Raw genomic sequence first — 72,089 nt, forward strand, 5'->3', positions numbered from 1 at the left:
GAAAACGTGTGAAGCAGTTTGAAATTCATTTCAGAAAAAAAAATCGCATGATGGTTCTCCTTTGGCCAGCGACCGTGTCTGTGGCAGCTGTCACCCGCGTGTGCTTGATTTTCCTACCTCTATGGATTTGCCTAAAGAGCAGCAGTAACAAATCTCATTTCTATCGGAATTGCATTGACATTCCTGCTCTAGAACAGCACTACAGGGGTGTGGGCTTTGTTTCTTTCTTTCTTTGTCTGTTTGTGTTTGGAAGATGCAAAAATTCTGAAGGAGCCATCAGACCTCTCTGACATCACATCTCCAATGGAGCATGACGCTAGGTTATATCGGTCCTTTTTCTATTCCTGAGATCAAAGGGAGTCTTAAGAGCGATTTTCTTTAAAGTATGTCCCATAGAGCCTCTACTTATAATTGGAACTGATAACATCCCAGTGAAATGACGAATTATCATCTTACACAAGGTATTAGCAAATTTGCATAGGAAGTTAAATTACCTATATTTACAGAACAGGAAGCTAGATTTTGCAGATTCCAGCTCTCCCAGGGTTTGAATCTTTAACATTGAGCCATTTTGAGTTTTTTATGTTATAGAGGATTAAATGGCTAGGAGAAGAAAAAGAAATGGAGCACATTTAACTCCTGGCCCCTGATTACTGGTTAAATTAGGAGACATGGATTGCAGCTTCTTGCCTGACCTACACTTTAGTTTAAGAAATGCTGTAGACTGGTTCCCTGTCACTAGCAATGTAAAATGGATTTTATGCTATTTTTCTCCTTTCTGATCTGAAAGTGTTCTTGACTGGCTAGCTTTCTCTTCTCAACACAATAAAATATGTTTATCTGAATTAGATCTAATATTAACTTTTATCATGGGTAATAAGCTTGATTTTTTTCAATAATATAATCTTTAGAAAAGACTATATGAGGTGATTTTTTTCCCTAGAAACTGTAAAATTGGTGTCAGGCACTAAATTAAGTGTTTATGATGCTCTAAGTCACTTTGCTATGGGAATTATATTTGCAATAGAGAACAGGTCTTCATTCCCGATGCTTCTGACACCGAATTTCTGATGATAACCTATATTAAAATTGACTAAAACCTTGTTCCATCTGTTGAAAGATATGTATAATTCATCTTTAATATAAGTCCATTTTTAAAAGAGTCTGAAATACTGTCATTTTAAAAATCACTGCCAACACTTCAGCCTTGCAGACAGGCAATCAGACAGGGATAATATATCTCATTCATTGTTTCTCAAAATCCAAAACAGAAGAGAAGCAAAAGCACTATTTTGTCTTTGGTTTTGTAGTTTTGAAATAAAAATGGAATACGTTGGTTCAGTACTTATTGAGCTACAAACCATCCTTAAATTGATTGCAAATCAATTATTATTATTAGAAATGCATAGGGGTGGACAGCAGAAATAAATTCCCAAATGATGCCTGGTCTGCAAATATTTATTCCTACCTGGTAACGCCCTGTGCAATATTTGGTATTACCTTTTGTGCATTTCTCAGGTCAAGGTAAGTATGTTCTCTCATTTCACAACCACTGATCAGAGACCAAGGGAGTCAGAATGTCATAGATCAGTGGTCGGCAAACTGCGGCTCGCGAGCCACATGCGGCTCTTTGGCCCTTTGAGTGTGGCTCTTCCACAAAATACCACGGCCTGGGCGAGTCTATTTTGAAAATGTGGCGTTAGAAGAAGTTTAAGTTTAAAAAAATTGGCTCTCAAAAGAAATTCCAATCGTTGTACTGTTGATATTTGGTTCTGTTGACTAATGAGTTTGCCGACCACTGTCATAGACAATCCATTGGTTGGTAATCAAATGTTGGCTGTGTCACATCAGCAGAAATCACCAGGTACACCAGGAATGAATGGATGCACTGCATGTGACCAATGCAATCTCCTTAACCCTTCGCACTCGCTTGCTTTTTTCTTGATTCCTTTATTCTAATGCTAACCGTGTCGAGTCACACTTGACATCCGACATCCGAGTGCAAAAGGTTAAAAAGAATAGCGAAGAGTCTGCAGGTGGTGTCACTTGAATACTCTACTTACAGAGGAATTTATTACTGGTGCCTTGAGATTTAAGCATGAGGGGAGAAAGACTGCTCTGAGGCAGACACAGTTCATTGTTACTGCTATGTAGCCAGATCCCTGTACTGAGACAGAAGTGCTGAATTCGGGTATAAGCAATGAAGATACTTCAAAAATGCATACAAAAGCAAAACAAAACAACCCCAAGGAGTATAACAGATGCACTGTGCTAGAGACTTGGTGGCCTTGGGGCAAAAGTGAGGAGGAAAATGGTTTGACAGTGTGGGAGAAATGCTGGTGATTAATTCTGAAAGCAAGGAAAATGTCCTAAAGGAGCATCGGGACATTGCAAACTCAAACACAATCAAGGTTGCACCTCAATGTGCATTAAAGAAGTGCTTACACAAAATGATTAGCAGAGGGCAGAGGATATCTGACATACTGTTAAAATAAAATGTCCTTTGATCATCAGTTACACCCAAGTATCTCCCGGGTAGCCCCTGGGGACAGGGAATTCCCCACCTGAGACTTAGCCCACGGCTTTGAAGGTGGCCTAACCCACTAACCACCAAAGATGCCAGGGGCAATAGGCTTTGCTTCCCAGCACTGTCACCATTTTGCAGGTAAACAAGGAAGTCAGGACACCCTCCCTGCACTCTGAGCAGTTGATCCTGGTCCAGACCCAGGTTCTACCCACACAGATCAGGGGTCCCCACTGGGACTCTCTATAACACTTGGCTTGAGGATGCCCGGGTCCCCATCTTTTTAGGTCACCTACTTCTCTGACGGTTTTCTACATTTGCTTCCTTTCTCTTGGGCATTACTCCAGGAGTCAGTAAGGCCAGACCCCTGGTTTACCTAGACCCGTGGTCGGCAAACTCATTAGTCAACAGAGCCAAATATCAACAGTACAACTATTGGAATTTCTTTTGAGAGCCAAATTTTTTAAACTTAAACTTCTTCTAACGCCACTTCTTCAAAATAGACTTGCCCAGGCCGTGGTATTTTGTGGAAGAGCCACACTCAAGGGGCCAAAGAGCTGCATGTGGCTCGCGAGCCGCAGTTTGCCGACCACAGCCCTAGACCATGTGAACTAACCCTTGCTAAGAACAAAGACTTCTCAAAGGCTGAGAAACCCCCATGCCCACTCACTGCTCATTCTTCTTCAGTTTCTTTAGACCCTCTGCCTGCCCCTCACACACACAAGGACTGTTCTTTATTTCCCCAGTATTAATGCCAATTCTAGTCGGAATCTACTTAAGTGGGCTCAGTGAACTATCCCTGAAGGAGAAGGGAGTCCAGGTGCCCCAAGTACGTTTCCAGAAGCTGTGGCACAGAAACAGCCTAAAGTAGATGGGCAAATGAGGAAGGAAAGGCCTGAGCCTGGTGGCTTCATGTGGCTGAGCCTGAGCCAGCGCCCCAGGCCTCCTCAGATTCACCAGGTCCATCGCATTGGGGGTGACAAAGCCCTCAGTGTCCTCAAAGCCACTCGCCTGCAGAGCTGTTTTGGGAAGGCCACCGGCTGTGCAGCCTGTGAGAATTGTGCTTTTCTCCTCAACAACACTGGGCGCCACTTCCAAAGAACGGATATGTGAGACCAAAGCCAGTTTCCTAATGAACACCAGCCAAACTTCAACCGTATCCAGAAATAACCCTAGAAATGAAACTGTGATTAATGTCGTTCGACATGAGGTTCCTATGGCAGGATTAGATTGCTTGGTGCAGTTCAAAAGTGTTAATTTCTAATTGTGCTTCTTGTACTAAAGGAAAAAAAAACCACACGGAATTTAAAAATCACACAAAAATGAAGAATGTGGCAAGTGTCCACAGCAGGTTTTAGCAGGAATCCCAGACGTCCCAGCCTGAGGAGGAGCTGCTGGGTGAAGGAGGTCCCACGAGTGGCAGGCGCCCCTGGGAAAGCCCACAGTGAGGGCTCCTGCCAAGAGGAGGGGTGTGGAGGTGCTGCATGGACACATGAGCAAGAGCTCAATAGTGACAGCAAAACAAAGTTACTCCACAGCTGGTTAAGTTAGTCTAAACCTATTGTCTCTGTTAAACAATGATTTAAAAAGATAACAGCACTGACATACCCATTAGGGTAACTAAACTCTTCGAACAGACAATGCCAATTACTAGCGAGAATGTGGAGCCACAGAAACTCTCATTCATGGCTGTGGGAATGACTTCACACAGGCACCTGGGAAGACAAGGGAATGGATTTTACAAAGCGACACATAGCTTTATCATAGTGTACAGCAATCATGCTTCTGAGTTTTTCTCAGCCGATTTTAAAATTTATCACCCACAAAAACTGGCACACAAATGTTTATAGCAGTTTTTTCCATAATCACTAAAAACTGGAGCGACCAAGATGGCCATCAGCAGGTGAAGGAGCCAACACACTATCAAGCCACACAGAGGTGTAGATGCGTCTTTAGTGCCAATCATATTAGATTGCTGATGACCTCCTTTACCCTGACAGCGTTGAGGACCAAGCACAGGAGGTATCCGTGACCAGGCAGCCCTCATGCTGGAATCACTTTTAGACGAGCCCCATTTTGATATTCTGGAAATGTGTTTGGAATGCTCTCAGGAACTCCACAGTGTATTTTAGGTAGAGGAATGTGGGCGCTCCATGGTCCTCCTCCTCACACTGTGGGAGCTTGGTTCTCAGGGACCATGAGAGGTGTACCGACTCACAATGATGCTTCACACACGCACACCCCACCCCCACTCTCTATCCGACTCCTGAGAGGGGCTGGTGGGTTCTGGATCCCGGTATCACCAGGGGACCAGGGGTAAAAGCAACGTGGTTGGAAGGAACTTCCATTACAAAGGGAAATGACATGGGTAGAGCGGGGAGGTCATAAGCAAGCTCCCTAAGGCATTATTATCTCCAGTTTATAGATGGGGAAATGGAGGCTCAGAGGGGGTGAGCAACTTTCCCAAGGTGGCACAGCTCAGTCGGGTACCAAGTTAGTCTCCCAGCCCTTCTTTCAGGGGACTAGAAGGAGACTGGCCATCCAGCCAGTCTGTTTAAAAAACTAGCGGTTTAACTTCCCACTAGAGAAGAAATACAAATTTCACCACCTCACACACACAAAAAAAACAAAAAACAAAAAACAAAAAACACAAAAAAACCACACAAAAACGTTCAAAAGAACCTTAAGTCTATTTGAAAAAGATCTGCAGGTGTATTTGAAAATAATGCAAATGTTGTCTCGGGGCGCCATCTAGTGGACAGGTCATGACGGGTTCCCATTTTCCTAAATATATCAGAATCTCTTAAAGTGACTCCCTGTTTTGTATAAAATCACATAACCAAAAAAACTTAACCCAATATTGTTAAAATGATTAAGGGTAAGACTTTCACTCTTAACGCCAAATAAACATAGTCAATAAGCTACAGAAACCGTCTTTCTGCGTCTCGTCAATAAGAACAAGGGCATTTACCTAGAACTTTATAATCTCAAAAACAGTATCATGCACCTTTTCTGTCTCTATAGAACATTTCCTGGTAGTTTTCCCCCTTCTGTCTATAATATCAGATCAAGCTTGCATGACCCACACACGAAGGAGCAGAGACATCATAGCGTGTATCGGAGGAGAGAATTTAAATCTGTAGAAGAGGACGAGGGCCTCAGAGGGATTTAAGGCCTTGCCCACCTGGTGCCACAGCCCACTTGGAACCAGCCCTGCATTTGGGGGGTTTATGTCCCATGATGTCCCTCCAAATAGAACCCTAAATGTGCGCATTCACAGTCTTTCCACAGTCATGCAACACCAGGGAGCCGAGACACACAACTGCCCCTGTGTCATTTCTGACAATATTTATCCCCATCCATTTCACAATGAATTACTCACACCGATTTGTAAGTGATCGCACCAAAAGGTCCCCGCCCCGATCTGTGTGTCCAGGTTCACCCTGCCCAGTCCAACCCCTTTTGCCCATTAAGAAGGCAAAGATGCAGGAGAGCGATAACCTGCTGCAATTGCAACTTGTTTTACTGTTGTTGCTATTAAACAGGGTGCACATGAGAACATAGCCTGTGTAGGTGGCCCTGGTCTTGTGATGGTAGCTGACTTATTTTACCGAGAAACTTCTTTCAAAGAAATTACACAACTGTCTCACTTCCCCTTGAAAATCCTGAAGGGAGAAAAAAATCAACCTACAGCTATGTTGTGAAATAAAGGCAGAATTTAGTGGCTCTTGTACACAATGAAGCCGTGCTCTTTTGTCCAAGTCATCCATCTGGAAAAATAGAAACATGATTTAGACCTTCTCCGAACCTCTCCCTCCACCTGTTAACCTCTAGAAGGTGAACTGAAGCTGGGAAAGGTGCTGCAGTAACGGCTATTGAATCAAGGGCCCTGGAGACAGATGCGTGTTCTGGAACTGCACTGGGGAAGGGGGGCTTGCCAGGGGAACGAGAAACATGGAAATGACCTTGCCACCGTCACAGGCGCCTCTGAGAGTCAGACAATGCCCACGCTCCCAATGGTGCCTCGGTAGGAACAACTGTGGACAGGACAGTACCAGTAGCGGCAGTGGTATTCGTAAGAAATACTAACACATTTTAGATGCTTATTTTGTATCAGGAATAGATCTAAGCACTTTACATGTGTTAACCCAGTGGTCTGCAAACTGCGGCTCGTGAGCCACATGCGGCTCTTTGGCCCCTTGAGTGTGGCTCTTCCACAAAATACCACGGCCTGGGCGAGTCTATTTTGAAGAAGTGGCGTTAGAAGAAGTTTAAGTTTAAAAAATTTGGCTCTCAAAAGAAATGTCCATCGCTGTACTGTTGATATTTGGCTCTGTTGACTAATGCGTTTGCCGACCACTGTTAACCCATCTAATGGACCATCACCAACATTCCTATGTGTTTAGGTGAAAACTCCTACCCGGTTTCTGATATTGATCAAGATGTAATAATTTCCCCCGATGGTAGACGACGTGATACAGGCATGCACAAAGTCTGCCTGTCTGAGTTCTTGTCAAGGGAAGGCAAACAGATGGAGAGGCATGTGTATCATGAAGCTTCATCCTTGCTGTTACTTAACTAGAGCTTCTAACTCAAAATGCTGTAGGAATGTTTTCAGGAAAAAAAAAAAGAATTAGAAGTGTCACTCTGTATACATCATTAACTTTATGATTAACCACTAAAGGAATGCTGTGCAATAGGCCTCCTCTTGCACTGTGGGAGTGGAGGAGTGTGTGTGGCCTTTTCAGAAAAGCCAGACCCAAGGGCGGTGGTGTGAACAGAATGGGAGGCCATCAAGACCCAGCAGGTCCCCACGCACTTTAAAGCCAGGCTCCTGGCACGCTGTGTGTGCTTGGTGGGGGCGGGCGGCGGGGAAGATAAATGATGAGTATTGCACTTGTCCTTGGCAATATTTCAACAAAGATCAGTTTGGGTTATATGGGTCTGAAAACTGAAATTTCAAAGGGTGAATGCTCGGAAATTAACATGTAAGCCATACACACAGAAGTACCGTTATGCATGTTCTCTTCAATTTAACGTGATCTGAAAGGTACTGGGCAGTCCGCTTTGCAGCAAACGGAGCGGTGATGATGCTGGCTGTATCTTCCAGTCCCCGAAAGGGGTCCCAGCTCACCCTGCCCACGGGAGACTCGGGAAGGCGCATGCGTGCCGTGAGCGATGATCTCCTTCTCCCTTGATTTCTCTGGGGGGTGGCTGGCTCCGCCAGGGATGCTGTGACCCACGTGGCCAAAATGTAAGTTTAGGGAAACAAAACCTTTCTGACCCAACTCCTCTCCATTAATGACTGACAGCAGACGGAAGGGGTCCCTTCAGCAGCCTCCTCTCACCCTCGGAGATGCTGAGGCGCTGTACCGAGCTAAACAATGACAAAAACAGTGAAAACGAAGGAACGGCAGTCATACGCTGGACACTCTGTGTTCCAGTTTCTGCATTTTAACATAGCGGAGAAGGTACAACATGTTAAGAAAAGGGTAAAATTTAAACATGTTTTTATTTTCCTTTCATTAAGTAGTAATTTTAAGCCTTGAATACAGTTTGAGTGATTATGGGGGTAAGTTAAATTATGTGGAAGAACTAAAAACATGCCAAAAGGAGCAGAAATGAAAAGATTGGGGGGGGGGGGGGAAGGGGGAGGAAAAAGAGACTATCTTTAATATATGTCCTTGCTCACATCTGTAAAATGAATGCAAATTTCCCTAAATTCTGGGATTGTGCTGTTAAAAAGTAACTGAGATAAATAAATCATATGTCAGAGTAGAATTTCAAAATAGATTTCACATTTCTAGGATCACAAAAAAAAAAAATTCCCTATAAGCATCACCTTAAAATATTTTTTATCAGAAATACAGTTTTGGTAATTAAACATTTGATAAAGTAATAGAAACATAATCAGATATGCTATACATGTGTAATTTTAGTATACATTCCTTATGGTACATTTCATATAAGAATGATAAATTATGTTTATATTATTTTTTAAAATGCCAACATGAGTTCACATTCAAGCTGCCCAAGGTAGTACAAAATATTTGTAGTCATTGTGCTATTTTTATTATTTTATTAAACTGCAATTTCTCAAAGACTTGAAATTTTATGAGTCCTTCATGGGGATTGTTTATATTTTTAAACTTTCTCATTATCTGATTTTTACAATCTCAAAAGCACATACGTTTACACAGCAATGGTATGCCTACTGCTCTGTGATACAGTGGAATTATGGGATACACACATCATCCATTCCACAGTTAGCTTGCTCAGTTTCATTTGTTAGAAAATTGTCCCAGTTGTCCATAATTAATTGATACATCAATAAAATATTTTTATCACTTCCCACATATGTACTGAGCATTGAAAATGAAAAGCACATGCAAGCATGCACACACACACACACACACACACACACACACACACACACAATCTTCCCTGCCTTCATAGAGCTTGCAGTCTAGAGGGACTTTTGAAGACTTTAAGTTGAATATAAAAATCCAAGTTCCTGTGGCATTTTAACTGCTTATCCCCTGCAGCAAACCGAACGTGTTACCTTCCACGTGAGAGCTCTTCCAAAATCTCAGGCTCCCCCGCACCTTCCTTCCAGTATTATGAGTGCATTCTCAGATCACGTTTTATTTTCTCCCAGACCCTCTTAAAGTGCAAACCACAGAACTGAACGCAGATACTGTCTACCGGAGACAGTGAAATGAGGTCTGGGAAAACAGACAGCATGTGATTGTAAAGCAAGGACACACGTCAACAGTCTGTCATCATTGTTCAGGCCAAGTGTCTGTGCTGAACTGCATTTTCCGTGATGCCCTTCTTGTCCGTTAGGGGGAGCACTTGCAACATTTGGAGAAGCATCAGCTTTGTCGCTCACTCACAGACCTTGTTTCTGATCTGCTGACTCACCTCCTGGAGGGACGGCCTGCCCTGCTCTGGCTTGCCCTGCAGCCAAGTTCAGCTTCCCTGGCCCTGGGTCAGGTGTGTGTGCCAGCTCTGTGACAAAGGACCCAGAAACTGCAGGGTATGCTTACCACCAACGTCCAAGGCAAAACTGACCTGGATTTCGGTCCATTCTCTGGGGATTCTAGCTCCTGCTTATGGGTCCTGACCTTCCCTTGGCCTCCCCACTGTATGCCCATCCTCCCTGTCTCCCTGCCTAGTGGACTCTATGCTCCAGCCTCAGAAGCAGAGGCAACAGCCTCGCGGAGACTGCTTCACCTTCTTCCACAATCGCCCAATTCCCTACAACAAATTAGGTATATTTACCCCCTAGTGGTTCTGCTTCTCTAGTTGAATGGCTACAAGGACTATTTAAATTTTTGTCATTTTTCAAATTTAATTTTGAAGTTATTTCCTTTCTGTATTAATTCGATTACAGGGTTATAAATTCAATAGTGTACATGAGACAAATGTTACAACAGGGGTTGCCTGCAAGAAAAAGTGAATTGTGGAGACTGGGTGGGGATAGGACGGGGGCGGGGGGGGGGGGGGGGAATCTCGCCAAAGGGACAGGAGATGACTCAAAATTAGAAGCCCATCTCCTTCAAGCTCATTTTCACATTGAGAGTCACCTGAAATGCTATTCCAAATTATTCCATAACAAAACATCGGAGATAGGAAAAACCTAAGAAAAACAACTACTACAGAATCTGAAGCCATAAAAATGTCAGTCAATGGTGACTTGTATACAATGTAGAATCATTAAAGAAAAACATTATATATTCAGAGTCCTGATTTTTAAACCAAATGAACTATAATTGACTGATGTTAAAACTGCCCTTGGCTGCAATGGTTCTATTTTGAGACACCTTTATTATTAGGGGTTTAACATTACTAAAACATTAGTAAAATATTTTAAAAATCAACTAGTATTGGTGTTTTAATTTTCAAACTAAAGTGCTTTTTTTTTGGATAGTTTGATTTGAGAAAGATAGAGTCTAAAATAAGCTCAGTTTTTATCATAGACCAGTGGTCGGCAAACCGCGGCTCGCGAGCCACATGCGGCTCTTTGGCACCTTGAGTGTGGCTCTTCCACAAAATACCACGTGCGGGCGCACACGAACAGTGCGATTGAAGGAGTACCCTAATTAAGTTAATAACAATGTACCTACCTATATAGTTTAAGTTTTAAAAATTTGGCTCTCAAAAGAAATTTCAATCGTTGTACTGTTGATATTTGGCTCTGTTGACTAATGAGTTTGCCAACCACTGTCATAGACTAAGAAAATTCAAGTTTAGATGAAACAGCCACTTCTATTTTGGCAGGACTGTGTTGCTCTTTTAGTACCACTGATCAGTTCACATTCAAAAAAGTTCTGACAATTTATCAGTTATATCTATAGATTCATATTATAAAGAGTAATACACATTGAATTTTGCTTTTTCATGAAGAATTTGGACTTTAGTAAAATATTTCTGACTTCTAATCACATTTTTGGAGATACAGGTTTATTAAACTGAAAATTTTGTCACATACATGTAATTGAACTAAGATATAACATCTATATAGAGAGATAGATGTATAGATGTGTGTGTGTGTGTGTGTGTGTGTGTGTGTGTGTTTTGAACAGAATCCATGCATTTTAAGGCCATTTCATGTGCTTCCACTCGGAGGCACTACTGGTTTGTTCTTGGAGAAAGTTTGTAAATATTCTTTTCTGCAGACAAAACAGAATAGAAGAAAATACTCTAGACAATAAATTGTTAAATTGTTTTATATGATTAATTATAATTCAGATCAAAGGGCATTAACTAGATAAGTAGAACTAATACTAAAAGCTGACATCCAATGGTGTGGAATTATTATAATATAGCATAATGTTGATGCAATTCACCATTAGATGGCAGTATAGAGAAAAATACCATTTTATAGTCCAAGTCCATTTATGTACAGAATATAGCAGTATAGCTATCTGATGAATATATGTAACATTGAAAGTTGAAATATCATAATTTTGATAAAATAATTTTGCATTTACTCTCCTTAAAATTGGTAACAGATATATAAGACACAGAGCCTACTTTATAGAGAGTAATCAGTAATTGCATATATTACACACATGTATACACATTGTCAGTAAATATATATGCATAAATTACACACATACCCCCTCCCCCGCCCCACAACACACACACACAACTACACATATTTAGGATCAGACTCTATTTGAAACTTTGGGAGATAAAAATTTTGGAGAAAAAAATGTGTCTATTTCTGTGAAATAAACAGCAACTCCACCTGCTAACCCAGTCCAGTTCTAACTCTAATGGAATGTAAAGTGAGTGGAACAGCTGAAATTGTGGGAGAAAGCAAATTCAAATGAGGAGCTTCTTTAGAGGGACAGATCAGCAAGCCTGTCTTCTCTCTGCCTTCCTCTTTCCTGTGTGGAGAAGGTGTATCCATCTTCCCCCCTCCAGACTTGAGGTGGGCGGAGAAGTGAAACTGGAAGACAAGTGTCTAGAATTTCAGCTCCTGGAGGAGAGACGACACCTGATCTCCAAGGACTCCACCGCTGAGGGCTGTGTTGAACAGGACATGGGTAGTGTAAGGCCACCAGTGGGCACATCAGTTATTTGAAAAAACTCCAGAAATTGCAAAATACTGTAGCTTTTAAAATGAGATCGAGGTCATTAAAAAGTAATCCTTGCTCTATACTTTAAAGAGCGATTTTGGATCAGATTTTAAAGTAAAAATGCCTACTTAACTTTAAAGCATTTTCTTTATAGTTTCTAAAGTTTGATTATACTATATAGTCTTTACTAAAAATAAAATATTCTGTAAAGATATGACACTGTTTTATAGATAGTACATATAATAATCGCCAACAGAAGATAAATTTTAGCCCTAACAATCTATGAGGAACTGAAATTAGTCTTTCACAATGCATTCCGTTGAAGTTTTGGAGAAAAGTGTGTGTGTGTGTGTGTGTGTGTGTGTGTGTGTGTGTTCACATGTGTGTCCAGCATATTTAACTCTATCCGTGAATAACTTATTATGTTTTTCTTTACAACTTTGTGACTCATATTTATTCAGTAAAAGAATTAGATATTGAAATACAATGTTAATTTATTGTAGGTACATTATAATCTTGTAAAGATTAATCTACCAAGTAACCTTCATTTATAAACCCTGGATGAAAAAAAAAAATGCACCACCTTCGAAATCAATGCAAACTGTGAATGGTCATGAGTCACTTACATGGAAAATGACAGAAGGAAAGGCAGGCCACCCTCCGTTCCTTCTCCTTTCAGTCCTTCCTCATCAGCTAGCTGAGGGCAGAGTGCTGGGAGAAGGTATGTGTGTCAAGAAGCGAAATATAAACAGTCGAGTTGCTTTTGTGCATCATTTCCGCTACTTTGTAAGAACAAAACACATATGCGTGTATAAGCTATGAACTAGAAATTGTGTAACTTTGGGGGTCATGCATATGAGTTAAATGTTCTTATGTTTGTTTGTCTTTTATCTGGTATTGCACATTGTAAAGATGAATGGTAAAATTCTAATTGTGAAAATGTTTTCTTTACTTAGAACAATATTAAATAGCAAATATGTGACTAGTCAAGAGAGGGCCCATGAAGACAGGTCAAACTTCCTGGCTCAGTCCTTGCGGTGGGATTTCTTCCTCCTCTTTGAACAAGGGGCCCACATTTGAATTCTGCACCAGGTCCTACACGCGTGGGAGCTCTCTCTCTCTGCCACATTTACTGAGGTTCCAGCGAGGACACTGGGATGGCAGACAGGCCAGCACAGTCTTTTCAGGCGCTGCAGCTCATTCTCTGACTACCCTTCCTGACCCCACCACGCTGGCAACCCTCTCCAGGGTCCCTGTGCCAGCTTGCTCGGGCCGACTCGCTCAGACTCATACCCCTGCCCTGGCTGCCCTGTGTACTTGCTTCTCCAACAAAGGGGCCAGCATTTCTAAAGTGTTTTTTCAAAGTATTGCCAAGAAAATAGAGCTCTTTTTTCTTAGCTGTGGAGCCAGGCCAGCCACAAAAATATTAAATATTTTCCTTGGGAGAAAGTAATTCATCCCCTCAAAGGTCTGGAAGATGCTGAGATCCTGCAGCGATGCTCCTCTGTGGACCCCATGATCTGAAAGGACTAGCTGGTTACTTCTCAGGCTGTCTCTGTGCCATCACTTTGCTGATGGTTCTATATGTCCTTTTTATTTCTGGTGCAAGTGGGAGCTTATTATAGAAGCCACAAGCTGAGACCGATGGTGCTTAGAGCTTAGCAAAGAAAACTGAGAAATGGCAATAGACTCCATTACCCGGATTTTTAAGACTAAGCCTAATCCATTTATATACGCTCCAAATGCATTTCATCCCACATTTTTTTCAAGTGGAGTCTTTATCTTTTATACTGATTTATTGGTGCTCTTTTATTTAAAAAAAATGTTTTTATTGACTTTAGAGAGATAGGAAGGGAGAGGAGGAGAGAGAAAAACATTGATCAGCTGCCTCCTGCATGCCTCCTACTGGGGATCAAGCCCACAACTTGGGCATGTGTCCTGACCAGGAATCAAACTGGTGAAGTCTTGATGTATGGGACGACGTTCAACCACTGAGCCACACCAGCCAGGGCTATTGGTGCTCTTTTAATATTAAAGTTACTAAACTTTTGTAAATGATACATATTTTTTTTAAATTGTATGTAGCTTTTGAACAATTTTATAGTTGTATCTTTAGAACTCTAATCAATTTGGAATTTATTGTTTAATATGTAGGGTGAGATAGGGATCTAACTGTATCTATAAAATGGATAACACATTGGCCTCTAACTTACTGGATTATCTTTCTCTCCTTCACTATTTTAAATATCATATTTACTGTAAACCCAATTCTCACGAATATGCGCATCTTCTTCTGTCTATCTTCTTCACTAGACCACTTGCTTTTCCTGTGCTAATATATCACATTGTAACTCTTTGGCCTGCATTTCCTTCCGTTTTAGTTAATGTTTGGATTATCTCATTGTTCATGTCCTCCTTCTGTTACCTCTGCTCCATCTTTCTGTTATTTGGATGTTGGGTCCCTGGACTAATCACTTAATGTTATCTTCTTTCTCTTCTCACAGCCATCTCTTTGTCCTCCTGCTCTCCTTTCTCTGAGATCTTTCTCGGCTTGATTTTCTGAAACTTCTTTCATGTCTTCTGTTATGGTTTAAAATCTGACTTCCTTTTTCTTTCCTAAGTGTTTCTTTTTATAATAGCTTGTCCTTTTTGCAATATCATCTCTTAATCTGAGGATTTTTCTGACACATTTCTATTGAAATTTCTTCTCTCTGTAAATTTTTCATTTACTTATAAATTATGTTTCTCTTGTTTTGGTTTCTCTTTCCATATTAAATCTTTTCCTTGGGAGTTTGGCCATCTTTACCTGTTTATTCTTGTTTAAAATTGTAGGGATTAAATGTTTATTTTAATCACTCTGAGCACATGTATGGAACTTTCTTGACTTTGGGCTGCACTTGAATATTATTTTAAATATGTTTCTAAGGACCCTTGGTCTGGTCAGATACACCTGAAAATGTTTTTCCAATCTCCCATCTGGAGAGTAAGGGTAGGGACCCATTAGTAAAGGTTCTCAGCATTTAGCATTCAGAATGGGTCTGACCTTCCTATTTTCAGTACAGTAGCCATGCTGCCGGCTCTCCGGGTCAGCACCACCCTGGAGAGTCACACTGAGCCCCGAGGAAGGCCCCACACATGGTTTAGTTCTCCCCTGCAGTCATCTTGAAATTAGTATTTTTTGAACAATAGGCATGCATTGTAATTTTAATTTTGCTCTGGGCCCCACAAATCACGTATTTAGTCCTGAGTGCCCACACCCTCATGTCTGCAGATCCAAGGCCAAGCAAGCCCCCCCCGCCCCGGTTTTGCCCCCTCCAGTTTTCTCTGAGTGGGAGAGGGTCATCTGTCACCAACATACAATTCAGATGGGGATCTCGGGATCTACCTGTTTCTAAACCAGACTTCGCAAAAGTCTCCACACCACCTTTCACTCTCCTAGCTCCCTCTTAAACTAGCTGTGCCTAAACCTCGCTTCCCATGGCTGCCATGGAAAACCTAGCTTTTCATACCTGCTAGCTGATTTTTCTATGCCACCCCTGCATGTGGCTGGCCACTCAAACCCAGACTTCCTGTTGATGAGCAATCTTTTACTTCTCCACCAAAGAGGTTGCTCTTCATCAACAATGTGGTAGGGCCCTCCCCCTGAATGTTAAACTACACTGTGCATTGTGCATTAGCACCCTTAAGGACCTCTTTAAAGATCCAATCAGTGGGGCACCCTGCCCCCCCCCCACCTCTATGTGTGATGTGGGGATGTATTGGGGGGCCCGTGTCTTTCTTTCTGGTGATCACACACATCCCTTACCAGTCTCACCAGTGAATTCTATCCCTTAACCCATCAGAGTGGCCGGTAGCATTCTTTCTGAGCTCAGTGTACAACAAGGCACAGCTCCAAAGGGAGGCATTTGGCACAAAACTGTCTAAAAAATATATTATTTTTGTGGAAATCAATAATAAAAATAAAAGTAATAGCAACAAAAATCACTACAACAAACACTCACATATTTTGTTTTAGAGTTTGCAATACTGCCAAAACTTCTATTTTTTTTTTCTTTACAATACTGGCAGATATGTATTACTTCCCTATTTTATAGGAAAGAAAATAGAAACTTGGAGTGATTATTTTCAAGTTCACAAAAAAGATTAAGTGGTAATGCTCAAAAACAGAAGCCATTTTTTTTTTTAAAGAATGTTTAACCTAACTACATAACAACTAATTTTCGGTGATAATGTCACAAGACAAAAGGTACCCTGGGATAAGTCATTTCCTAAAACTAAACAGACAGTCACAAATGACCAAAGCAGCTTTGATCCCCCGAGGCTGCTCTCCTTGGCCTGTGGGTGGCCGCCTCCTCTGTGTCCTCACGTGGCCTTGTCTCTGCGCTCCCATCCTCGGTGTCTCTATCTCTTCTTATAAGGACTCCATTTGGATGAGGTCCAATATTAGTCATATTAGATTCTGGGTCCACCCATATGGCCTCACTTAATTGTAATTGCCTCTTTAAAGATCCTACCTTCAAATACAGTCCCATTCTAAGGGGGTTAGAGCTTCCCAGCATATAAATTTTGGGGCCACACAATTCACTCCACAACACCTTTGATCTGGTGAAGGCATCCTTTTCCCTCCCTATCAACTCACCTCAGTGCCAAGTGACAACAGGGCATCCAGATTTGGTCTGTTACTCTTTGCCTTTATGTCAAGATGCCCAGGAGTGGACTCAATGGCAGTTCTGGGAACCCCACAGCACAAGGTCTGAATGCCTTTGAGCCATTTCTAAACTGCATGGCTAGCAACAATCTGTCTCTGTACTGAGGAGACTGGAGAACACAAGAGTATGTTGTAATACATTTCCACTGAGTGTATCCTTAACTTCCTCATAGTAGGATGCCCCAAATACTCACAGCACACCATCTGAAAGGGAAGCTGGTGGTCATATGTAGAAATTAGTGGTCATATTAAGTAGCTCCAGTTAAAATAGCATAGTTCAGCAATGTTTACAAAAAAAAACATTCCAAATATGAGCATATTACTAGCACCTGTCCCAGTGTCTAACAATGCATCTATTCAAATTAGGGACCCAACTTCCCCTTCTAATGAGACAGTCCTCTTTCTGGGGTTGGATGGGGTGTCTACATTCAAAATGAGTAGACGGTGTATTAAGTGTGTGTTTGTGGTGGGGGTAGGGGGGACACATCTGCTTATGTTTCAAAGGATGAGTATGAAGAAAGGTTGCCAGTCAATGATGGGGAGGACTGAAGTATATATGTTAACACAGTCAGACTTCTTATCATATTTTGAAAACCCTTCTATATTTGGGGAAAGTTCCACATTATGAATTCTCCTTAGCCCCTTAGGGTCGGAACTCAAATTCTCAGCCTCCTGTGCAGATGGCACTCAGGCAGGCATCCCAGCCTTAGACACAGCCGGTGAGGGAGTGATTCAGAGCTGAGTAGAACTGCGCTCCCTTTTGGCTGGTACTGGAGAAATAGTGATGCTGGAGAAATCTCCTGTAGGTAGACTACACCAAGCCTTAATTACTTTAAATTTTTTCACTTGTAATTCTGATGGCAAGACACAAATGGAATTACACTGGTGTCATAATAAGCCAAAAGAAAAAAAGGCTTGGTTAGATAAAAGAATCCCAAGTCTGGTTTATAGAAAGGTCCCAACCCTTTATTAACCTTTGGTTGAGAATATGCTTGTGTATTTCCAGAAAACTCCTCCAAGCCTGTGTGGATTCCTGCAAGGAACATCAAACTCCAACATGAATCCGTGGAAGGAACTGACTAAACTAATGAGGACCTTGCACCTGAAGCCTCATCCTGTACCTGTAGTGGCAGATAGATGACTACTCCGCCTCAAATAGCAGAAGCCCCAAGCAAACTTACAGACTAATTCCTTAAATGCCTGGCAGCAATTTAAAAAGAACATAAAATAACTCAATCTTTTTTATTGGATTTCCCTACCTTTGCCTCTTAGCATAACCACTATTGTCTGTCTCATTCTTGATCTTATATATTTATTTCTAGTCTGGAGATGTGGATGGGGTGTCTAGTAATATGCTAGTAGTCTGCAGATGTGGAATACAAAGTCTTAAGAGAGACTCAAGCCCTACAGACAGCATACACTTTTCAAGATTTATTAAGAAAACAAAAAGGGGGCCCCGGGTCCGGGTGAGGCCGTGGGCCCCTGGATCCGGGTGAGCCTGGCCCCAGGTCCGGGTGAGGCCGTGGGCCCCTGGATCCGGGTGAGCCTGGGTCCCGGGTCCGGGTGAGGCCGTGGGTCCCTGGATCCGGGTGAGTCTGGCCCCGGGTCCGGGTGAGGCCGTGGGCCCCTGGATCCGGGTGAGCCTGGGTCCCGGGTCCGGGTGAGGCCGTGGGCCCCTGGGTCCGGGTGAGGCCACGTGACCCTGGGTCTGGGAGAGGCCACGCGCCCCTGGGTCCGGGTGAGGCCATGCGCCCCTGGGTCCGGATGAAGCTGAATCCTGGGTCTGGGCGAGGCCGTGTGCCCCTTGATCTGGGTGAGGCTGGATCCCGGGTCCGGGTGAGGCCGTGGGCCCCTGGATCCGGGTGAAGCCGTGCCCCTGGATCCGGCCGAGACCAAACCAGAGGGAGTCGGACCTGCATTACCACCATTTGTCCACCATCCAGAGCTGAGGGGTCAGTGCCGACATGTACTCATAAGGAACTGGTGGACATTGATATTGGGTCTCAAAAGAACTGTTGGACCAGAAAGAAACTCACTACAGACTGATTCATTTGCCTGTCAGCATAACTATTATTGCTCGTCGCACATTCAATTCTTATAAGTATATCTCTAGTGACACATGATTTCGCTCACCTAGGGGAAATGATGAACAACATAGACTGATGAACAAGAACAGAACCAGAAACAAGGAGGCATCGATCGGACTATTGGGCCTCAGAGGGAGGATAGGGGACGGTGGGGGGAGGGGGGAGAGATCAACCAAAGGTCTTGTGTGCATGCATATGAGCCTAACCAATGCTTAAGTTCAACAGAGGGTTGGGGCATCCATGGGGAGGGGTGTGGGATGGGAATGGGGGGATGAGGACAAATATGTGACACCTTAATCAATAAAGAAATTAAAAAAATATATATTTTAAAAACAAAAACAAACAAAAAAAAGAAAACAAAAAGGGGGAAATGCCAAAGGCTAAAGCAAACAGTAGGTAACATCAAAAAGAAACATTGGAATACCAATGGACTTTGATACCCCTGCTGGGCTGAATCCCGCTGTGATTGCAATGGCTCCAGGCGATTTCCCTATCTGATAATCTTTTCATTGTTTACCAAACTTTACCTTTGATCTGCCTTGCTAAAGGGAAAATGTGTATTCAAGTAAATAAAAAGCAGACTAGGCCAGAACTCAGTGTGTCTCTTCGAGAAAGAGGCTCCACCTGGCCCCCAATGCCTTCTAAATTCATATTTCTTGTATAGCATTTTCATTTGTGCGCTGGGCCCTTCTTCAGATCCTGAACCCTGCCGCAAAGGTCGCGGCACAATTCTATGATACATCATCTGTATATTGTAGTATGTTTGCCACCCAAAGTCAAGTCTCCTTCCTTTACCATATATTTGACCCCCATTACTCTTTTTATATTTTTTTTATTGTTTAAATTATTACATATGCCTCCTTTCTCCCTGGTTGACCCCCTCCCCGTCACTCCCACCCCTGAGAGCAAGCCCCCACCACCCCAGGATCTGTGTCCATTGGTTATGCTAATATGCATGAATACAAGTCCTTTGGTTGATCTCTAATTTCCTCCCTGACCCTGCCATTTGTCTCTGGATCTATTTTTTGTTCATCAGTTTATGTTGATCATTATATCCCACATGAGTGGGGTCATGTGATATTTATCTTTCTCTGACTGGCTTATTTTGCCTAGTATAATGGTCTCTAATTTAATCCATGTTATTGCAAATGGTAAAAGTTCCTTCTCTTTCATAGCAGCATAGTATTCCATTACGTAGATGTACCACAGTTTTTTAATCCTCTCATCTGCTGATGGGCACTTAGGCTGTTTCTAAATCTTAGCTTTTATAAATTGTGCTGCTATGAACATAGGGGTGCATATATCCTTTCTGATTGGTGTTTCTTGGGATATAGTTCTAGAAGCATGATTACTGGGTCAAATGGCAGTTCCATTTTTAATTTTTTGAGGAAACTCATACTGTTTTCCATAGTGGCTTCACCAGTCTGCATTACCACCAGCAGTGCACAAGGGTTCCTTTTTCTCCACATCCTCACCAGCATTTGTCCTTTGTTGATTTGTTGATGATAGCCATTCTGACAGGTGTGAGATGGTATCTCATTGTTGTTTTGATTTGTAACTCTCGGACGATTAGTGACTTTGAGCATGTTTTCATATTTTTCTTGGCCTTCTGTATGTCCTCTTTCAAAAAGTGTCTATTTAGGTCCTTTGCCCATTTTTTTGATTGGTTTGTTTAGCTTCCTTTTGTTAAGTTGTATGAGTTCTCTGTAAATTTTGGAGATTAAACCCTTATCTCTTATCTGAAATAGCATTGGCAAATAGGTTCTCCCATGCAGTGGGCTTTCTTATTTTGTTGATGGTTTCTTTTGCTATGCAGAAGCTTTTTATTTTGATGTAATCCCATTTTTGTTTTTTCTCTTTAGTTTCCATTGCCATAGGAGCTATATTGGTAAAGATATTGCTACAACATATGTCTGATATTTTGCTTCTTATGGAGTCTGCTAAGATTTTTTATGGTTTCTTGTCTTACATTTTAGTCTTTTAGCCATTTTGAGTTTGTTTTTGTGTATGGTGTAAGTTGGTGGTCTAGTTTCATTTTTTTTGCATGTATCTGATCAAATTTCCCAGAACCATTTATTGAAGAGACTGTCTTGACTCCATTGTATGCTCTTGTCTCCTTTGTTAAATATTAATTGAGCATAATGGCTTGGTTTGATTTCTGGGTTCTCTGTTCTGTTCCATTGGTCTATATTAGTATGTCTGTTCTTGTGCCAGTACCAGGCAGTTTTGAGAACTGTGGCTTTGTAATATAGCTTGATATCTGATCCCCATTACTCTTTACTACCCTCCACCCATTTTCCCTCTGATAACCACCATACTGTTGTCTATGAGATTTTGTTTGTCTTGTTATTTGTTGCTTTCAGTTTTATATATCATATAGGAATGAAATCATATGGTTTTTGACTTTTTCTGTCTGACTTACTTTGCTTAGCATGATATACTCAAGATCTCTCCATGTTGTGGAAAATGGCAGTATTTCATCCTTTCTTATGGCTGAGCACGATTCCATAGTATGCATGTACCACATCTTCTTTATCCAATCACCTATCAAAGGATAATTTGGTTGTTTTCATGTCTTGGACATCCTGAATAATGCTAAGATGAACATAGGGGATATATATGTTTTTGCAAATAAATGATTTCAATTTTCTCAAGTAGATACCCAGAAGAGGGGTTGCTGGGTTCTATGGTAATTCTATTCTTATTTTTTTAAAGCAAACTCCATACTATTTTCCTTAGTGGCTTTACCAGTTTACATTCCCACCAGCAGTGAATGAGGGTTCCTTTTTTCCCACAACCTCTCCAACATTTGTTATTACTTGTCTTATTGATGATAGCCATTCTAATGGGTGTGAGGTGGTATCTCATTATCTTTTGATGAAGAATTATTTCCACTGTCATATGCACCAGATATACTCTTGTATGAACCACTACAGATATGCACAGTAATATTAATATTTTAATGTTTTGTAATGGCAAGGGTTTAATCAACAGTCAATAGAGACCTGGTAAATGCCTGGTTGAACATCCACAAAATGGAATAATATTGAGCGATTTAAAAGCAAAAGCTCTACATGGAGGAAGTAGATACACTGTTGAAGTGGAAAAGCATGGCAACAGTGAGCCCAGAACACCAGCCATCATCTATGTGAAAGGCAGAGCCATCCAGAAACATGTTGATAGATTGGGAATATCCCTGAAAAAGAGCAGCAGCTGATAACATCATGATTCTCTGGGAAAGGAGTCAGTGGGGACACTCCAGGGGATGGTTGCTTTTCAAAGAATATCCATTTGTAGCTTTTGAGTTTCATTCACTTCTGCAACAAATGTGTGCTGGGTACTGTGGCACATCCTCTATAACAAAAGCATAGTATGCAAATTGTCCCCTTGATGGGGAGTTTGTCTAGGAGTTCGACCAGGGGGCGGGGCTGGCCGGGGGAAGGGAGAGAGTACCCAGCTGGCAGCCGACAGCCACTAGGGACCCTACCAGTGCACGAATTTCGTGCACTGGATCTCTAGTAGGACATAAATGTAGACCAGACATTGTTCAGCATTCAGGGAGCTGAGTGCTGGAAATAAAACAGATTATTACTGCATAATCCACTCAGAGCTGGGATAAGGGTGTGCCCAAGATGCTGTGGGAGCCAGAGATGAAGCCCTTGATGGGGATAATCAAAGAGAAATTTCTGGAGAAAAGGGCACTCAGAAACTCCAGTAAGGGTTAGGCAGCAGAGCTATGGGCAATGCTACACTGTTAAAATAAAAAAAAAAAGAAAAGAAGGGAATAGAAAAGAAAAAAAAAAAAGATAATCAGAGCAAAGTCAAAGAGGCCCCAAGACAGCTGATTTTGGGAGAACTCCAAGTACTCATGATGAGTAGAGTTTGAGCGGGGGAAGCTGCTAAAAGGTAAGTTATAGTTATTTAAGGCCCAGATCATGAAAGGCCTTAGATATTGCATATTATCCACACAGCAAAGATGAGTCATTGAATCAGGAAAAAGAAGGAGAATCCCATGTGGGGACAGAGCAGGAGTCCCCAGGTCCAGTATAAGGCTTTTATGTAAACTAAGGCAGGATTCAGAAAGTCCTGGGCCAACTGGGATGCATTCAGCTGCCATCCAAAAAGTCCAAACAATGGTGCTGGTGCTGGACCTCTGGCTGTTATGCTTGCGTAGGTCTGGAGGTAGGCATCTCAGGGCTGGGCAGCAGCTTGGTGAGACCCTCAAGAACCCAGGTGGCTTTTTTTCCTTTTCCTCTGCTACTTTTAGAAATGTCTGTAGTCACCACATGATTGCACACTCACCACGGTCAGTCCTGGCATCAAGGCTCTATTCATGATAGAAGGAGTCAAAGAGATAATGCAAAACCTTTCTCTAAGGCTCTCTATCTCTTTGATGAGAGAAGCTCTTCATAGCAGCTTTGCTCTTTTATCTCATTAGCTATGTGCCCCCTCGACACCCCATTGCTAAGGAGAACAATATTATACTCATTGGCTTAGGCCAATTGTGATTTATCTCCTAGGGTGTGGTAGAGGACTTCCATCCTTGAGATCAAGGGGTCTGCATACATTGATGAAATAACTTATTTAATTAAAAATACCATTGTATATCTTCCAAAGAAGGAGAGCAAATGAGTGTCAGTTGGTCACAGGTCCCAATTGAGAAATACAACAACCTTCTGCGTAGCTCTGGAGTTTGTCATCCATTCTTTTTATTATCCAGAGATGACTAAAGTAGTTTATTCTTTTTCCTTCCATGACCACTCCTGACCTCGTTCTAGGACAGAACTGTTTTCTTACAATGTGATTAGGATCACATCTGATGACCCCCTGTATTAGTTTTCTATTGCTGCACAACAAGTCCCCACAAACTTAGCTGTTCAACACAAATTTGTGATCTCACAGATTCCCTGGGTCAGAACTCCTGGGTCCCACTAGGCTGCAATCAAGATATTGGCTGGGGCTGCATCTGAGGCTGTGGGGCTTCTCCCAAGCTCACTGGTTGTTGGCAGAATTCAGTTCCTTGGGGTTGCGGGACTGATGTGCTCAGCTTCCAGAGGTTGTTCCTCTCCACAGACAGTTCACAACGTGGCTGTTTGTGTCTTCCAAACAAGCACGAGAGCCTCTTTCACCAGGAATGTTTCCCTGCAGGCTGCTAAATGGAGTCTTGTTAAATGTAACCTAATGGAGGTAGTGACTACGCCAACTTATTCACAAGCCTGCCCACATTCACAGAAACCAGGGTGTGCGACCAGAGGGGCAGGAAACTTGGGGTCAGTGCAGCGTTTTGCCTACTATATATCCCATGACTTACATTTGTACCTTTGGCGTTTTCTTTGTTTATTTTCTACTAATCATCAGTAGAAAATTCTCACCTTTATTTTTAGCACTTTATATATTACTGTCTGATATAATGCTTTTCTCCAATAATTTTTAAATGACATTGTTTTCAATAAGTGGTAACCTTCATCCCCATTCTCAATCTCACTTTCACACCTTTCCAGGAACCTGTCACACACTTTTTATTTAATGATAGCATGCATCTTAAAAGAAAATAAATTAAAATTCTATGACATTATTTTAGAAATATGAGTTTATTTTTTTTAAAAGAAATGTTTTCCTTATACTAATTTTCTAATAAGTAAAAACAACCAGAAGGAAAAGAGGGTGGGGGGCAAGTAAATCATAAAGGGGGAATAAATGGTGATGGAAGGAGATTTGACTTGGGGTGGTGAACACAATACAATATACAGATGACATATTATAGGATTGCACACTTGAAGCCTATATAATTTTATAACCAATGTAACTCCAATAAATTTAATAAAAGTATTTTAAAAAACACAGAGCCCACTAAAAGTACTATGTTGAAACACTGCAGGAAATGTAAAGAATTACAGAATATTTGCAGGTACTGAAAAGAGTTGTAATGTAGTTCAGAAAGACAACAGAGTCACAGAAGCTGAACACCCATAAAATATTTACATGGAAATTTAAGCCAAGAATGAAGGCCAAGTCACAAGCCTGTAAATTAATTATTAATTGTCAAATTAATCCTAGGGACAGTCTGAGTTCAGAGGACGGTGGTTGGGTTATATTTTTATGGTGACTTAAACTACCCCCAAATTTAGTGACTTAACACAACAGCGGTGCTATTACACCTCACAACTGAGTGGGCCAGGGGTTCAGGCAGGGGTGCATGCAGGCAATGCTCTCACCCTTAGGACCGTCACCTGGACCCGGCCAGGTGCCCAGTGGGGCCCGGCCTTGTCTGCAGGCTTCCGGAAGGGCGCCGCACTGACCTAGCACCTTGCTGTCCCTCGGTTAGCCTCTTTCCCCGCAGCTCATGGTCCTGGCCCTGCATGTGGTTTGGGCTTCTCATGGCAGGGTACTCTCATTTCTTTCCCGACAGCTGCCTGGTAAGCGTGAGGGGAAAGGAAGTGGACACTCTTGTGGTCCGGATCCAGAAACTCACACAGGGTTACCTCAGCAATACTCAGTAGGTCACAGAACCCACGCCCCTGCAGAGAAGAAACAGGACTCTCCTTCCTCCTCCGTGGTCCTCACGGTGAGGAGAGGGCCAAGGCAGGCATGGCCGTGTTTAATTCACCCTGGAGGGAAAGGTCAATTTGGACCAGAAAGGTCAGAAAAAGCCGCACAGGGAAAGATGGTTTGAAAGGGTATGGATCGTTTGGAAAAAGAGAGTGAGAATAAGGCCACACATGTCAATCAATATCTAAATTTAAACAGTAACAGGGGGAACAAGGCTTTCAAACCGCTTAGCAAGAATTCCATTTCAACTTGTTTTGCTCTAACAACAAACGTGACAGTGGGAATTAGCCTCAACTTGGGCAAGTCACTCCTTCCTTCCTGTTCATAAACAGGCTAATTCGACCGAAGACAGGATTTTCTTTTGCATGAAGTCGGCTTATTTGAAGAAAGGTGAGTCTGAGCTTACGGATATTATAGGACTAATTGGGGAAGGTCGGTCAGCGCTCACTGACTCTCCGAAGGTGATGGGAACGCTCACAGTCAGTGCTGTGATGGATGCGGGGCAGCAGCACGGAGCTGTGGCTCAGCAGCCCATGACCGGGCACTTTGGGTTCAGTAAGTGGGCCAAGGTCCTGAGAGGGCCGTCCTGTTAGACGTATAGTCCTTCTGGTCTCTCATAAGGCTTTGTCAGAAAGGCTCAGTCCTTATAACCATACCTTCTGGCTGAGAAGAGGCTCTCTTAGATTTGTAGATTATAGGTCAACAGCTCTCTAGATTAATATTCACACTGTGTGTGTGTGTGTGTGTGTGTGTGTGTGTGTGTGTGTGAGAGAGAGAGAGAGAGAGAGAGAGAGAGAGAAAGAGAGAGAGCAACGTAATACACAGAGCCTACTTGCCTACTTTGAACACCACCTGGCACTTGGTAGACATTTAATATTGGTTAATGAACTGAATTACTCATATTCTCTCAACACCAATTTAAATAACATATATTCTTTCTCCCGGGTTTGCCTATATATAATATTAAACCAGAAACAGGAGACTCTCTTAGTAACACCTACCAATTAAAAATTAAGCACTCCTGCCTGAAGTGAGCACAGCTCTGGTTTAGCATGTCAAGTTTGAAAATATGTATATCACCTTTTCCTTTAATCCTCTATTTTTTGGACACAGATATATTTTGAATTTTTTAATATGAAACCTGACATCCAAAAAACAAAGGAGGAGAAAACAAAACTCATTAGAAATACTTTTAGAAAAACAATAACACATCTTTTTTTTTTTTTTTTAATTGATTTCAGGGAGGAAGGGAGAGGGGGAGAGAGGTGGAAACTTCAATGATGAGAGAGACTCATTGATTGGCTGCCTCCTGCACGCCCCCAACTGGGGATCAAGCCCGCAACACAGGCATGTGCCCTTGACTGGAATGGAACCAGGGACCCTTCTGGAGGCCAACGCTCTATCCACTGAGCCAAACCAGCTAGGGCAAAACCCACATATTTTAATGTTAGAGCATCCTGGGAAACCACCAGATCTTATTAGTGTTTTATGTGACAATGGAGATTCTTCCTCTCTGTAAAGCCCTAGGGTTTACTTGTTTCCTTTTATTTGGTCGAGAGCACTGCCAAGTCCCAGCCCCAGCCTTGCTGAGTAAATAGCATCCTAAACTGCTCCAGTCCGAAGCAGGCCCACGGCTCTGCATGGGTTACAGGAGGGATTTTCAGAAGTTTTTGTTTCCAGAGCTCTGGGTGGCTCCTCAAATCTGTTCCGCTCCGCAAACAAAAGGGAAAGAAAAACAGACACTCCTTAGGGCCTTGGGACTCAGGCTGGAGCGAACCGTTAAGCCTTCAGGGACTGGAGGGGAGGCTGTGTGCGACTGGGACTCAGAGCAAAGAAAGATGAGCCCAGGGTGCAGGCAGCTGGAGGCGCCCCTCCCAGCGCAGACCTAAGTCCCCCTAAGGCCCCAGAGGTGCGGGGAGCAGAGCAGTGTTCTCACACTCCCATCAGTCCCATCGATGTAAACAGTGAACCTACTTCAAATGAAGAGCAAAGAGTCTGCAGACATCCTGTGTAAAATATTACACTATATTATATATATTACACATATGTATACAGGCATATATACATGTGTATATGTTCATATATAATTTCAGCCTCTCCCCCAGGAGATGGGTCGGACATCCCCTGCCCCGCATCTTGAGCAAGTTCGCTCCCCCTCCCAGACCTGCCAGATCCTGCAGGGCGGAGGCGGGCGAGGCTGCGCTGGGCAGTGGCCACCGCACATCTGGGCGCTGGCTGCGGGCTGTGAGTAGCAAAACGGATGGAGGCCCTGCACAGTCATGGGCGGCGGGGGCGGGCGTGGAAAGAGTCCCCCGGGGGAGGAGGGCAGGGCACTGGGCAGGGCACCGGCCCGGGCCCCGCCCACTCCGCCTTTTCTGGCGCTGCCGGTCCTCGGGACTGGCGTTGGGCGCTGGGCCACTGGCGAGTGTGTGCAGGTGCTCCGGGCACCTACGGCGGCCAAGGGACCTGCCCTGGCGAGGACCGAGGGAGACCCCAGGGCACCATGTGCGCTCTCCCCGGCCTGCGGGGGCCCAGGGCGCCGCCCCAGCCGCTGCTCCTCCTGTGCCTCCTGGCCATGGTGCGCCCAAGCTCCGCGGATGACCATCCCCCAGGTGCGAGGGGTGCAGGACCCAGGAGGGGCGGAGGGCGCAGGAAGGGGTGTGGGAGGGCTGCAGGGCCCGTGCGCGCACCCGGCACCTTGCGGGAAGGGGCGCGAGGATGCTGGCGAGGCAGGTGAGCAGTGACGGTCGTGCCTTCCATTGGCCAAGCTCCGGTTATCTAAACTGGATGAGGGGATTGGGGCGGGTAGGGGACCTCCTCTCCAGGGCGTGCGTCTGGAACCCACAGCGCCTGGGAGTGAGGGCAGGCGGTGGGAAGAGGGTATTGTCTTCACGTTTTGGAGAAGAGGGCCATAGGGTGTGCGGGTGGCAGGCACAGGCAGGGACTGGCTTCTGGGAAAGTGCTGTATGTATTCTGAAAGCCATTCACCAAGGGCTTAAATAGCGCCTACTTTCTTCCAGCAGGCAGGTTGGCTTTGAGGGTGTGAAACAGCAATGCAGCAACAGGCAAACAATCAAACAAAGCCCCACAACTCATTGGAGAGAGAGAGAGAGAGAGAGAGAGAGAGAGAGAGAGAGAGAGAGAGAGAGAGAGAGAGAGAGAGAGAGAGTCTTTTTTACACCATGGTCTCTGACAGTGAAGTTTTGTGTGGTGGTTGTTTGGTTAAAGACAAATTGAAAGAGGTATTTGTGGGCAAAATATTATCAAAAGCAATGCCAAATTTGCCATCATTAGCTTCACCTGTTTAGAATTACTTTTTAGCTGAAAGCATTCCACCTAACCTGTTTGCTAATGCCCGCTCACTCCTGTGCTGTGTCTGTTAGCAGCCACTTAGGGTAACAGACCGCCTCTCAAGCTGGCAAATACTGCCCATCAGTTAACTAAAATCGGAATATTATGCTACACAGGGTTTTCAGCTTTTCGTAGGAATTCATCTTTTATGGGCTTATAGATTTTTCATCAGATACTATGAAGATGGAAAGGTAATCAAAGAACATGATTATTATTATTTTTTTAAATAAATGTCCTTTCACGGGCCTAGTTGTTCACAACTTGGACACAACATTTTGGCTGCTTCAGTTTCTAAATGCCCTTGCCTCACATCTCTCTTCCATTCACACCGAGTACAAAGGACTGTCCAGGCCGTTTTATCCCCCCCCCTCCCCCTCCCAGGATTTCCTTGGTTCTCCATCCCTGCATCACCCTTCATTCACCCCAGAACATTGGGTTACTCCTGGAACTTTGCTGTTGGATTTGGCTGTTTGTTGGAATTTCCAGGGAACTAAAAAGTGCTCCCTGGATCCTGCCCTCAAAAATTCTGATTCAGCCCTAGCCCATTTGGCTCAGTGGTAGAGTGTCAGCCTACAGACTGAAGGGCCCCTCCCGGGTGGATTCCGGGCAGGGGCACATACCTTAGTTGCAAGCTCGATCCGGAGGCAACCAATAGATGTGTCTCTCTCACATCAATGTTTCTCTCTCTCTGTCTCTCCCCCTCCTTTCCACTCTCTCTAAAAAGCAATGGAAAAATATCCTCATGTGAGGATTAACAAAATAATAATAATATTAATAAATAAACAAAAATTCTGATTCAGATGCCTGGGATTCAGCCTGGACATCTGGAGTTTTTAAATTCCTCCGTTTATTTAATCATGTGATCCCGAACAGGTTGAAAACCCAGGCTTTAAAGGGATATGTCATCCTCAAGAGTGCACTGCTGGGCAGTTATTCTGTTGGCACCAAGGAGCCCAGGTTTAACCTGACATGCAGAGGAGACTTCTAAAGAGAAACAAGCAGGCAAAAAACCATGGAATACATTAGCAAATAAAGTGTATGCATGTATGGCAAACGTCTGTGTATTAGAGTGTCAGTGTTGTCCTTTCAGCTTCTCTTAAGGCAAAATTATGCCATAGAAAAGGTATGCAGTTAGCATCTAATTTTAAGGAAGAATTAAAAGTTGTCAGGCAACTTCATCTTGTTTTATAGATTCTGCATTGATCTCCATGAGATTCCGTCTCCTGTTTGCTAAAGGACAGTGTGAAGTTTCCTGCCATTTTTTTAAATTGAGATGCTTTGAACTACTTACATATAGGTGTTCTATAAGCCAAAGACTTTTGGCCAAATTTTAATATTAAAAATGGTTGTACTTTTTCCTATTAATTGCTTGTGCCTTGAATAGGCATTGCATTATGCAGTTTATATACATAGCATTGTCTATAAAATATTATTGCCCAAAATATTCTATTTCAATCTAATTAAAGAAGTCCTAGATTTAAGGCTATAAAGCTATGACAAATGAAATGTGCAATCCCTGATTTAATCTGGGATCTTAAAAGTTAAACATTTTGGGGTCAAATATGAGAATTTTAGTACAGATATATTACATCAGTATTGTTTTTAATTTATCATATTAATTACTATAGGTAAGAGATAAAATGTCCTTTTACTTAAGAAATATATGGGAGGGGGGATGGGAGACATCTGACTGTGTGTTAGCTTTTATTGACTCTGACTTTGAGATGAGGAAATTGGACCTTGGTGAGGTTAAATCATTGCCAAAGCACACTTAGTTAATTAAGTAGTAGAGCAGGAAACTTAGCATTGTTCAGCCCAATTCCAAAGCTTGTTTTCCTAAACAGAGACTCAGTCGTGGTTCTGGGGTAACTGGGTATGTCAGACTGGAACCACCGACAGAGAGCACAGTGTGTGAGTCAAAATGCTCCTTTTGAGCTGAAGGGCTTGCTGACACAGTGCGAGTCCTAGATTAAAGTTAGGCACAAGGATGCACCCTAACTCATAGGCTGTTTCAGTTCAATAAGAAATGTAAAATGCCTTTGTAAAGGAGAACTATGATTTGAATAGGCATATTAAAAAATCATTGTTATTACTATTGCATGGGACAAATCAAGAGAATGGGTCCTGTTTATCCTTTGAAAAATGTTTGCAGAGGAGTAATTTGAAATGATCACTTTTAACTTCTAGAGTTACATGGCCTTTTTGCTTCCTCCATCAACCCCCTGCAGCAACTGCTTAGTAATAAATATTTGTTGGAACAAATATTATTCAAGTACCTAGATGTGCTAACATTGTGTTAGTCTATATCTATGTAGAAAACTTTACCAGTTTTTAATATTTCAAGGTGTTTAAAATGTTTAAAGAAACAGATGAATTGGAATTATATCTTTAATAGGGTTGTATCTGATGTATCAAAATTTTGACCCTAAATTTATCATCACATTTAAAATTATATTATACTAGAGGCCCATTGCACGATATTTGTGCAAGAATAGGCCTTCCTTCCCCTGGCTTTGTTCCTGGCCACCCGGGAGCCTGCAAGTCCTCGCTCCCTGCCAGAGCACCGCTCTTGTAGCTCCCTCCGCCGTCCCCCCTCCCCCTCATAGCAGGTGTCCTGCCCCTCCCTCCCGGCCACTCTGTGCCTGCATATGCAAATTAACCCACCGTCTTTGTTGGGTTAATTTGCATACTCACTCCTGATTGGCTGTGGGCGTAGCAGCAGGATGGTCAATTTACATGTTTGTCTATTATTAGGTAAGATGAACATTTTTTAAAATTCTCACCCAAGGATATGTTTATTGATTTTTAGAGGGAGGAAGTGAAAGAGAGAGATGAGAGAGAAACTTAGATCTGTTGCCTCCCATACCTACCCCGACCATGGATCAAATTGGAAACCTGGGTATTCCATTCCTGATGGGGAATGGAATCTGCATCACAACTTCTTTAAACAATTGATTTAACTGTCTCTTCCTCTTCCTGGTCTTCTGTCTCACCTCCTATCCTCTTCTTCCTTCCCTTCCCAAAATGCTTCCCTTCCTGCAGCCATGAAGAGGGGAAATGCAGAAAGCATCCTCCCTTGTTGGACTTAGGGGCCCAGATCAGGGAATTAGAGGCCTAGCCAGGTCAGGATGGTGTCAGGTAGGAGAGCGGCCTCGGGTGGTGTGTTAGGGCCTGAGCACAGTAGGGTGGGTGCTCCCACAGAGGGAGGCCTGGAACTGAGCAGTGACCAGGGCTTTTTGCAAGCCCAGCCAACACGTCTTTCTGGCCCTGATCAGGGGATGAAGGTGAAGAGGCAGGAGAGCAGGCAGGACCTCTTTGGGGCCTGGCATGGCAGTGGGAGATTAGTTACATGTAGGGGGACGGACAGAAGAAATGAGTAAAGCAAGTAAGGAGAATAGGACCAGGCTTTTCACTAGAAGAGAAGGAAATATCAGATCATGCATCATAGAAGTGTACAGTTGAAATGTACATAATTTTATTAACCAATGTCACCCCAATAAATTGAGTAAAACATTTTTTAAGAAAGAAAAAGGAAACTAGAATGAACCTTGGGTTGTGATTCATGACTTTAAACATCTATTTCACTCCTATGTCTATATCTGTATAAGTAAATACATAGATATGAATGTGTGTATAACTCTAGGTATAATGCATATGTTGTGTATATAAATGCAGATATATTTTATATCCACTTTATATCTATAGTATGTGTGCGTATGAATGACCATGCATATCTTCTTAGCTCTGTCTGCTGAGATGGAGTGGAGATTTCCCAATAGTGATAACCATACTTAGCACTGGAGTCAAAATACCATTCTTTACTAATAGTAGCTAGGATTTCTTGGGGAAATGGCTGATTTCAGGACTGGGGTGGGGAAAGTATAAGATGAGCCTGGAACATCTTGTGCCAGAAGCAATGAAGTGCTCAAGGCATGATGGGTCATGTCAAAAGGATACAGGACCAGAGGGAAGGGGCTACCACTGGACGAAGCTGGGCCAAACTGGGCATCAAAATAAATAATAATAATAATGGACTAGTACCATTAGTACCCACTGAATAATGCTCATTGACTAATATGGGTATTCATGAGTACATACCGATATAAATTAAATGAATTAAATAAAAGTTTGATGAATATTACATAGTTTCAAAGTCACATCACACAAAATTCTTACTAATGGAAAGAAGAAAAAATTCATTTATAGTAGAGAAGCCTGCTTTAATCAAATGATCAAAGTGAAAATTATCAGTAAAGAGAGAAGTAAAAATGGCGTGCCATCCGACAGGATGCAATGAGAAGAACACGGTCACCTCTGGGGTATTCTTGCCAAAGCAACTGTCTCTGAATCTAATCACATTACAAAGCAGCTCTCCTGTTACTCTCACAAGCATCAAGGTCCTAAAAGGTCAGGAAAGACTGAAGTGTCCAAAGTGAAGGAAAACAGAAGGACATGACAGCTGATGGCAACACATCAGCTGAGCTAGAACCTTTTGTTAGAAAGCACATTTCAACCAAAGGACTTCTGTAGAAACTCAGATGAGGTGTGGCATGAGAGGGCATGCATGCACGCTTGTTTCTCCATTTTCCTAGCAGTACTGGGAGGATGTGCTGTAGGTCCTCTGTGGAAAATATGCAGCAGTGTTTTAGAGGGGAATGGGCCATCGGGGCACCAACTTATTTTCAAATGTTCAGGGGAAACGTTCATTCTACACTTGAAACTTTTCTGTTAGTTCCGGATTATTTGAAAAGAAGCCCAAAGAATTTCAGCTCTTTCTGAGAAAGTCTGACATTAAACCATAGGGAATAATTGAGAGATGGTCATAAGTGTATGTAATTAGGTACATTTTCCAAAGGAGTGTTTGTTCTCAAACATCAGATTATGTGTTAAGGTAGTTCATCCTAAACTGTAATCTATTGAAGTTACTTCTGTATAGCTGGCCTCACATATTTCATAACAAATTATGTGAACCGTAGAAAGAAATAATTCAGGACACACACAATGATATAGAAGAAAAACCTCACAATGCTTTATTAAAAATAAACTCTCCATTCCTAATAGTAGTCACTGTTCACACATAATAAAATGACTCAAATAATGCATTGTTCCTATAGAAAGAATAGATGCTATCTTTAAAAATGGTGTTATTCTTTTAATTGAAAATAATTTTTTTTGCATTTTTAAAGTTATTGTGGTCATGTCATTACTAATGTCTCCCTACTCCCAAGATCAAATCTTTTTTTATATAGCCTTATAATTACACTAGAGGCCCAGTGCATGAAATTCATGCACTGGTAGGGTCCCTAGCAGATGCTGGCTGCCGGCCGGGACCTCCCTCCCTTACCCCGGCTGGCTCCACCCCCTGATCAAACTCCAGGATGAACTCCCTGTCAAGGGGACAATTTGCATACTACGCTTTTATTATATAGGATAGTCCTGAGATCCTGAAAGAGAATTTAGATGTAATATTGGATTGATCTAGAAGCCTGAGTTGCTTCTGTGATGGAGCCAAGAGCCTGAGCTAGGTAGTAGCCAGGGCTGGCTTCCTGTTTTGCATTTCAAAACTCCATCCTGCAATCTGGGCTTCTTCCTAAAAGGTCACCAAAATAGGCCCCTCCTGGAGGGAGGGGTGGGGAGCTGCCCTGCACTCTGCTTGGCTCTGCCCCTCAGCTGTGGCCTGGCTGCTGGGGGTGGGGCTCACATGGAGGTGGGTAGAGAAGGAGGAGGGCATGGCCAGGCCTCACAAGGTTCTGCTAGGGGTGGACTACTTTGAAGACCAAGAAGCACCAGCCCTTTTCTCTTCCAGTTCTAAATGAATGTTTAGTTTCGAGGAGAGGCAAGAAGGCAAAGAAGCGTTGCAATAAATGTCCACACCTTAAAAATCTCTGCATCTAAACAATGCAGAACAGGAACTTAGGGCCACGGGGCTGTGGAAGATGACAGAAAACCATCCTGTTAAAGAATCAGGGTGGAGGATGTACCTGTTTGGAAGTGAGGGTTCCTCAGCCTTGGCATTTTGGACTGGATAATTCTCTGTTGTGAGGGGCTGTCACTGTAACAGCATCTCTATGTAGTGGGCAAGTCATATACCACAAAAAGAAATGGTTAAGCCCTGACCTTAGTACCTGTGAAGGTGACTGTATTTGAGAGTCTGGTCTTTGCAGAGGTAATCAAGGTAAACTGAGGTCAGCCTGGATTGGGATGAGCCCTCACCTTATGACTGTGGTCTTTGTGAAGGAGGGAGATGGGAGATTTGGATACAGAGACACAGCCACAGAGGGAAGATGGCCATGTAAAGATGGAGCCCATCATGGTAATGATACAGCTCCAGCCGCCTCCCCTGCAGAGGGAGGAAAACAAACCTTTCATTTCTGCAACAACTATTAGATGTTGGCATTTTTGCCACCACCTGGGAAATAATGCCCCGTGGAAAATTTCCAGCAATGACTGGGAAATGGGAGAGTACCATAACTTGAAGAATGCTTGCAAGTTCTTGGCACCGTCACTCAATATTATACAGCTTTTCTCACCCTCCCTTCTTTCTCCATGAAATGAAACCCCAGTAAGTAACAAGTCAGTGGTGGAACTTGGGTTAGGATACAGAATTCCTGCCTCTCCATTTTGTATTTCTTTTTGTGACTCAGCCTAATCCTTTTGGGGAAGTTTTTAAGCCACATCTGCCTGCATTTCCTGCCAATTTCCTTCAAATACCAGCGTCTGCTGATCAGCCTCCTGCCAACTGAGAGCAATAGGTTTACTGTTCTCCCTGTTTTGCTTAAAAAATACCTCTGCCGAACAAAGAGCTCCTTGCTTTTACTAGTCTAACACCTTCTACAGACGGCCCTGCTCTTGCACTCGGGATGTTTGTATGTGTTGCCCCTTAAAGGGATTTTCCCAAGACAAAAATCACAACAGTCATGCATGTTCCTTTGCGCTTGGGGCTTGTTCGAGCCTGGTCAACACGAATGCTTTAAAGGGAACAGGACGTTAGGAGGCAGGTGAAAGCTGGTTTATAGACATCGGATTGTACTTTTGTCACATGATCTGGTAATTGGAAGTGGTCAGGATGGCTAGCATATTCTGGAACTATCCAAATTTCCCTACTCTCGAAGCTTGGTTTTTCCTTTTCCTTCTCTTCCTTCAACTTCTCTACGCTTAGATTTTGCCCAACCCAAGCCTAGACTCCTTTCTCTCCTTGCTCTAACTCAGGACCTAGGTGAGCCCTTCCGTCCAGGTCCTGGTAAGAATAACCACAGCCTCGGAGCTCATCTCCTTATCTCCTCAGCATTAATCCCACCTCGCTTCCCCCTCACCCCCAGCTACTGCACTTCCACAGTCCCTTGAAGATGTAGCTCAGGCTTCCCACTCTGTAGCTCCCATTTGTATGAAATATGCAGGCTGGTTACAGTCAGTACTACCAACGAGGGCTAGTCTTACGCCCTAATGACAATCAAACACACACTGAGGCCTACGCTGATATTGCTGTGATGCATGCAGCCTCTTGAAACCGAGCTCACTGAGCTTCACGCTCATCAGCGTCAAGCATGTGTCAGCTGCTCTCTATAGTCATTTACGTGAAACAAGAAGAATGACAACAATTTTTTCAGCTTCTGTCACTTTGTTATTGTTGCTGACAGGGTAAATAATAATAATAATAACAGTAAATGATGTCAGGCCTTCTGGAAAGGATGCTGCTTCAGGGGTAAGGAGTGTGTGAACCCTTGTATACTGTTCTGCCTGGGCTGGGTGGAGAAAGCAAGGAGGCAGAGCTAGAGCTGGTGCTGTGCAATCTTCCTGGGGCCGAAGCTGGAGTAGATCAGCTCCTTCCTTCCCACCCCATCTGCCTGGACCTTCCAGAGATACTTCCTCTTTCCTGTAATCTCTTAGTGCACTAGGCCCAAGAAGGTAAAGGCGCATTTTCATTAGGAAAAGATAGCCTTTGGGCAATGAGGATGTGTGCCTGTGTGTCTGAGAGGCAGAGAGAATGATGAATATTAAATGTGGGGGTGGAGGAAAGGTCCTGTATGTCTGGCAGCCCAGTGAGACCCTCGGCACGGTTTCCTATAAATCACCCTCAGAAGGGAGTATCATTTAGGGCTTTCATTCGTTAAGGATGATTTGATGGGAAAGTACATTCCACATTCCAAAGCTGCAGGAGAAGGGAACACGCCTTCGGAACACCACGTACCCGAGAATTAGGTTCTGCTGGGTAGATTTTTTTCCTCAAGCAATACTGTAAACGCTATGTGCAAGCTGAAGCGACAAAAGCAACCGCTCACTTTGGTACCATTTCTCATACAGAGAAGAAAGGGAAATAACTGGAAATTAATTTTGAGCAAAGTACAAAAAAGTGAAGCAAAAACAGCCAGGGTTAATGTAAACTGAATGAAGTTTAAGGAATGCAGCCAAACTGACAGTAACAAGCCTTTACTTTTCTTCTCTGGGTTGTTTGATGGAGTTGGAGTAGTTCTCAGAGGAGGTCAGGTCGGGGGTCCTGATGTCAGAGAAACAGTAGCCAGTGTAAGAAAGGAAGTTCCAGGCCAGTGAGAGAGGCTGAAATGCAAAACTCGTTTCTGTGATAAAAGTTTTCAAAAGAAGATGCAAGAGACAGAGGAAAAGCCAAGTTGATTTCAAGGAGGCCCCTGCACTGGAGCCGCAGCTGGAAAGGAAGAGAGCTGGACCCACTGGGCATGGCTGCGTCCTCTGTCCCCGGCCCAGTGTCCCCGTGCTCAGTGCTCTCTGTGTTCCTTCTAATGCCCCTGATTAGGGCCATCATGTGCCTCCTGTTCTCTCCCTGTCCTCTCATCTTCTCTGCCTCTGCATGCCTTGCGTTTTCCTGCCACTCTTATCTAATCCCTCAATGTCTTCATTTATGTGTTATAAAGAAGCTACAAATTGTAGGATAACAAAATAAAAGTTATTTTTAAAGTCACTTGGTGTAAATCAATAGGAATTTTTCAGTTTTTTAAAAAAAGACCTAGAAACAATTGAGAATTTGTTCACACTTAATAGCCCGATATATTTCTGAATATCTGTGGAGCATATAAGACTAATCAGATCTTCCTGAAAACATTATTTTTCATGACTAGTATATAACACGGTAGCCATTGGAAACTGGCTTTTAGATAGTCACTTAATCTTGATAAGAATATATGATCACCTGTTCTTTTCCTCACAGCTTTACCTTTTACAAGTCTACCTGCTCGAGGAGAAATGCTGGCCAGATACTCCAACCTTTCCTTGGAGAGTCACAACCTATCCCTGACTGGTAAATGTATCATATTTCATATTTCTTTTATTTAAATATGCATGTTTTTTTTTAATTGATTTTAGAGAGAGAGGAAAGGAGAGGGAGAGACAGAAACATTGATGAGAGAGAAACATCAATCACCTACCTCCTGCATGCCCCCTATTGGGGATTGAGCAGAAGCTCAGGCATGTGCCCTGACTAGGAATCAAACAGGCCAGGCTCATATTTATAATAATACGATGTGGAAATAAGCTTTTATTTTTCATTAAGCCACTGCATTTTATCTTGTGAAGTACTAATCCATACTCGTGGTCTGCTGGGAGAAACACACCAGCCCCTTATACAATCACAGTATCTGTGTATAGTATATATAGTACTGTATAGCAGACAATGGGGACTCTGCCATGAGGATGCTGGGCTCTAGACATGGGAGGAAGAGGCAGCTCGTCTAGACATGGGAACTGAGAAAGGCTCTCTGGAAAAGGGACACTGCAGGGAGAGGAGGGTTCATTCTGACTTGCAGACACTCTGATACAGTTTTTGCTGGTGTGTCCATTCAGATCACTCTGCATTGAGAGGAGGATTCATTGAGAGGTGAAGAACCTTTAGGCAGCTCATTTGAAGATGCCCCAGGGAGCCCATGACAGAGCAGGAGAAGAGTAAAGACTTCTGAGCTAAAACTCAGCTCTGCTTCCCCTTTTCATGATTTTTGGATTTGGCAACCAGTGTTGCCAAAAGCAACCTCAGAGTTCTTTAAATGAGTAAGAGTCATTATCTGTTTGAGTAACAATCTTAAAAGTTCAAGTATCATTTAAAATACTTTAAACCTGTCCGTTGAGTCAATAACGAGTTTTATCCAATTATATGTCCTCTCATCTGAAAAACTGTTCCTGTACTTCTGTTTATCAGGAATCAAAGGTATGCTTCCCCCCACCCCCAATCTGATTCCAAAGGGATGTTTGCACTGCACTTTATCATAGGACATTTTTATGACATTGTGCAACTTCTGTTTGTCCCCAAATGTGCCCATTCCAATATTTAGAATGTATTCTTACTTGCTTTTTTACTGTTTGCGTGTCCTAGTGGTCAGTTTCCCTGTTGGGATGAAATGTTTAAGGGAATTCATGTGAATAATACGTTTGCCAATCCTTTGACCAGCCCGAGGGTGTTGGCAGCATCACACCCTTCAGCTTCCAGTCCAGCAGGCGCCTGGGGAAGGAAGGTGCCTGGGGCGAGAGCAAGAATTGACTTTTTTTAGTTGATGCTGGGATGGTTATTTACTTACTTAACCTGTTCGCAGGGCTTAACTCCTAACTACTCTTTCATTCTGTGACTGCTGTTAAAACCAGTATCCCTACTGTTAGGAAGGCATCAAGTGTTCACAGTTCATTGCTTGCTTACCTTCACGTTGGCCTGATGAACTTGAGTCAGGCAGTTTCCTCTTCCTCCCAGGCCCCTGAATTGGGCTTGCCCAGGTCTGAGCAATCACTAAGTGCATGACAGCCCAGTCACGCTGTGTGCTACCACCACTAGGTTGTCCAATGTCCTCTCAAAAGCTCCTGCTAGCGGGCTTTCCCTCCCTATGAAAAAAAGGCCTATTTCTGTTTTGATTCTGAGATACTTGCAGATCCATGTTCATAGTGCAATAGACTTTTTGAATCCAGTTTTCCCTTATTTAAGTCCGGATTTGCTTTTATTTGACAAAGGAAAAGATTTGACCTTCATTTTGAAACACTGATTGTCAAGATGACTACATTTACATGTGGGTTGTTGTTCTGTTGCCTTCTCATCATAAAATTGGGTTGTAGAACTGTCTTTTGTGAAATACAGAATTCCAATCTGAAGATGTATTTATGGTGACTAGGAACCTTAGGCTTTATTCTCACCATTGTCACTAGGATTTTAACCCACTTTATAAATGGAATGTTTGTACCAATATTGATTATTCAAGTTTGTCTATAAATGGTGCTTACAATTTATTTTCTTTTTTCTTCTGGCCATTTTATAAGCTGATCTCTCTTTTAGGATAAAATTTTTCTTGTAGAGAAATTCAGATGTAATACATTAGTTACAAATTTCGGACCAACATGACAATCATCCTCTTTCACTGACTCTGTAGATTAATTTGGGGATAATTAATGTTTTTATGATATTGTGTTGTACTGCCACCTGTGATTTAGATGCATATTTGAGATTAGTTATTTTTTTCTTTTAAAATATATATTTTTAAAAATTTTATTTACTTAAAGTGTACATGTTTAATATGATGATTTTACATATATAGTGAAATGATACTAGTCAAGCTAATTAACATACTATCTTCTCACAGTTATTTTTGTGTGTGATGAATGAACTTGAAATCTACTCTTAACATATTTCCAGTGTTCAGTAGAATATTATCAAGTATATTAATGAATGTAGTCTTCATGCCTGTACATTAGCTCTCGAATGTTATTTCATCCTACCCAACTGCAACTTTGTACATTTGACCAACATTTCATTTCCCCTGCTCCCATAGTCCCTGATAACCACCCTTCTACTCTTTTGCTTCTAGAGGTTAATTTTTTTTTTAAGATTTCACAAGTAAGTAAAATCATACAGTGTTTATCTTTCTCTGTCTGGCTTATTTCACTTAGCATAATGTCTTCCAGTTTCAACCATGTTATTATAAAAGGCAGGATTTCCTTCTTTGTCATGGCTGAAGAATATTCCACTTTGTATATACCACAACTTCTTTGTTCATTCTTCTATTGATGAACACGTGGGTTGTTGTGATATGTCAGCTGTTGTGACTACATGGCAGCAAGCATGGTATCTTTTTGAGATCCCGATTTCATCCCCTTTAGCTATGTGCCCAGAAATAGGATTGCTGGATAATATGGAAGTTCTATTTTTTATTTTTTGAGGAATCTCCATACTGTTTTCCAAATGGCTGCACCAAATGACATTATCACCAACAGTGTTCAAGAGTTCCCTTTCCTCCACATCCTCACCAATGCTTGTTATCTTTGTGTCTTTTTTATAATAGCCATCCTATCAGGTGTGATATTTCCACTGTGGTTTTGACTTGCATTTCCCTGATGATTAGTGATGTTGAGGACCTCGTCATGTATTTTTTGGCCATTTGTAATTCTTTTTTTGAGGAATGCCTATTCAGGTTCTTTGATCATTTTAAAATCGAGATGTTTTATTGCTATTATTGAGTGTTATTTATTTATTTATTCTATTTTATTTATTTTTTTAATCCTCACTCGAGGATATTTTCCCATTGATTTTTAGAGAGAGAGTGGAAGAGAGAGAAACATGGAGAACATTGATTGGTTGCCTCCTGCACAAGCCCTGACCAGGGCCCAAGCCAGGGAGAAGTCTGCAACTGCGGTACATGCCCTTGACTGGAATCAAATCTGGGACCCTTCGGTCCGCAGGCCGATGCTCTATTCACTGAGCCAAACTGGCTAGGGCTGCTATTGAGTTTTATATGTTGTAGTGCACTTAACTATTTTTAATAAGAGTTCCTGATTTAAAGCCTGTCCTATGTAATACATTTTAAGAGGCTTTTAAATTTTTTTTTTCCTTTTTTGTAATAGGTGAAAGTAGACTTTTATTTCAAGTGAAATTATACCCAATTAGACCCATTAAGGTCTAACTTGTCATTTTTTCAAAGATCACAATTTGCTTAAAGGTCCATACACTTTACAATTTTTAATGATAAAAATAAGAGTATTTAGGCAGATGTAAATTACTATATGATTTAAAGAACAGTCTTTTAAAATATATAGTTCAGAAACTGAGCAAATGGGTAAAGTCCTGGAAATGTACATGTCATGACTGCTTTTGTTAACACTCTAAAAACGCAGAACTACATTACCGCAGTTGGGGAATTTTATACATTGTGCACCAAGTTCAATGGACATATTAATGTGTTGGCTAACCACAAAGTATTTTAGACTTAGAGGTAAAACTCTTTCTACATATTTTGATGCTTGTGCTTTGCTAATAGGAAAGCAAGCAAGCTGTAGAAGCACTTGAAAGTATATGAAACAGGACACCACTCCACAGGTTGCTTCCTCCTCTACCCTTGACAGCTACAGATTTTAAGGAGATTAAGATCACAGCCTAAGGCTTTTGCAATTATGTTAATGTTTTAACAGAGCTTTTCCTCAACAGTTGCCTAGGAAAAAGAATAATAAAGGGCACCACATCTGTGTTAACAAGAGAAATAATTCCTGAAAGGAATGTCAGATGAGGAAACTGTCTCAGTAGAGCACTACTGTTGATTTAAACTGTTTTGTATATTGGATTTCCCTCTATGTAGCTTTTACAATATCATTTGGTTTTGTTTTCTTTTGTGGCTAATAGAATATTCCAATGTTGCAGTAGAAAAAAAATATCACTTTGCAAACACCTTCTAATGTAGAACTCACGTGCCAATTCACAACATCTGGGAATCTGAGTTCAGTAAATGTGACTTGGAGAAAAGATGATGAACTTATTGAGAATCATTATCTCATCAATGCAACAGGAAAGATTCTGTATACCCAATACATGTGAGTACACCAAGTTTTAAGCTGGTTAGTTACATGAAATTAATAAATTCTAAATATTTTGGTTGAGTGGCATTTTTTCCATTGTTTTCACCTGAATGTTATTACAAATATTTTTTTTTTCTTTTTTAAAATTTTGATTAATGGCTAAGTCTTTTCATTTTCACTGAGAGTATTTAGAGAACTAAGCCCATATTAATAACTTAAATTATCTTTAGGTTCACCATCATTGATAGCAAACAAATGGGAAGTTATTCTTGTTTCTTCCAAGAGGAAAAGGAACAAAGGGGCACATTTAATTTCAAAGGTCAGTACTAATAATTTATAGGGTTATAACTTCAGTGCTCTATTCTGAGAATACTACATCCCCCAATTTTTATATTATTACTGCAATACTAAATATAATGAAGCTGAAAGAAAATCATATGCTTTCCATTGAGTCATCAGTGGCAACCTTTAAAATAGTGCTTCCCAGTGACTTCCCAGTGTAGGATTTGTTATTTCCCAACCCACTTCTACTTGGCTTCCATGCCCTAGTTTAAAGCACAGGGTTTAGTTAGAAAGACCAGGCTTCCAAGTTATTTGTAAATCGCAGCAGTCTCTTGAACCTATCTATTCATCTATCTTAAGTCAAGCAATCTATCATCCATCCATCCTTCCATCCATCATCCATCCATCCATCGCTCTAAACTCAGAGCTTTCATAGTAGCCCTCCAGGTAACTCAGTCACTGTACGCTTCCAGTGATGGCGAACCTATGACATGCGTGTCAGCACTGAAAGGTGCCAGGTTCAATTCTGAGGCAGCCGCATGCCGAGGATGAAACATTTGCTGCTCCTGAGGATGAAACATTTGCGAAATAATGTTTTTTTCCTCAAAGTGACATACTACCCGAGTTATGCTCAGTTTTTTGGTGAAGTTTGACCCACCAAGCTCAAAGGTTGCCCATCAGTGGCTCTAGGACTTGGAAATTTAAGGATACATAAAATTTAAAAATACTATGAAGATGCACAAAGGGTTGCCTGCTTTTGATCTCATTAAGTAAGGACAACCCCAGAATATAAACCACAGCTTTCCCTACTCTTTTCATCATTAAACCAAAACTTTAAAGGCCTCAAACTCATAATAAAGACTAGCCATTCAAATTGGATAATTATCTTTATGAAAAACCCACATTCTGTGATAGATTAGTGAACATAAGGTCCATGCTGCTATTTGGGAAACTCAGTCTGTCGCCACATTAACTATTTTGGGCTTTGCTTCACTTTAATTTTCCTGGACACATAAGAAATCATTCTCCAGTCTGGCTAGCTGCCCTGACAAAATGTAGATACTGTTCCCAAGGCCCCATCAGTAGTGGAACAGCCTGCTTCATCATTACCGGGATTTAAGATGGTTCACTCCTATGTTCCTCCTTGTATTCCCTCTACACTTACTGACTCATTTCCTTCATGTGGTTCTATAAATGTTCTTTCTTGGTAAACATAATAAATTCTTATGTTTATGCAAATCGGCCTCTGCAGAGGCAGAAACTGCTATCATCCTTTGATTATTTTGATCATATACATTCTCTTTTAACTTTCCTCAATTTGCCTAATTTAACTTAGTGAAGGATAAACTACATACAGTTCCTCACATTATTCCTTTCCTTTCCTTTTTCATTTCCCTTTCCTTTTGTCTTCCCCCACCTTTTTTTCCCTCCCTCATTCCCCAATGTGTTAAGAGGATATTGAATACCTGTACATACACATGCTCATGCACACACACAGTCCTTGTAAACATTGTATTGAGCCTCTTTAAAATAAGTAAAGAAGACCTATGGGTCTTAAGAAAATACTCAACAAATCTTGAGCCTTGATGTGATTCCAAGAAATACAACTTTAAGAATTGCTTCTCCCCTTTTAAATGGCTGTTTTCTGGGTACTAGTTATGCCTATTGAAAGCTTAAATATTAAATATATTACATTTTTCTCATTTGCTCTCTTATAATAAAGTACCTAAGCTATTACTTGGAAGTGATTATTCTTACCTCTGATGTGAAGATTAGCAAAGGCATTTTACCTTTCCATGTATCAACAGGTTTAATGTCAAGTGATCTTGGAGAAGGCTTCTGGATTTCCTATCTATTTTGAGAGAGCGAGGCTGATGCTGGCTAGCGTATCAACACTAAGACTAGATCTGAAATCAAGTGCTTGAGGAATGAAATTGGCACTGAATATTTAGAATCTTTGAAAAATAGTTTTCTTGAAGCAGTTTAGCTCAGTTTATTAGAGATTTTTTTGTTTTTATTTTTACAAATATACTTTCATTGATTTCAGAGAGAGGAAGGGAGAGGGAGATAGAAATAGAAACCATCAACGATGAAAAGAATCACTGATCAGCTGCCTCCTGCAAGCCTCACACTGGGGATGAACCCACAATCGGACTGGGAATTGAACTGTAACCTCCTGGTCAAAACTCAACCACTGAGTCACACTGGCTGTGCAGTTTATTAGTGTGTGTTTTTTTATTAAGGTATTACATGTGTCCATATCTCCCAATGCCCACTTAACATCAATGTGACTTTTAAGCATCTACTATATCATGAAGATATTTATAAAATAAGTTGAGCCCTTCTAGATCTTTTTTAGTGAAATAATAATTATTTGTAATTCTTCTAAATTAATGTTGTTTGGAGAAATAATTTCATTTGATTACACTTTAAAGATGTGTGGTATCTGCAGAACAACTCATATTATAGTTATTTAACTAGATCTATAAGGCTTATAGAATGGTATATATTTCTATCAATGCCCTATGCTTTCTGCAGATGGATTGCTTATGATTTTTCCTAAGAATAAGGATTATCTTTCCTTAACAGCACTACAATTGAGTGTGGATGAAAAGCCTGCTTTATTCTCTATTTTAAGTTGAGACCAAAAAAATTCTTCTGTTGACTACATGAGTCAGCTATAGTGCATGAGTCTGAGTACTCAGAACAATTCATCAGCACAGTTCCAGCTTCTGCCTTTATGAGAGCTGGTTGATTAATTACTACAAGATTGTAAAAGGGCCCACATCACTGAATAGTACAATGCAAAAACTCTGCTGACTTCGTGGTCTGGCTAGTGATGCCAGTTACAGGGCAACTGCAAATATGGCAATTACTTTTCACCCTGGAAAGATGAGTGATGGTATAAAAAAATACCAGAGATTGGTCTGAATCAGCAACTTCACCCTCTTTAAACATGGCTTCTTCCAATCCCAAGACTCTCATGTGTCCTGGTTTATCCAAAGTTCCAAAAGGTCAATCAGACACATTTGAATACCGTATCCCTGTCCTTGTAGTCATAAATATTTCCAAATGCAAGCAACAGCCCAGAACCATGTGTGACCTGCAGAGCAGTTCTAACAAGTTATGTTCCCTGAGCATAGTACATTTTATAATTTAGGTCCACATGGCTAGTATCAGCCATGTAAAGCATGGCAAAGCCATGGTGACTGTCATCTTGGCCATTAATCTAGAGGGCAGTAAAAAACAAAACCAACAGAAGAGATGAAAAGAAAGCAGAATTGTGGTTTTGTTCCCTTCTGGTGTCACTGTCACTTACCTACAGTCTACCAGGTATACCCTGACCTTAACACTTACTTGAGATGGTCTAATAGCCCATCAGTGTGTCCCTCTCCCAAACTTCATAAAATGCCCAAGATTTTCTTGAAAAGCCCCTCTCAGCTAGCAGCTGTGCTTCCCAGGCACTTACTGGAACGGGTATCTTCTATCTTGTTTCCCCAAAACATTGCTTTTCTTCCACTTTGATTCCTAGCCTGAGTAAACGTCAATGTTTTGATCATATTTCAATACATAGTTTCCTGCTGAATCATGACCTAACCTATTTCCAGAAAGAGCATGCTGAGATTGCGACTTAGACGAGATATCTGGGAGATCTGCTGGCTGGGGAGGCAGAAAGGCCCTGGACTGGTGCCCAGCACAACCAGCTTCAAAGTAGCCTTCAGAACAGTATGTGTTTCAGGCAAGCCCAGCCTGGCTCTGGAAGTAACTGCATCACAGCTGCATTGTTAAAATGCAGTACCAACCATGTGCACACTGTGCCTCGCCAGGTGATACCCAAGCGTAGCTCCCTGCCCTCTGTGGGTTGGAAGGAAACTGGCTTCAGAAAAGAATCCCTGTTTCAGCCATGCTCAGATCTCTACTTCATCTGCAAGGCTTTCATGGAGGCCCCTCCTAAAATGGGTTGCTTTTTCTCATGTTAATGAGAAAAACTAAAGAAAGTGACTTCAACTTAAATACATACTTCCTACTCAAACTCTTTCCATAATCTATGTTTCTCTACATTTTTCTTAGTCCCGGAACTTCATGGAAAAAACAAACCAGTGATCACTTATGTGGGGGATTCAGCTGTATTGATATGTAAATGCCCAAAGTGTGATCCTTTAAATTGGACCTGGTACAGTATGAATGGGAGTGTGCAGGTAAGATCATATTTCTTTATTTGAAGAAAAAAATAAAAATTTTATTTCATAATATGATTATAACAGACTTAGAATTCCAAGGACTATTAATATGTCTGCTATCTTTTTCTTTAGTATGTGTTCATTAAGAAAGAACAGTGATAAAGGGAGTTGCCATTTGATGTTTTTAGCTTATTATATTACACATCAGAAGATACTCTTAAATGTTTCATTATCTGTTGTTGTTTTTTTTACATTTAGCAATCTATTTAAATTCTTTGAAATAAAGTTATAATTCATTTTTACTTGACAACTTTATAAATAACCCCAACAACAACAAAGAGATTCTTTTTTCCTTATCGTTTCAAGAAAGTAACTGGAAAAAAGGTCCTCTTCCTTTCCTGCTGCTGTCTCCCTCCAGACACACTTGTGATAGGAGGCAGTACAATGGCACCATCTCAGAAAAGAATGACAACTTTGTCCTTTGAACTTCGATCTTAGGTTCTTCCAGTAACTGGCCTTGGCTTCTTTTGGCCTTCCAGAGACTTAAGGGAAGCCAAATGCTTAAAATTCCTATTAAGGAATTAATGGGTATTCAAAGATCTGATTTAGAAAAAAACAAACACACACTTGAATCTTCAAGAATCATTCTGGCTCTCTTTCTTCCTCCCAAATAGCATCTAATAGCATGGAAATGTAGGAAATTATCCCATTGCCCTGTTGCTAATGGTCACAGAAATTCAATTCTGTAAAGGCAAGCTGTAATTCTAGAAGGAACAGTATGAGACAGTGTACACCTTAAATGAAACATTAAGTTCCTTCTTTGACAAAGTTGATGCTATCATAGACTGCTGAAAGAGAACATGGAGAGTGCCTGATTCTGTGATAACATTGGTTTGATTTTTCAAAGAAACAGCTCACAACCACCTAGGAGTAGACAAACCATTAACATTCCTGCTTCTCTTCTTATTGCTGATTAGGAAAGGGAATCATTTTGTATATGTAAATATTTTTTAAAAACATGTAAATATGTAAAAATTATCAGTTGTGATATTGGAATGTACAGTCTAATTTATTTATGCATATGTGACACTGATGAAAATACCCTAAACCTAATTATATTAAACTTCTAGAATGTAGTCTGTGCAGCTCTCCATTTGCTATACTCGTTTCTGTTATAATTTGGCCCTAAGCATGGGTCAGATTAAGATGTGAGAAAAGTGCAGGGAAGAAGGTGCAGTCAAAACTTTAGGTCAAGTGTTTTGTCAAAGTGTGAACCAACCATCTGCATCAGAATCCCCTGGGATGCCTGTTACTCACACAGCCCTCAGATTCATCAGCTCCAAGTTAGAGAAGACACATGGGTAACAGCATCACGGGCAGTGCTGTGCCCAGGGAGAAGATACTATAATTTTGGGGGCACATAATACACTCACCGAGAGTTCTTCAGATAACTTCCAGGAATATTTGTTTGTAGGTGAGCATCTATTGAGCAGTGCAATTGAATGACAGAGCAGTGAATGCATTAAATACTAGTAGCCTGAGAATAAAATAGAATTTAAATGGATTAAATAAATAAGCCCCCAAATAGCCTAGTGTGACAGTGTGACTCTTGAGTAGCTGGGAAAACCCAGTGAATATCAGAAGCCAGCTTGAGAGAGGGAGAGGGGGAAGGAGAAGGAGAGAGAGAGGGAGAGGGAGAGGGAGAGGGAGAGGGAGAGGGAGAGGGAGAGGGAGAGGGAGGGGGAGGGGGAGGGGGAGGGGGAGGGGGAGGGGGAGGGGGAGAGGGAGAGGGAGAGGGAGAGAAATTCAGATATGAAAAGACAGAGAGTGCCCAGACCACCACATACACCAGACTCATGGGCGATGTCCACCCATCCTTCCACATCATCTTTCAGGACAGAAGATTTCATCTTCAGTCCCTGTAAGAGGAACTCCCAATCTCCAGAGCCAGTGATCTTCCTTTATAGGAACGATGAGATTTAGTAGCTTCATTCATTTAATAGTTGGTTGAATGTATTCCTGTGCTCGTGAAGGGGAAAGTTCTTGAACAGCTGGCCAGGAATTAGAATGTGAAATCCAGCTGGCTGTTAATTCTCATATAATATTTATCCATGATGACCTGTATGTTGTGGTTTCAGACATTCAGTGGGTAATTACTGCAAGCAAAGTATACTTCTCCTTTGCTTGTTACCTCTTGGAGATCAAACTCTGATAAGATGAGCTCTGTTATGTATAACTTCTCACAAGTGTTAACATGACTTTTTCTGGTAAGCGGTTCTCTTGGCCCTATCTTATAGCTTTTGCTCAAAACTAGATCATTTAGGACATGTCTCTTGTATGCAATATGATAGGAATGGATTTTAATGTCTCCTTATATTAGGTTCCTCTTGATGTTCAAATGAGCGATAAGTATGTGATCAGTGGACCAAATGCTAATGAAACAAGGCTCAAGATAATGCATCTTTCAGAGGAAGATCAGGGAGCTTACTGGTGCCATGCAGTATTCCAATTAGGCGAGAGTGAAGACCACGTTGACCTTGTCGTGCTGAGTTATTTGGTGCCCCTCAAACCATTTCTTGCAATAGCTGCTGAGGTTGTTCTTTTAGTGGCTATTATTCTGCTTTGTGAAATGTACACCCAAAAGAAAAAGAACCGCCCAGGTAGGATTTATTTTTTAGATAACATTCTCAAGTTATGACTTAATATATTACAGGGGCTTCAGAGATTTTGGGGAAAAATCTAGTTTTTATTACCTGGAATGATATTTATGTTAAAATCAATGGTGATAGTGATCTTGAATTGATGATCTTCCTGTTTCAATTTACTAAACTATTATAGAACTAAATATATCTTTTCCACCATTTTCTTTGGTGTTACCATTTTCTTTGGTGTACGTACAAATCAATTAGGTAATATGTGCTTTGGTCCTGGAATACTGGGAAATTCTGTGATAGCCCAATAGAAAAGATCTCAAAGACAAATAATTGCTTTTTCACTTAGATAACTCACTTAAAATAGTTGATCAAACATTTTAGAGTTCTCATAAAGAGACTAGGTCCTGTCAAGTTTCCTAGTTTTATAGCCTATACCTGATGGATTATGGGTTGAGAAACCAATGGTCTTCCCGTAAGATAATTTATCTTAAACTATGTATTCTTTCCTGATTTTGTACTAAAATTCTATAACTTAAATAAATTTGTAATTTATCAGTCAGTCCTGTTTTGAGAATTCGAAGCTCTAGACTATGCTTGATAGAAGTTTTAGGCACAAGAGGAGGACAGAATGGAGGTGCAGCTGCCTAAGGTCGCTCATCTTTCATTCCAAAGAGGGGACACAGCACAGGGCATTCTTAAATGGGGGTGGGGGGATGATTTGAATTAAACATACATGCTCCATAAGAATAATAAATCAATCGTAATATGCATATTCTTCTTTTGTTACACAGATGATGGCAAAGAATTTGAACAAATTGAACAGCTGTAAGTAGTATTTTTTATAAATTTTCACTTGAGTGAAATACAGATAAATATGAAATAGAATAAAATGCTTACAGTTAGGGGAAAATCAGGAGTATATTATGTATGTTACTTGCTGTACGTGTCCGTGTTGTAGTGAACATCTGGAGTTTGTCTGCTGACATTGGAATCCCATTTTCTCCTGGAAAAGAGGGTTTACCCGTAGTATCTACAACATAGGGCTGTTGGGTTAAATGATATTCTATGTGTAAAAGGGCCTAGTGTGGGCTGTGATGCACAAAAGGTGTCCAGTGACCATAAGGAAGTATTATTTGTGTGAAGCACTGATTCTCAATCCCGACTATATTTTTGATCACTTAGGATGGATGCTCCTTAAAAATGCAGTTACTCAGACCTTACTGGATCTCCGGATCAGAACCTCTGGGATTGGTGCATGGGCATCTGTCTTTCTTTAACATGTCAATCACTGATGCTGATTCCCTGTTGGGTGGAAAATGACTGGCCTGGGATTCTGTTAGTCACTATTTTGAAAGCACACAAATTGTGCGTTAGCTCTCATACAGCCCACTTTGTGGAGAGTTGACCATATGGAGGGCTGGGAAGGAGGTTACCAGGGGTACAGTTTGCTGTGCTAAAGCTGGGAGCGTCTAGTTCCTCCAACCCAGAGAACTGAGTGTAGAATACAGTGACGAAGGAGGCCAAGACTGGGATTAAAATCTGAGCAACATTCATTTTATAACTGGAAGCTAGTACCTCTTACTGCCCTTCATCATTTACATCCATTCCCCCTCCCCACTGGCAACCATCAGTTTGTGCTGTCTTTATAAACCTGTTTCTGTTTGTTCATTTTTATTTTTTTTTTAGATTCCACATATAAGTGAAATCATATGGTATTTGTCTCTGTCTGGTTTATTTCACTTAACATAATACCCTCTAGGTCCATACATAAGCCACAGGATGTAATGTACAGCATAGGAAAAATAGTCAACAATATTGTAATAATTTTGTATGGTGATATATGGCTACTAGACTTATTGTAGTGGTCACATTGCAAGGTATATAAATGTTGAATCATTATGTTGAAACTAATATAATATTGTATGCCAACGATACTTCAAAAAAAAAATCTCAGTAAAAGAGCCAAGGACTGGGGGCCAGAAAATAAGACCAGAGGAAAGCAGCCAAGATAAACCTAAAAAATTGGAGGCCTGAACAAATGTTACCAATGAAAAATTGCCTTTAAAGTTTATCTTTATCAGCCAACAGAGCTGTGAGGTGTGAGTACAGTAGCCACTCTTAAAGAATGGGACAGGGTGTACGGCTGTCATTCGGATATTTGTAGACGCTATGCAAAATAGTTATTTTAATCAATTCACATAAGGCAGGTAAAATAAACCAATACCATGTGAGCTTATAAATTAAGGGCATAAAGTCATTATATCAGGAGTCCCATAACCACAGATGGGAATACAACAGTGTTGCTTAGAATCACAGACTCTCATGGCTGGAAGAGAATTAATTGTTCCTCTTTCTGGAGAACTTGAACATCTTACTTATTACTAATTTGAACTTTGCATCTTTCTGGTTCCCATGTATGGAATCTCTTTCTTATACTTAAAGTCATATACAATTCCTGACAGTCCTTTGGATATTTGAAACGTTACAACCTTGCCCGGTTCTTTGGTTCCCCCAGCTCAGCCTCCCCAGTGTTTCCAACCATTCCCTTGCAGTGACAGTAGGAGGCTGCTCTGGTGTAGCACATTCTGGTTGGCATAGGACATTCTGAAAGGATGGTGTCAGAACACCATGGAACAGACGACCGATTCTTCATAATTTACTTTTCGCTTATGTAGCCTACCCTATTGAAAAATGCTTTAAAAGTATTTTTTTTCTAGAATGTCTTGGCAATGTCAAATTGATTCATTTTATAGTGTAATGCATTAACTTTCTGCTCTTTTAAAACTGGGATATTGTACATCATTTTCTCCATCCCATACTGCTCCATGGAGATCACTGACATCGTTTCATTTTCCTCATCTTTAGGTTATAGTGGTAGCTTTAGATTTCATACAAGTGTCAAGGGCACTTGAAGTCATTCAGACCAACCTTTTCCCAATGCTCTTTTAGAATTTCTTAGCTAGGAGATAAATTTTTCTTGACAGAGAATATTATGTATCAATATATTTTATATATAATGTTTATATATATGTGTTCAGTTAGATGCCAGTTATTCACAGTGTATGGTGGAAATGATTTTTTAAAATAGTATAAACATGCAACAGCAAAACAGGCTAGTTTTAGTGCTCATTCACATAGTCCAATGAGGAGCTCACTCAGATATTTAATCCACACAAACTCACCTAACTGTCCTCTCCCCCAGATTTCAACATAATTGACTTGATGGTTGAATTTATTCTCTGGTGTTAATGGTTTAATGAGCTCAAAGCTTCCTGAAAGACCTAGGAGGGCATTCATTACACACCCTTGTTATATAGTTGAGCCATTCTTGTCTACAGAATCTGAAGCCCAGACTTGTATTCTTGCTCCGATGCACATTGGGCAGATAAAGAACCATGTTCATCCTCTAATTCAGTGTAATAAACTCATCAAAGTACAGCACCTGTAACTCATATATTGGCTGAGCTCCTGATTGGCTATTACCTTGCATTTGTCAAAACAACATACATTACAGCCATCTACCCAAGCCCCCACATGTGCTTAGGGAGAAACAATTCTCCCTCTGAATAAAATAGACAGGCCTTTGCCACTGTCATCTGCAGCAACAGAATCAATGACATAAAAAAAAATCAACATTAAGAGTACAACTTTTTAAAGAGTAAATTCCATCTGTATTCACTTTTCATATTAACCTGATAGTCATGATATAGTTACTGACTTAATTTTATGCAGTGTAAACATCTAGTGATTTTCTTTTTTTAATTTTCAATACAGGAAATCAGATGATAGCAATGGTATAGAAAATAATGTCCCCAGGTACAGAAAAAATGTAAGTTACTTCTAAATGCTATTCCAAATAGAAGGTAAAATCCAATATATATAGGCTGTCTATTAACCCAGCTACTTTAAAAAAAAAAAGTTTCACTAAAGATCTAGTCAATCACTATGTGCTTGGTCCTGCTTGTTTACAATATTATGGGAGAAAATAGACAGTTATACAAAAATAAATGACATCTTTTTTCCCCACCAGAGAACCAATATAAAAGTAAACCTGTTGTACTGCCTACATATATGCTTTCACTTTTGTCACCATGAGCTAGTTTCTTTTACAACTTTTCATGTAGTCTTATTTTTCACCCTGTCTCAATTTTTCTGGATTGTCCTATTTTATTCTGATATATTCCATCTTTTTTGGTTACTACTAGCTTATTTTCTTTACTGATTATAATAAAAATTTTCATAGTTTGTCAGCATTTTTCTCTTGAGTAGGCAGAATAGGAACTGTTGGTTTTAGCAATAGTTTGGATCACCCCTACCCAGCAAGTTTTGCTTTGCTGAAGTGATGATAAGCCATTATAGAGTAACCAGAACATGCTAATTAAGTTTCATTATGTTTTTATTTAACTCAGGAATCTGTGAGCCAATGAATGAGAAGCCTCATGCCAAGACTCATGGGAAGATGTACAAAGAGTTTGTATTTCTGCTTTGTTTATGCTTCCTGTTAAGAAAATCAGAGTTATTTTTAAAAGAATAAAAAGTTTAAGCAACATGCTCAGTAGTAGCTTTGTAAATAACAGGTACTATCTCTGACCTAAAGATATTTTCAATCTGCAATTATTTTTACATAAAAGCAAAGTAAATTATATTAAATATGTCCTATGAGCTATAACCCAGGATAACTAATCTTATCCTGGTCCTTCAGGCACACACAGAACAAACTCCAGCTAATGTCACTCAAGACCTGTTAATAACCAAAGAATTGATTTAAAAGGAAGTCTTTGCCATTTGTCTTGAAAAGTATTTTCCCCCAATTGTGCTTACTATGTATAAAACTATTTGTAACTAGTAGCCCTGCACATGAATCCATGTGCCAGTAGCTCTGCGGGGCCTGTCCGCTCTGTGCCCGCTGCCCAGAGGCTCTCTGCGGCGGGGCACAGAATGCTTGCCTCATCACCGTGGCGACAAAGCAAGCATTCCACCAGGCCGCTCACACTGCCTGCGCTCAGTGGCAGCCCCCCCATCCCCGGGACTGGGGGACTCCAGCGGGGTTGAGAGGACTGGGTACCGCCATCTTTGTGACGGAGTGACAGTTAATTTGCATATTACCCTTTTATTAGTTAGGATATTCGTCTGAAGTTCATCATTCTTTCATATTGAAAAAGAAGTATGTCTTTACTAGAAAATGAATACTTTTTGCTATTGATGGTTACTTGCTATAGTCACCATAGGAAAAACATAGTTTTCCTCCAAAATTATCAGTTGAAGGCGAGGAAATAAAACTGCACTTGCCCCAAAGCTCTGTCACCACAAAAGCACATTTCCCAATCTTTATTCCACCCACCTCTGCCACTTTCTTACACCAGGCTCAAGTGGCTCTTAGTCCTTATGTAGAGCACTTATTATCAAGCCACAGATTTTGGGTTTCATAAGTCCCATCAAGTACTGATGCTGTAGCATGCAGGTCCATAGAGCCATGCTGTAGTACTGATACCAGGATGCTTCTATGGTGCACAGTTCCCTGGGATCTTTGACTTGATACCTGGTTTTCTGGTGTCCATGGCTGGCTAAACATCTAAAAGTACAAACCTAATCTTTTGTCTGAGATTGGGAAGTGCTACAGCACTTTTGATATGTTGCAAATGCCTCAGACCTTTCTTCAAAAATAGACTTAGTTTCTGTTGCATATGTAACCAAAATATTATGAAATCACTTTAACTAAATCAAGTGAAATCTCCAGGCATGACAATTTGTCAGTGGCTTTAAGTAGAATGTTAAAACTCTACTACAGAATACTGGATTGGGTTGAAGACAGTAATATGAAACTTCCTTTCTGGTGGTGGGTCCAATGTCCCACTGCTCACAGTAATCAGAACAGGCAGAGGCAAAGAGGGAAGTCTGGGATGGTGGCAAGGAAGCCACAATTCTTGGTGGCAAGGGGATTCGAATTTGAAGAGGAGGAGTTCAATGAGTTAAAAAAACACCACTTTGTGGAAACTTATACAATGTGCTGGCTGAGAGAACTATAATAAAATTCTGAGGGTGAAATCTATATTTTATATGGCATCCTAACTAATGTTTAAAATATTACTAGTATGAGTAATACACATAAAGCATTAACTTGGACTTTCTCATTCTGTTGTAGTAGTATTTGTGTAGAGCACGTTAATGCTGCATACAAGTTTTGTTGAACAAGAGAATATATTCCTTAAATAATGGCAGCTGTTATTTTATTCTTGAGCCATAAGCCATGCTTTTGTTTCATTTATTATTAATTTGATAACATAATCTTGGGTGATACCTATATGATGACAGAGAGCCAATCAATTCACTTAATTAATCTAAACAATTTGAATTCAGTGAGAAATTAGACCTGTTATTTGACTGAGTCCAATTCAAAACAGTATTTATGTGCCTGGGTATGTAAAACCAAAAACAATTTGTAGCTCATCCTTACATTTTGCTACTACTACTTAGGCTAAAATACAATTTCAAGCAAGAAAAATTGCTGCCCCAAGGTAAAATTATCTGAAATAGTTATATAATGAATTGCATTTTTAAGTGGTGGTGCTTGCTATTTTTCTAAGCAATGATAATTTATTTCAGTAACTTTAAGCAGAAAAAGTACTCAGAAAATTAAAGTTGAAGTCTGGCTTTTCAGAGTCTCTCTGAAGGACTTCCTAAAAATTACTTCACCAATGTTAGATTAAAAATGAAATGCTTCCATTAACTAACCTCCTGGAGATAATAAATGGATTAACTCATAATGACCAATTGTAAACTGAAAATACTAAGTGAGCAGAAAAGCTGAACTAGGAAAACCTCTGCACATTTATATATTAGATGGGAAATTATATTAATCACTTCAGCCAGCAGGGATTTGCAGCATATTAAGTAGCTTTAATGTCTTAAAATGCTCAGAAACTTTCATAGGAGCTTGTACTCTAATGTAAATCTTCTCCCTTCATAGTCTTCCTCTTTTTCTCAGTACCCGGTTACTTAGGGCAAAACCTAGAACTAATTGTATATTTCCCCCCCTCCCCTGTTAACTAAAATATGTGAGTCATGAATCTTTCTTCCCTTTTCCTTCTAACAGCACATCAAGCCCAGACTGCCTTCCTACCTCACTCTATCCAGCTGCAACAGCTAAAGTCTTGATTTTCCTACCTGTCTCAGCTTCTGTTCATCCTTTGTTTTTTCATAGCTGCCAAAATCATCTTCCTAAAACACAAATCTCACTATGTGGCAGCTTCTATGTCAAACCGCTACAGGCTCACCTTTGCCATTTATTAATATTGCTGTTTTCCAACTTCCTAATCTCTCTCCAATGTCTTGACTTAGCTTTTACATAAAAAGATTTGGTTCAGAGTTCTTGAAAATGTCGGTGTAGGTAAATGTGGTACTTGAATCCTCCCACAACCATATCAAAATTACAACTAAACCACCGAACACCCATTATTCAGAACCACCTGAAATCTAGCTGAAAGGATGCCATACAACTAAAGCTATAAAGAAACCACATTGAGCCTGACAGGAGGGGCAGAGACATGGAACCAGCTGGTCCACACCCATGTGTGGTGGAGAAAAATCAAGAGGTCCCCCCTGAGGAGTGAGTGACCTCAGACTCATACCAGACATCCCAGCCCAGGGTTCCAGAGCCAAGAAGAGAAGTCCCCATAACTTCTGGCTGTAAATAGCAGCAGAAATTGAGACTGAGTGAGACAGAAGGCTGCATCTTAAAGTGCCTGAGCACAGACTTATTCTGACTCCCTCCCTCTGACCTCCAGCACTAGGATAGCAGCTTGAAAGTCACCAGGGACACCCGGGGAAGAGCTGAGTTGTCTGGCATCATGGCAAGAGCTGGGGAAGTGGGGGCAGCTTTCTGCTGGCAGAGGCCACTGTTCCTTTCCTGAGACCCCACCCCCACCCCACAGAGCTGGCAGACAAAATTAATACTCAATATTGTAACAGAGAGAAGCAAGCTTTTGTAACTTTAAGTTTTGCTTCTATTATTTCGAAAAACACATAGTAATAAAATAAAAAGTCCTGTCAGACTTTAATAATGTATTAATATCTAGCAAGCAAAGAGAGTTCTAATTCCTGATTTATTACACAAGGTATGTTGCTTTCAACTTATTTAAGTTTCTGTTGTCCTCTATTTTCCGTGGACAGTACAAATCTTAATTTTATCCTGTCCTTTTGTAAGCTAATGTATAGAGTGCCGTTAAACATAAAGAGTTGGAGCACTGTGCTCCTTTGCATGGTACTGTTGGCCAGTGTTGATATTTGTGCCCACTCCACTGGATTTCTCATTCCTCCTCACCATCAATACCTTAGAGTATCTTAGAATATCATAGGATCCAATTCAAAATTTAATCTTAAATGAAGCAATTTTTTTTAGAAAGTGTTAATTTTTTGGTTTTGATCACTGAAAGGTTGTCTTTAAATCAAATTCATCAAAAGAAAGAAATGTCAGTTCTGCCCCCTATTCCCTGGGTCTTCATCTTTGAGGCATTTGAATAGATTCACACAGAATGACTTACTGAATGTCTACTATACTTCTTTGTGGAAAGTGAACAATTCTAATTGAACAAACTATGCAATGAATTAGGGACTTACTGGTATCAGCATTGTTCATCGTTAGGTGGGAATAAACTCAATATGTGTTCCAGTATTAATTAAAAGTCACAGTGACCTACTAAAGCATGCTCTGAACTACTATTCATTGAATAAATGAAAAATAAAGAAATGACTTAATTATTTTGGAATCTTAAATTATACATAGTTATGCAATATCTATTTTGATTTTAATTAACTGTGAATTTATTCTACTCTAGTATAGATAAGAACACTGAATTCTCTGTGCATGTCCCTCATATGATATTTAGGAATGAAGTTCAGTTCCATGCCCTGTTTTTTAACTGAGTCCTTTATTGAGGATATATAAAATTATTACATAATAATAACTGACAGGTCTTGAGTGCTTAGCATGAGACCAGCGCTGTGCTAAATGTTTTGAAATGTGTTATCTCATTTAACCTCCACATCATCTTATGTATAGGAACTATTATCACCTACTTTTACATAGATAAGGAAACTGAAGCTTCGAGAGATTAAGTATTTGGATCTGGGACTGAAATCCAAGGAGACCTCCTCAAGAGTCTAGGTTTAACAAACACGCTAAAGAGCTTTGGCTTGCTACTTACGTTTCTTAGAAAATGAAGCCCCTACCTATCAACTATTTTTTTAAGTATTTTTTTATAGAATTTTTAAGAAGAGAGAGGGAGAGAGAAACATGATTGAGAGAGAACCACTGATCAGCTGCCTCGTGAACACCCCCTACTGGGTTTGAAGCCCACAACCCAGGCATGTGCCCTGACCAGTAATCAAACTAGCAATGTCTTGGTGCACAGGACGATGCTCATCTAACTGAGCCACACTGGCTAGGGCTCAACTATCTTTTTTATAAAATGTAAACGTTCATAATCTTATCCTTAAGACTCCTAGGACCTATGCTGTGACATATTCATGCCCCTGCAGTGGTGCTGGGAATTATAACACTGTTCTTTGTTTTGCGAGTCTTTCCCACCACCCCAATTTTACTTCTCAATAGTTAATGTTACCATAAAATTTATCACCCAAATCCTGAGAATGAAAGAGGGTGCTATCTATAATTTTACCAGGACCAGAGACAGGAAACAGACTGGGTGGTCTCATTTTCAAGCCTGCAGGGAAGAGCTAAGTATTTTACTGATGTTCTAGAGACCAAGCACAGCAGTAACAGCCACAGCAAGTGTGAATGATAAACATAAGTTCACTTATTTCAGGGAAAGAACTATCATTATCGAATGCCATGTCATTCTCACTACTGAGAAGTGTCTATAATGATGTAATTTTTATTTAGGTAATTAAAGATGTATTACTTTCCAAAAATAATTTAACATTTATTAGCATTCAAAAGTATGATTTAAACGTGGTAAGAGAAACTAGGAAAGAAAGTCATATTTTTTTATTGCCTATGAAGTGAACTGGACAATTCTTTGGACTTGTTTATTTTCATGATTAATGTGCCTTGATAATAATATCTGTGTGATTCTCAATGAATCAAATTCCTGATTATGCCTTTGCAATAAAATTTACTTATGAAATCAGTGACTGCTCATGAATAATGTTGTCAAAATTAATTTTAGTCGCATGATTAACTTGTAACATCTATATTTCTTACTCTCTCATTTCCCAACTGGGAAAATGCTAGGGAGATTTGTTTAGGGTATTGGCTAAAATTTCCATATTAGTTTGATGTGTTATTTATTATCTTTAAGAATTTTGTTCATAAAAAGTGATTCTGCTATTTAATTTGTGACTTATTTCAGGAAATAATTTAGCTCAAATTCTTATTTTTCTAAAATTCATTTGATAATCAAGTGAATATGAAAGTTATTACATATATAATGAACTATAATGAGATTAAATGTACAAAAATATCACAAAATATGTTTATATTAACTACTTATCTCTTAAGATGTAAATTTGACGATAAACTTTACTGTTCTTTTTTAAATAATCATGGATTTATTATGATATAGTTCCTAATTATAATGTTTCCGTTTTTTAGCATTATGTGTCTAAGTTATCATTAATGCCTTTCTGTATTATGTAAATAACAGAGAAAATGTCTGTATTGGAACATTTTAAAAAACTTTTTGTTGCATATAACTCAAAGAATATATCTAATATGCAATTAAATTCAATAAATTGCCCAGCCAGGATGGCTCAGTGGTTGGATGTCAACATATGAAACAGGAGGTCATGGTTGGATTCCCGGTCAGGGTACATGCCGGGGTTGTGGGCTTGATCCCTAGTGTGGGGTATGCAGGAGGCAGCCAATCAATGATTCTCTCTCATCAGTGATGTTTCTATCTATCTCTCTCTCCCTCTCCCTTCCTCTCTGAAATCAATAAAAATATATTTAAAAAAAATCAATAAATTTACACTTAATTAAAAATTTAAATGAGTATTAGAAAATATATTTTCAATTTAAAAATATTTAGATAATGGTTAAAGTGAATTTAAAGGCACTAGATAACATAAAATACTAATTTTCTTCTTTGATTATACTCAAAGGAAATTCAAGCTTTTTAAAACAATTCACCCTTCTCAAGCCAACAAAACAGTGTGTCTAGAACTAGGACTGTATTTTGACACATCAAACAGGAAGTTAGAAAGGAATTTTCAAAACATACCAAAAAACACATTGTAGGACATTCTAGGAAGCTTAAAAATTTAAGAAAAGGAAATAAAAGACTCACAGATTGGAAAGGAAGATAGAAATCTGTACCTATTTGCAGATGACATGATGGTCAATAAAACATCCTAAGCCTAAGGAATATACCAAAAACTCCTAGAACTGATAAATGAATTCATTCATGTCTTAAGATCCAAGTAGAACATATACAAATTAATTTCATTTTTATATAAAGCAATGACCACATGAAAACTGAATTTAAGAATACGATACCATGTATAATCTCTCAAAAAAAAAACCTCTTAGGTATAAATCTAACAAGATATGCACAAGCTACTATTATGCTGAAAACAACAAAACACTAAAGAAAGAAATCAGAGCTCTACATAAATACACATCCCATGTCCATGATTGGAAGACAACAAAGTATAGAGATGTCAATACTCCCCAAATTGATATACAGATTTAATGCAATTATTATAAAAATCCCAGCAAGATTTTTTCTAAAGATAAAAGTTAGATGATTCTAAAATTTATTTGGAAAGAATAAAGAAATATAGTAACTAAAACCATTTTGAAAACACAGACAACAGTATGGTGATTACCAGAGGGATAGGGGGAATTAATGGTGATGGAAGGAGGCTTGACTTGGGGTGGTGAACACACAATACAATATACAGTTAATGTGTAATGGAATTGTATCCCTGAAACCTATATAATTTTATTAACCAATGCCACCCCAATAAATTCAATAAAAAGAAAAAAAAGGATGTACCACATTAAAAGAGATTGAGAATGTCTACTGCCTTTAATTTTTGTTTATGAAAAGATATTCAAAATATATAAAAGTAGACGAATATTTAAAGAAAAAAGATTTATTATACAGCTACCTTAACCCAGGCTGTGTGGTACTAGCAGATGGACAGATACCCAGAACAATAAAACAGTAAAGAACTCAGAAATAGTTCCATACAATTACTGCCGAAGAATCTTTTCAACAAATATGCTGGATGAACTGGATATCCCAAAAGATGAACCTGATCTTAAATCTCACAAGTTTTACAAAAACTACATCAAAATGGATCAGAGATTTACTTATAAAGCTTAAACGTATAAATCTTTCACACCCATGTTCATAGCAGCACTATTTACAATAGCCAAGAGATGAAAACAACCCGAAGGCCCATCTAACAGATGAGTGGATAACAAAATGTAGTACACATATTCATACGATGGCATATGATTCAGCTTTAAAAAGAGACATTCCGTCACATGCCTACAACATGGATGCACCTAGGGGGACAGTATACTATGTGAAGTACCCCGGTCACCTGGGGCGGATAGCACGGGTCAGGGCCCAACGCCAGAGTGCAGCCAACCACACAGACGACGCTCGCCAGAGGAGGACAGAGACAGGGACTGAACCAATGTCACAAACTGTATGGACACCGGGCCTACTTCTGGACCCAATGAAGACAAGGCTGAACTATTTTCAGAGGGAGGGACAGAGATGAGACATTGGGAGCCCGGGGGCAGGCAGCCTTCTATTTTCACCCAAATAAATCTTACAACTAGACCACATCCCTCCGTAGGTGCGTCTCCCAGAATACTTTCCTTACAACTCCGTGAAAGAACCTCATTTCCACAGGTAACACTTTGAAGAGTTTTTGCTATCAGCACTCATTTTTACTTTCTATGGGAGGTATTTTTTTCGGGGGGTGGAGGGGTGGGTAGGTATCCCGAAGCTAATTTAACCAGTTTCCCGTAGTTGAAACAGTTGTGGGTTTTTTGTTTTTGTTACTTTGTATTTGGTGTTTTCTCATTGTGATTTTTTTTGTTTATACAATTATAAAAATGCTAAAATGAAAGCTTTTTACACATACTTTTGATATAATTTGTGTATCTATGTATAGAGTAAAATCCTGATAGTGGGATTTCTAGGTAAAACTTTAAAATATAATGAAATAATCTTCTATAAAAGTGGAACTATTATATCTCAACAACGAATGGGGTGTTCTTTCTCCATACTCCTACTAGCAATAAAATCCTTAATGTCTCACATTTAAAGGTAAATATTGAGGAACTACAGTGCTGTTATAATGGCTCCTCCCATATGAAATAAACATACATAATGAAATAAATATACGGAGTGAACAATATGAATAAATAGAATTAAGAAATAAGCACATATTTACTTATCATTACTTATTACTATATTTTATGTATAAGAATGCTATTTATTCCTTATTTGATAGTTATAAGGTTGAGATTTACAAAACTGTATCGAGTTCAAGAAACTTGTTAATTGAGTAGAATTAAAAAAGATAGATTGCAGTTGATTATTGTGCAAAGTTATCATTATATGATTATTAAGCTCATTGGTAACAACTCCTAAGAATTTTTTTCCTAAAATTAGGTGACTCAAGTATCAGAGAAAATGTATATTGGTGTCTATAGGTGTTATTCTTATAAGTGCTTACATTTGTTTGCTAGAGTCAAATGGCCAGGGATTTGAAACATATCTCAATGACCTCCACCTTTTTTCCTGTTTGTTCTTATTGTTAGGTAATGATCCTGTTGGGTATTTTGGATTTCTCTCAGGAATATCATGTTCACATTCACCACAGGCTAACAATGCAAGGCTATAGCAGCATAAAGAATATGGTGTAGAGTTAGTTAGCACTACAGCTGTTTCCACAAAGATCCTCTCTTTGGCAGTCCCATAGCCTTGGGTCTGAGAGAGATTTATTCTCCTTCAAAATGAAGGCTTTTCTGGATTTGGGGCCAACTAAATGCATTTGTATAATGAACTTCCAATTAATTTATATACATTCAAACTTAGGGTTGTGAACTTTTTATTATGCTGAACACCGTGACACAATAAGAATTTACATCTAAAGGGGTTTGTAAAAGCTTATCATAGGCATGGAGAAGCTGGCTTCTTGTCTGATTTAGAAAGTTAAGGCATTGTCTTTGCTTGAGGAACCGGATACTATCTTACTGTTCCTTCCCCTTCCAGGATTCTGTGATTTGGTGATACAACTGGTTTGACTGACAATGGCTGCTGTTGTTTTTCTCAACTACCTCCTGATTTTTTTGTCGAGTCAGAGATAGGAATTCACTGACATGACGATTGTTCTCCCTCAATCTGTAGAAAAATCAAGTGTCACCCACACAGGGTGAGCTTGGAATGATGCGCACATGCCTGGGCTGTTTGGGTGGGAGGCCCAGGGACTGCCACAGAACACAGACTCCCAGACAAATGTGCGCATACTGTGGCTAAGTGGTCACTTAGTCATTCTTGAAAAAAAGTGAGGTCGATAGAGTGACCTGTTTGGAAAACTACATTTAGTAAGTATAAAGGACTGTTCTTTATTTTGATATTATGCCTTTCCTGTTACAATGATCTTTTATATTATGAGATGATGGTTAGAAAAAGTAGTTGCTTGAAACAAATTGTTGTGGGCAAAATGAAAAGTTCACAACCCTAAGTATCTATCTGATAATAGGATAATATGCAAATTCGTTGGGACGCTGTCACATAACGACCTATCAGCAGGCTTCATCCCCGCCCCCTGCTCAGGCAGCTGTGAGGCGCAGGGTAGGTAGGATAGGATACGATATGAGGGGATAAGAAAGGAGAGGGAGAGGAAGGCAGGCCTGCATGCAGACAGGCCAAGAGGAGAAACAGAAATACAGAAAGGGAATAGAAAAAGACGCAGGAATGGAAACGGGAAGAAAATGTGGGGCTGCATGCGGGAGGGGGTGGCGATGGTGGGTGGGGGTGGAGCAGCTGCACCCAGCAAGGGGTGGGGTGCAGGTGGTGCGAGCAGGGAGCCCTGCCCAGACGTGGGAGGAAGGCGGTGGCCCCCAGGTGCATGCCGTTGGGGCGGAGGGGTGGAAGGTCCGAAGCCTTCCGGGCGGTGGCGCTCCTGCTTCGCGGCAGCAGTGCCCAGGCCGTACGGGCCTCGGCCACCCTCGCTGGGCTGGGTGCCCTGCGCTGGGAGGGGAGGCACAACTTAGCTGGGGCAGAGTTGGACACTAAGGAGGGTATCGCTTTTGTCCCCAAGGGCTGGACCCCAAAGACACTGGCCAGGGTTAGGTTGGTGGCACATTAAGTGTACTTTGTGGACTAGAAGTTGGGGTGTCCCAGGCAGGGAATGGGAGGAGGATGGCGGTGGGAAGGCCGGGGAAGGGGGGGTGGCAAAGGCCTGGCTGGGGCTGGGCCCTGGGCTGGGGGTTAACACCCCCGAATGGAAGCTTTAATATCAAAGTGCACCCAGTTGGGGCTGGAAGCAGGTCCAGAGAGGAAAGGGGAAAGTTTAAAAGAGAAACCAGTGAACATGGTGGGGGGCAGGGGAGATAATAATAGAGAAGGAGGGAGGGAGGCAGGTTTCAGGCTCACAAGGAAATGGTGAATGGTGGGGGGGAAGGGGGGAGGAGAAAGAAGGAGACAGACATGGGGAATGAAGGGAGGAGGGAGGAGGGAGGGAGGGAGAGAGAGGGGCCGCAGGAGGTTCAAAGGAAGGGAGGGAAAGAAAACAGGAAAGAGAAGGATGCTGAAATGGGGTGAGGCCAGGAAAATAGTTAAATAAAAAGAAGAAACAGAATGTGAGAGTGAGGGGAGTTTAAAAGGAGGAGTTAGTAAGAAAATTAAGTACAGGAGGATTTTTTAAAAATGTACTTGGACATCCCCTGAGGGCTCCCAGACTGTGAAAGGCTTAACAAATCACTCATGATTTTTACCTCATAAGGAAGCACTGAGACCCAATTATTATTTTGAAAACTGAAATTAAAATTTAAATTTTATAACAATTGTTCAATTTTTCAGATAGCCAGCAGATGGCTGTCTCATACTATCTATGCAACATTGCAAAGGAGTATTGGGCAAATAGCTGGAGTTCAGTGATAGTCAATAAATTGAATATAAGGAGAAAAATACATAATACTATTCTAGAAGTTAGGAGAAGAACATATAAAATATATTTATAGATAAGAACTATTAATTCCTTGATTATGAGATGTGAAAGTCTGGGAAGATTTTGGCAGTTAAGATTAAAAAAAAAAATCATACTGTTTGAATTAAATATTATGAGGCAAACATTTATGCATACATATGAAAATTATTTCATAATATTGTTAACTGGAAAATAGTAGTAAACAGCTATTATTACATATATATCTGTGTATATTTACATGAAATGGCTATGATGATGATATATATATATATATATATATATATATATATATATATATATACATATACATACATACACACTAGAGGCTCGGTGCATGAAATTCGTGCATGAGGGGGGGTGTCCCTCAGCCCAGCCTGCACCCTCTCAAATCTGGGACCCCTCAAGGGATGTCCGACTGCCCATTTAGGCCTGACCCCAGTGGGATCAGGCCTAAACGGACAGTCGGACATCCCTCTCACAATCCAGGACTGCTGACTCCCAACTGCTTGCCGGCCTGACTTCCTGATTGCCCCTAACCACTTCTGCCTGCCAACCTGATCACCCCCTAGCCACTCCGCTGCCAGCCTGACTGATGTCTAACTGCTCCCCTGCCAGCCTGTTTACCCCCAACTGCCCTCCTCTGCCGACCTGGTCACCCCTAACTGCCCTCCCCTGCAGGCTTGATCGCCCTCAACTGCCCTCCCTTGCAGGCCTGGTCCCTCCCAACTGCCCTCCCCTGCTGGCCATCTTGTGGTGGCCATCTTGTGTCCACATGGGGGCAGGATCTTTGACCACATGGGGGCAGCCATCTTGTGTGTTGGAGTGATGGTCAATCTGCATATTACTCTTTTATTAGATAGGATAGAGGCCTGGTGCATGGGTGGGGGCCAGCTGGTTTGCCCTGAAGGGTGTCCCGGATTAGGGTGGGGGTTCCCTTGGGGCGTAGGGAAGCCTGGGCAAGGGGCCTGTTGTGGTTTGCAGGCTGGCCACGCCCCCCAGCGACCCAAGCAGAGGCCCTGGTATCTGGGATTTATTTATCTTCTTCAATTGAAACTTTGTAGCCTGGAGTGGAGCCAAGCCTTCTGCTGGCTCCGTGGTGGCAGCCATTTCTGTTGGGGTTTATTTATCTTCTAATGATTGAAAATTTGTAGCCTTAAGTGGAGGCCAAAGCCAGGCCAGGGTGTGTGGAAAACTTGGCTTCTTCCATCTCCAGGGGCAACCCTAGCCTCCTGCTCTCTCCAGCTCCATGGCTGCTGCCATTTCTGTTGAGGTTTATTTATCTTCTATAATTGAAACTTTGTAGCCTTAGGTGGAGGCCTGGGCCAGCCAGGGTGTGCAGAAAGCTTGGCTTCCTCCATTGCTGTGGAAACCCAAGCCTCCCTCCTGCTCTCTGTGGCCGCAGCCATCTTGGTTGGGTTAATTTACATATTACTCTTTTATTAGATAGGATATATATAGATCTGTGTGTGTGTGTGTGTGTGTGTGTATATATACACACATATATATATATATATATATATATAGAGAGAGAGAGAGAGAGAGAGAGAGAGAGAGAGAGAGAGAGCAAGCCAGGGTCCATAACGACCAAGGCTCGACCCAACATCGGAAGTCAGTGCTGGGTTGCCGTGGTGACCCAGCACTGACTGCAGCCAGTGCCAGTGCAGTGACCCAGCACTGACTGCCAAGGGGACTGCAGATCAGGCCCAGAGAGAGGCCTGCAGAAAGAGAGGCAGGGTCTGATCCTCAGCCTCCATGGCAGCTGTTGATCAGCCGTTGCCTCTCTCTTTCTCTCCCGGCTTCGTCAGCAGCCATGCCTCTGTTTCTCTCCGGGCATCCTCAGGGGCTGCTGATCAGCCCCGCCTCTTTGATCAGGTCCAGAGATAGGCCCGGAGACACTGACTGAAATAGAATCCAACCAATCAGAACCAGATCTGGGTGAAGTGCCAGGAGCCAATGGCTGCCTAGGAGGCAGAGCTTTTGATGCTGACTAGCATAGAAACTGACCAATCTGAACCAAATCCGGGTATAGTGCCAGGAGCTAATGGCTGCCTAGGAGGTGGAGCTTTTGATGCTGACTGGCATAGAAACCGACCAATCAGAATCAAATCTGGGTGAAGTGCCAGGAGCCAATGGTTGCCTAGGAGGCAGAGCTTTTGACACTGACTAGCATAGAAACCAACCAATCAGAACCAAATCTGGGTGAACAGCAAAGGCAGAACCTAAGGTGGGGGCTGAGGAGGGGTTTTAAGGGCAACAGCTGTTTAGTGTAAGGTGTAAGAAAGTGATTCAACTTTTTCATGACCGGTTTGGTAATATAGTGCATATGGCTGGCTATCAGTCCAGATATAGGGATTATGTGTTTTTGTCTGCCAAGAGTATCACCTCCTCCTGAAAAAGGCTTTTTCCCCCATTTAAGCAAACCTATCCTATATAATCTATCTATACTACTAAAAGGGTAATATGCTAATTAGACCAGGTCGACAGGCCATCTTCCGGACATCCGACTTCCTTCCAGACAAAGCCATGGTGGTGGGGGCTGAGGCAGAGGCAGTAAGGGGCAATCAGGCCAGCAGGGGAGGGCAGTTGGGAGCAAGATCAGGCCAGCAGGGGAGGGCAGTTGGGGGCAACCAGGCTGGCAGGGAAGGGCAGTTAGAGACGATCAGGCAGGCAGGCAGAGGCAGTTAGGGGTTACCAGGCAGGCAGGAAGGTGAGCGGTTAGAAGCCAGCAGTCCCAGATTGCAAGAGGGATGTCCTACCATTGGTTTAGGCCTGATCCCTGTGGGATTGGAGATTGGAGAGGTTGCAGGCTGGGCTGAGGGAACCCCCACACCCCCATGCAAGAATTTCGTGCACCGGGCCCCTAGAGAGTGTGTGTGTGTGTGTGTGTGTGTGTGTGTATGTGTGTGTGTGTGTGTGTGTTTGCAGTTTATTTTATTTTATTGTTTAAGGTATTACAAATAGTAGTACATATGTCTCTTTTTTTTCCCCCATTGACCTCCCTCCAGCCTCCCCTAACCCCCAGCACTTGCCCTCCCCCCACCCCCCCCTCCCCAATGTCTTGTGTCTGTTGGTTGTGCTTATATGCATGCATACAAGTCTTTCGGTTGATCTCTTACCCACACCCCACCCCCCAACCCTCCTCTGCTTTCCCGCTGTAGTTTGACAGTCTGTTCTATTGGTTATAGGGCATGGCATTGTTAAAAGTGATTATTTATTGATGGTGCATTGTGTTTAAATGTTTTACTTTTCTGCGGAGAGGCTGATTCATGATTATTTTACTTTAGGACAAATTCATCTTTTCCTACTGCTGCTATTCCCCAGCTCTCCACTGTTGGAAGCCATTGCATTATACTTTCAAGGGTCTCTTTAGTTTGTGTAATTTTTGTATGCTTTTTACATTATTTACCTCTTCTTAGCAGTAACTCAGGGAAGTAGTTTCCAGCTCCCAATTTCTCGTGTCTTTCCAGTGGAATTTCCACTTAGTGTAGGGCCCCTTGCCTAATTGAAAGAATGTACTGTAGGCCTGTTTGACACTAAATTAGCTGGACACTACTAAAACTACTTAGGAAGGTGCTGTCTGTGAAATGTGAGGCACGCTGAAGCCTGGGCCATAGTTTTAACTATTTCAATCGCATTACTGCACTTTGCCTGGAAATTAACATAAGTGTGGTACCCTCAAGGTTCTGCTGTTGCTTTTTGTTCATCTGCTTGCTTGCTTTCTGATGGGAGCCGATCGGCTATGTCTGTGTGCTATGGAGTGACAGGCAATGTGCTGTATATCACTATAGATGGGCAGGGCGATTGTGCCTCCCTATTCCTTGCTAGAGTGCACTTTCATATCTGCAAATGAGGATATATGGTTGTGCTCAGTACAGCACTCAAGAATACATTTCCCTAACTTCTTATTTGAAGAGTGCTGATTTTGGAAATAACAGGACAGGTTATTTTTTTTTATAGGAGAAACCTTGGGTAAAAGTACGGTCTGTTCTTTTTACCTTCCAGAAATGTTTTTCTAACAGACAGTCCTTTGTGTATTCCCTAACATAAAAAAATGACAGAAAATGTTATAATTGTTGCCATCAATGACTCAAAGTCTTTATTTTACAAGGTGCTAAATAAAGCTGGCCATTCATCAAAAATGTAATCTTTAAAGTCTCTTAATTGTAAGATTATATGGGGAAGGCTTCTATTTTAATATCTTCAGTTCTGAACACTAAAAATTACTACATTATTCAAGCCGCCATCAGCTGTCTAGACGTGGTTTTTAGTCTTCTATGGACATGTGGAATCGGTGCAGCCTTTATATACACAATTCATTGAGTGCATTTTCCATTTTCTTCCAAGGTCATTTTTTGTTGTCAGTGTTTTTGCTTTTTGTGAAGATTAAATGTCCCTTTTTTTTATTTTAATCACAGATTTGAACTAATGTGAAAGTAACACAAAAATATTCTGAAAGACTTAATAATTATTTCAAGTATTTAAAACTTACCTAAAATTAAAATACCAACACTTTAAGACATTTTTGTACAATATATTTAATCCAAATACTTTTGATGACAAATGGTTCTATAGGAAAAGAATTTCTTAAGAATGGTCAGTGAAAAGGGCAAGATAAACAAAAGAAAATAAAAACGAGAAGCGAAATACTTATTTCATGAAGGTTGACCAACTTGACAAGCCCATGTTTCAAGATTCTTGTGAAAGTGGACAGAGCAAACAGACCCTTGGGTGTTTACAGCCAGACGCAAAGCAGCTCAAGCATAGAATCATCGAAAAGATAAGTGTGTGTGACAATAGGCCAGGACTATCTGTTGTCAGCCAAGAACCATAGATTCAATGAATATTTTATATAGTCCCTTATTCATTTCTTCTGAATACCCATGGCTAGACTCTAAAGACTTTCTATGACTTGACTGTATTTATTAGTTTTTTTTTTCTACTCACAGGGTTAGTTTTTACACAGTTTTCCTTCCTTCCTTCCTTCCTCCCTCCCTCCCTCCCTTCCTTTTTTTTTTTTTTTGGAGGGGTAGGATTTGTGCAATGGCAATGGCATTTATTTTTTAAAAAGAACTTATCAAGCAACCAATAATCCTGAAACATGCAGAATGTCTACTCTTTCCCCAGGAAGGCTACTGTATTGATTCTACTTGATTCCTACTTTCCTAAGTTGTTTTTCAATTGATGCATAAACATAAAATATTCAGAGGAAGTGCCTAACTAGACAGATAATACCTCAGTTTTGAGACTCTACACTAAATGTTCAGACACTTTTTTGTGTGAAATAAAGAATATGGTCTTCATTAGCATGTACCTATAATCATCTGACCCGGCCCCTGTCTTTAACTCTATTCAAGAACCATTTCTGAAATGTTATGGAGACTTCTCTGTCACATATCGTCTTAACTACCTAAGTCCCCTTTCCCAAGGACTGTGAATCTTTGGCCTGATTTTATCTTCTCTGCTCTGTATTCCCTAACCACCATGCTTCATTTCGTTATTATTCTCTATTGTTGTAGTTTGGATGCTGACTTAGGAAAGCAGTTATCTGTTGAGAGGAGTAAGCTTGCATTTACATACAAAACTGATTCCTCCACACCATAGGTTTGTTTCCAGAAAGGGTAGTGCATGTTCATTCCCCACTCTTTCTCCCATTCCTTTCATTTTTCTCACACTTAGAGTTTGGTCATATGGAATCAGGGTCACAGTGAGAAGAACATGAGTTTTGATTGCAAAGAGGAGCCCTAACTAATTTAAGCAGTCCTGACGTCTCCTTCGATTGTGGCCCAGGCCTGGCCTGTACTAATCACTTAGTACATGTTTGAATGAATAACTACATACAACTTCTGGATGAGCAACGAAAGCAGCTAATTGGCCTATGAGGGAATTGAAATTGTAACCCTACCTCATCAGTATATGCCTCTATGTCCAACCATTGTCTGGATCGTATGTATTTCATAAACAAGCTTTCAGCACCAACAGTTTCGATGGGATATTTCCCAAATAGCACGTTTATTTTTTCTTTTTACCACATGTAAATCAAAATGTAGGAATACCTTAAAGTCAAGATTGAGCTCAGACAAGACAAGTAACCATGCTTCAGGGGAAAGCCATGCACAGACAGTGTCACTATACAGGGACAGTCCCTGTCCTTGAGAGAGGCATCGGAGTGAGCTCAACTACT

General features: G+C 41.0%; 1 protein-coding gene across 1 annotated transcript; it reads left to right on the plus strand.

The window, feature by feature from the left end:
- The first annotated feature begins 27,841 nt into the window (after positions 1-27,841).
- Positions 27,842-57,665, plus strand: EMB (embigin). Its single transcript, XM_079788621.1, is given in 10 exon segments — positions 27,842-28,070; positions 37,988-38,077; positions 42,419-42,441; positions 42,443-42,606; positions 42,822-42,910; positions 46,945-47,072; positions 49,435-49,714; positions 50,500-50,533; positions 53,483-53,537; positions 54,118-57,665. Coding segments are annotated over 10 exon segments (990 nt in total). The 5' UTR covers positions 27,842-27,961; the 3' UTR covers positions 54,136-57,665.
- The last annotated feature ends 14,424 nt before the right edge of the window (positions 57,666-72,089 follow it).

The sequence above is a fragment of the Cnephaeus nilssonii genome (genome assembly GCF_951640355.1).
Source record: "Cnephaeus nilssonii genome assembly, chromosome: 2".
Lineage (NCBI taxonomy): Eukaryota > Metazoa > Chordata > Mammalia > Chiroptera > Vespertilionidae > Cnephaeus > Cnephaeus nilssonii.